The 72,089-nt window shown below is 39.4% G+C and overlaps 2 protein-coding genes across 3 annotated transcripts in view; one reads left to right on the top strand and one right to left on the bottom strand.

The window, feature by feature from the left end:
* The window catches only part of rtn2b (reticulon 2b), a 14,640-nt gene extending 6,934 nt beyond the window's left edge, over positions 1–7,706 (top strand). Inside the window, exons 4-7 of the mRNA XM_038296930.1 lie at positions 5,983–6,052; positions 6,187–6,233; positions 6,325–6,383; positions 7,206–7,706. Coding sequence (XP_038152858.1) covers positions 5,983–6,052; positions 6,187–6,233; positions 6,325–6,383; positions 7,206–7,308 — 279 coding nt within the window. The 3' untranslated portion in view covers positions 7,309–7,706. The remainder of the gene's footprint in view (positions 1–5,982; positions 6,053–6,186; positions 6,234–6,324; positions 6,384–7,205) is intronic.
* Positions 7,707–12,597: 4,891 nt separating this feature from the next.
* nectin3b (nectin cell adhesion molecule 3b) lies at positions 12,598–69,400 on the bottom strand. Of its 2 annotated transcripts, XM_038296922.1 has the most exons (8): positions 69,208–69,386; positions 52,114–52,461; positions 50,733–51,032; positions 49,403–49,520; positions 45,302–45,453; positions 23,043–23,187; positions 17,925–18,027; positions 12,598–16,245 (listed from the first exon to the last, which is right to left on the bottom strand). In XM_038296922.1, the coding sequence occupies exons 1-8, from the start codon at positions 69,344–69,346 to the stop codon at positions 16,093–16,095; spliced, it is 1,458 nt and encodes a 485-aa protein (XP_038152850.1). In that variant the 5' UTR covers positions 69,347–69,386; the 3' UTR covers positions 12,598–16,092. The 2 variants fall into 2 exon arrangements, with proteins under 2 accessions (XP_038152850.1, XP_038152844.1); XM_038296916.1 differs by lacking the exons at positions 12,598–16,245; positions 17,925–18,027; positions 23,043–23,187 and adding an exon at positions 34,202–36,242 and having other exon boundaries at positions 69,208–69,400.
* Positions 69,401–72,089: the final 2,689 nt, after the last annotated feature.

Below are 72,089 nucleotides of genomic sequence, written 5' to 3'. Positions count from 1 at the left end.
CCAGGACTCGGACAAGATCTTATGGGACCTTAAGCAGAATATGATTAAGCAACTCCGTCTTTCTGTCAAGAACATCCACTAGTAGGGTATCCAGGGGGGGATTTACCATTAGGCAATACTAGGCAGTTGCCCAGGGCCCCAGGTTCTGGGGGCCCCATAAAACTCTGTTTCCATGTATGGTTAATACAACTAATCCTTATTTGTGCACATTAATTATGTTTTTGATAAAAATCCTTTGGCTAAAATGCCATCAGAACGCTGATAAATAGAGAGAAAAAAGGGACAAGAAGAGAGGGACAAAACCTAGAACAGATAATGGATGTCTATTCTATTAACATTTCTCTATCTGTAGAATGGGTCTGTTTTATGGGTTTTCTTCTCAGGGGGCCCCCTGCCTGTCTTTGCCTAGGGCCCCAAATTTCCTAAATCCGCCCCTGAGGGTATCAATACTGATTTGATAGAATCTGGGAGAGCGGACTATGTTCAACCATCCATTTTCTTTAACCTTATCCCTCAGTGGGATCAGGAGGTGCTGGTGCATATCTCTAGCCACGTTCTGGGTGAGAGGTGGGATCACCCTGGACAGGTCACCAGTCTGTCGCAGTATGTTCAACCAGCTTAAAAGTAATCGGTATCAGATTTATTATTTGCACTTTTACTAAGTGAACTTTCTAACTCCCTTAAATCTGAAATTCCAATGCCAAAATTGTTTAAATCTTTTATCTTTGGACCCCCTGCAGAGTGACGTCACACCTGCAAGATCCTATCCTTACCTTCCTGCTAGATTGCAAAAAGCAGCTTGCTCATGAGTTGTCAACTTAACACGCTAAATCTTAAATGTACGTGTACATATAAAAGAAAAAGGGGCGCAGTGCTTGCTACTGAATGGCAACACTATCAAAGTCAGGAAAAAGTTTTAAGTAAAGCCGGGATTAACCTCTTACACCCTAAGGGGGTATAAATAAATTTCTGCCTGACAAAAACACACAAAAGTAAATAACTTATAGCCTCAAAGCTATTAGATTTAAGAAGAAACCTTTGGTACATCTGTAAAGGTAAGATGTCATAGAATGGTTTTCTGGTGTCAGCACCATTGTAGCTTTGACCCTGCCTGAAATATTAGGGACAAAATACAAAATATTTTGCATTTTTTGAACCTCGCCAACATTTTCTTTGAAATAAACATTGCAAAACACTACCAAAATATTATTTATAGCACAAAAAAGTAGTACAGTCTTTCAAATCTAAATGTTGTGTAAAAATATACAAAATGTGGACTCAATCAGATGAATCATATTTATTTTAGAATGGTATTAGTGAGAAATTTCTTAGGCGGAGAGGCCATTTTGGCACACTTATCCATAAATGTCACCAAACTGTGCCAAATATGTTTTTTACATCAATACTGGGGGTTTGGTAAAATGACGAGGTCATGTAGCAGCTGGACCCGCCGGTGGGTCCGTAGGGTTCAAGGGGTTAAAACAGTAGCTACAAGAAGCTTCAAATAAAAGGTGTTCTTTATGTTCAACCTAAACACCAACTCCGATAGACCATCAGCAGAGCAGGTGTTTAAATTAATCAATCACTGCTGCGAAAGCTTATAGCAGTGAAAGCTAATATACCACAGCCATCACTTAATAAACGCAAAATAAACAACCCTCTAAAAACGGAAAACTGTAATGGACTGAAAGTCCTGTTTTTTATGTGGGAAATTATTTGCGTGTGTTTTAGTATAATTCTGATATATTGGCGCTGTTGTCTGTTTCTATGGCAACGATACTGAATGTAGTGTAGCTTAGAGACCTGCATGGGTCGAGTTTTACCAACCCGCACCCGCCCGAACCCGTTAGGATGACTACCGAACCCGACCCGCCACCCGCGGATATCTTCAATTCAAATGTTATGGGGAGAGGTTGGAGGGGGGTGATGGGGAGAAAGCGAGAGGCAACAGATTCTTTTTTCTGAGTTTTTTTGTCGGGGTTTGTGGACGGTGAGCAGCGGGGAGAACTTTTTTTATTTTCTTTCTGAGGAGCGGCATGAATGGGGTTTTAATCAGATATACACAGCACCGAAAGCAAAATACGTGTACAAAATATTGGTGGGGACATGTCCACACCAGTCCTTAAGGAAGTTACGCCTATGATTGTTCAGATTAACTTGTCTTCTTTATGGCTTTTATTCGGTGCTTTACTGCATTTGTTTTGGGAAAATATGAGGAAAAAATAAATACAGAAAAAAAAAATATATTTTTTAAAATCGCAAAATAATTATAGGGTGGCTAATGCCAAAGAAAGGGTGGCTGAAGCCACCCTTAAATAGGTCTAACGACGCTTATGGGGGTAACCCCCAAGGTGGTGATGACATGGGCTGCATTTACATATTTATTGTCATCTTACACATGTTTGATAACATTAGGACCTCAAACTAAAGGTTTCTATTGAGATTTTAAACAACAGAAAGTGGAGGAGGCACACGCAGGCACAATACTGGCTGCACCTTCAAACAGGAAATGCTCTAATTGATCCAACTAAGGTACAGACCAACGTCTGACAGAGGATCCGACTCCATGATTTCCACTTACATACATTTTCAGTATAATATGACGTTTTGCAGAAAAGAATCAGAGGAATTTCAGGCTTTAGATGAGCATCGATCAGCTGTAAATATGTCTCCACAGAACCTTTCTCAGGGGAGCAAAAGAAAAATGCACATCACATTCTGGAGATTTTTATCTGCAAAGAAAATTGAAAAATTAAAATTTACTTACAACTTTAGATTATACACCGTTTTGTATTGGTTTAAGACATAAAGCACATGGTTGTCATGACAAAAATTGAAAAGAAAAGAGCAAGAAAGAAGGTGTGATAGTAATAAAAAAAAAGCTAATTCCAGAGCAAAACTGTTGGATTCATAAATGTTTGGCGCCATCTAGTGGTAGTAAAAACATTTCCTCTCCTATATTTTTATTATTGAGAAATGTGTACCATATCAGCTTTTCTTCTCAGTAACAACGTGCATGCAGCTAGATGTGTAATGAGCTTAGCTAGTCTTCAAAGTGAGAAAGACAGAAAAATATACCATAGAAGGCTGAAAAAAAAGGATAAGAAAATGGCTTCTGTACATCTGCAAACATTTCAAACATTTGCAGCTATCTAAAAATATTTGACCTAGAACAAGGCTGGACTGAAGAGGCCCACATTTGATCAGTTTTAACCCAGTATGAGCTAAATTTGATAAATATTAGAGGATTTGATATTAACCAATAATAATGAAGGACAGACGCGGCTTTTTCTGCTGTCCATTTCTTTTTTGTGACTTTTTTTTGACTCATATTTCAAAATAACTTTGACAAACTAATCAAAAACCTCTCTGAGGATCACCCGGTCATAAATCATGGCTGTGTTTTCCTTTTATTAACCATAGTTGCCATCATATTTTGTTTTAAAATCATTTAACCCTTTTTAAAAGCATTTTGTGCATCTTGGGTGTGATGTGGGGCCCTGACAGTGAAAAGTGCCTGTAATCATATTTTGGATCCGTCCCTGAATGGGTCATGTGACTCAGAGCACCACTTTACATCAGTCTGAGCTCCCCTTAAACACCAGTGTTAACCAAACGGAGAATTGCTGTTAGCTCTGACCCTTAGCTGATCAGGCATATTTCTGGTTCTCTGATGGAGGATTTCATTTAGAGGTGAATGTTTCCTCTTCTTTAGCAGTAACTTCATGACTGCTAGATCTACTGGTCCAAACTGGCCTGATACCAGAACACAGAGGGAGACTGGGTCATTTAGAGACAGTTCAGTGCTGCCAACTTTTCCATATTAGCTGTGCCAAAACCTGAAGTCACTACATGGCTTCATCAGCCTGGTTACAAAGTTGGTAATCCTTTGGTAGAAGAAAAGAAAATACAGCAAGTAATAAAAACACTCTGAATATGTTTAAGATTTTAATTTTTTAAAATGTTTTACCTGATCCAAAACTACATACATGTAATCAAACTTAAAGTAACAGGGACACACACAGTGGATGAGTCTTTGTATGAATGAAATGCAGGGAGGATCTATTTTAGTGCAGCAGTTATTGGAGTTATACAAAAACATAAAATTGAATTATATATTTTCATCCTGCTTTTAAATCCAGACCAGTTAAGCTTTCCGCACATCTAACTTATTTTCAGTGGAGAAACACAGGAGAGACTGCAGCCAGTTTGGTGCTGAGTCTGATTGGATTTGGAGGGGGGCGGGGCTTGCAGCAGCACTCACTGCTCGCTGAGGACAGTGAACTCTAAGCTCCAAGTCTCCAACAGCGCAGAGATTTGTTGATAGTTACATATTGCTAAAAAGTTGCTAGGTTGGTAACTATAACCCTATTTACACTAGCCTTTTGATACGGTCCAATCAAAGCAACCAAGATAACTGATGATTGTAAATGGAACGCAACAACTGGACCGCACCAGACACAACAGAACCTTGCTGAATCTACTGCCAGTTCAACAGTAGGGCTTGGTGCGATTCATCTGTGGCTCGCTCCTCTGATAACAAAGAGCGAATGAGCAGACCACATCATCTCCTATTTACAGTCAGCTGACTAATTTCGTGGGTTCCAGCGTGTCTGACTTTGTAATTCACAGATCTCTTCACTTGCTCAAAACACTTCTTTTCAGCCTATTAACAATAAATGGTATCAAAAGAGTGTGGTGCACCCTGGGATAAGGAGGGATGCAGAGAATGAGGCTCCCTTTGAAATTTGGGCAGAGGACGCTTTCAAGAAAAGAGGTTCCTGAATGTTATGGGCGCAGCCTTTTTTTTGCGTAATTCCTTCCTAGAGACCCGTAGCACTGTGGATCTCTGATAGGAGGCAAAGAATCAATATAGCGTGATGTGTAAATGATTTTAAGAACCAAGCTTGGTCCGAACTCAGCATGGGCTAGTGGAAATGGAGAATATGTCATTGTCTCCCCAGACCTTAAAATGACAGGTCTAGAATCCCTAATCAAAAGTGTGTTGCTTTAAATCCATCAGGGCTAATGACCGCCATCATGGTGATCTCTAAAGCCGGGCATACACCGTACGATTTTTCATTCTAGTGAGTTTTATATTCCTCTTCTGCTCGTTTAGCTTCTGGATAGACAAGTCCGGTTCGCGCCATCTCACAGCGGAGCTGAGTCTCACGTGGTTTTTAGACATACAGTGTGAGCAGTTAGATTGCATCTCAACGTCGGGTTGCACATTGTGAGAATATGCATTGTGAGCTGTGATCTTGCACATTACGACAACACCCTGCGATTTTGTCGTAAAGTGTGAGCAGTAGCTGTGTACAACGATTGAAAAAATAGCTCAGTGTATGCCCGGCTTTAGCCAATCACTGATCTTCCCTGTCAGAGTTTGTTGTTCCCATGCAGACTCCAGAACAAGCAGTTCCTCTATAAACCAGAGGGTGGCAGCAAAGACACTTAGAGTTGGAATGTCCTAAATTGACAATTTGTTCAGCCCTAAACTGAAGATATGACCCTAAATAGTAGGTAATTATTCCAGGACTATACTGATGTTAAACATCACAAATACATAACAAATGCTCTTTTGAGAACTACGTTTGTTTTATGGGGAAGAATGAAAAGTGTGTCTGCGAGTCATCTAGAGTCACATGTAATTAAAGATAAATAACCAATGCAATTTATGTGTTTATGTTTGTATATGTATAAATACTATAGTTCATTCAAAGTATATTGAGTGATTTATTTCTATGATTTAATTAAAAGAAAACAACGTAACTATTTGAAAAACTGCAGCTAAGCAGAACCATCCTATCAGCTAATCTGCCCTCATGTCAAAGTATCTCCAAAACACACTTTGATCTGATTAACCTCTCCTCGATGCACCTCTCGTTTGAAATTAAAGAGCGTTCTGATGGCGTTGGAGCGCCATCTGCTGTTTATCTGTGATCACATTGGGATTAATCAAACTTATCCTCTGTGTCTCAGTTTGTGCTGCTACTCTATCTGCTGACATATGTGGGCGTTGCCACCAATGGGCTGACTCTGATCATCGCTGGTAAGTGACTTCACCCAGTACCTAAACAAACCAACACTAGGCCCTGCTGCTGGCCGTCTGCCTGGGTCTTATAGCTGAACATCCTTCATTTTATGAAAAGTTGGATTTTAATTACTTTTTGTTTTTGCTTGCAGCTGTAATTGCAGTTTTCTCTCTTCCTTTGTTATACAAAAAACAACAGGTAAATGTTTATTTTTTTTAACGAATAGTTGATCTTTGACCCAGTGATAGAGATTCGCTTCAGGGATCCTGACCTCTGGTTCTGATGGCAGGTCCGGATAAGGAAGGTGGCCAGAGCACTGAGAGCATTTATGAAGAAAATCAGAAATCTGCAAGTTATCTGCTCCAAAAAACAAAACATCATTTCACGGAGTGAATTTTATTACATTATTATTTCAAGCAAAGCATTTTAAAATAGAAATTTGAATAAACAAAAACAAAAATAAAATCCAGAAATGAACCTTTGACAACATACTAATAAAAAAAATGGTTTTGGCATTGACTTTGCTGTTTTTCAATCTATTTTTCATATTTTATTTTTTTATCAAATATTTAAAATTGTGCTATGCTTTCTTCTCTTCAAATTACTCTTTTTTTTTCAAATTGAGTTTTACGATTTTTTCCATATTTTATAGATCACATTCTGTTCTCTTCTGTCGGCCTGCTGGATGTTAGCAACAGCGAGTTTATATTGGACTGAAAGTGAAGAAAATGTGATTAGTTAAACATAATTTGAGAAGAACGCACATCATGAAGCTTAGAGAGAGAAATATAAAACCTGTTTACAAACAAATCCCTAAAAAATACATTTGAAAAATTCAAATTTAAAAAAATAAAGTATTTGAAAAAACAATATATATATATTTTTTGTATATAAAATCTGTAAAAAGAGTTCTTAGCTTTTTATTTCCAAACTTAAATTGGAAAAAGATGAAATAAGAGAAAACAACAACGTTTCTCTGAAAAGCTTTTCTTGATTCAAATGTTTTTCAAAGATTCATTTCTGGTTCGCATTTATTTTTCACATTTAAACATTTACAAATGTGTTGTTTGCTTGCAACTTAATGGAACAAACTTCACTCCATATACTTGCTGTAATAATATCAATACCAGCTAATAAATTATTGGTATGTTTTTCCTCGTCTTCTCTCAGGTTTGACGGCCTGTACCAGATGGTGAGACCTTCCTCTGCCCTGGCCTCCAAACCGGTGCCTTCAGCTCCTCCAGCGCTAAAACAGAAGTCCAAGTCGAAGTAACCTCTGGTTGCTCACTAAAGGAATTTGGGATTCAGAAAATGTTGGAAGGGTTCATCGTGTGTGGGGCCGCCGGTGGGGCAGCTCATTTCCATCTCTCCACCGTGATTGTTTATGGGAGGAAGATTTAATTGATGCCGACAGCAGAAACAAAGCTGCCATTCACACAGAGAAAAAGAGGGGCTGAGGATGAGGAGGGAAATGTTATTTACTGAGATGCTCTCTGTGGGCAACTCTAATGTCCACATGAATGAGAACATGCACTTTTCCACACATCCTTATCTTTTTATTCGGGTGTATTTTTTACATAAACGCCATTTTCATACAAACAGTTCTTGAAACAACACATCTAATTCTTTGTTTACATCCTTCAATGCTTGCCAAGTAGAATAAAAAAAAAATTAACTGCTAGTAGTTTTTAAAAGCTCTCAGCTTAAGTGTTAGGAACCTCAGAAAGACTTGAAATAATATTGTTCTGCTCTGCAGGTGAATTGGTTCTAAATCAGTTTAAAAATGTTTTTTATATTTGCTTTAAACACTAACGTAAAACAACATTTCTCAGTTTTATGCACTATATTTTGAATTATTTTGATAAAAAACGTCCCTTTTTTTGACGACCAGGGGTCAGTGCTAAATATTATGCTGATTTACAGATTTAAGCAGCTAAGTTTTAATACCATCAGATTGTATATCAGTCAGATTGCCAGAAGGTATCCCTTTTAAAGCAAATCTATGTAGCTTTTGACCCACGTTAGCTTAAACCACACTCATTAAATGACTTTTCAGCTCCGTCTTCATCTCCAGATGCAAATTATTGCTCCCTCTGAGGGTCAGATCCGTCCCTGAATGGGAAAGCGCTGCTTTCCGTCAGTCTGAGCCTCCCTTAAACACAAGAGCTAAATAAGCTAACAGCAACTGTTAGCTTACTTAGCTCTGACCTTTAGCAGACATATTTTTTGTTATCTGATGGAGGATTTCATCTAGAGGTCAATGTCTTCTCGCCTTTACCAGGAATTCCAGGACTCTTATACCCCTTTCCCACTGGCCGAAAAACCCGTTTAAACCAGGGAACAATGGGCTTTCAGTGGCAGTGGGAACAGTTCATTGACGCGTGTCTATCCAGGTCAAACAACTCGGCAAGCGACCCACGTTAAAACCTCCTCGGCTCTGATCGGCATGCTGTGGGAACACCACACCCACTAAATTACGTGATTCCATTGAACGCAACGCATCGAAGTCAACATACCGCGCCAGTCGCGTCTGATCTAACACACAGAAACAACTCTGTTTACATTCGATAAACATGGTGCAGCTCTGGTGAGAGGGATTCAGACATAATACATTAGACACTGACTACGCCCTGTTTCCTTCCATGTTGCTCTCCATTGTTTATTGTCCTGATTTCTATCGCGCTGGTAACATCATCAGCGCTAACCCAGCATGATGATATCAACAGACATGCAGCTGCCATCGAGGGTTAGATCAGCTTTTTTAGTCAATAGGAAGGGGGCAAAATGCTAATTGTTAGCGGGACGACCATGTTTGAAAAAAGTGTATCCTAGTTTTTTATTGAGAAAGAGGCTTAAGATCTACTGGTCCAAAGTTTTTTTTATCAGAATCTTGTGCAGTTCTGTCGGTGAACCTGGAAGTTTCTGGTCTAGCGCCTCTGGTGGCAAAAAGTTAAAGTCAGACCTTAAAAATCTGGTGAAAATTGCTTCAAACTATGCTTTAGTTTAAATAATCTTTAGTATGGAGTGAAGAGGAGGGATCTGTAAAGTGCAAAGTAAATCTGAAGTAAATAATTTGGAGAAAAAAATCTGAGCAAAAAAGCAAAAAAACTCCCAAAACCTTAGATTAATATTTTTTTCCGAACAATTCTGAATTCAAATTTTTTCAAATCTCACTTTACAAAACGCAGAGAAACCAAAAGCAGGAAACTCTTTACCTCTTTCACATGCAGACATAAAATCAACATCTTTTAATATAAACTATTTTGCTTTATTCAGAACATTTCTGTGCAAAAGGCAATACACTAAAAAACTAATGAAAAAGGTACACATTTAAGTGTATTTGCCTCTAATCTGAGCAGGTAAATGTATGTTTTTTTTTCCTCTTTAGAAGAAAGTTTTGGTCTTAATCTTTTCTCCAACTGTTCAAACCTTTAGATCTAATTTACTGTGAGAATAAGTAAAGCAGCTGCTCACAGAGAGTATCTCGGTAAAAACACAAGAGAAAAGTTGGTATTAGATGAAACCTCAATGACCAGTTCCTGCTCGACTGGGAGATTTACCATTGACCAGTTTAAGTGGATTTGTTTTTCTTTTCCAAAAATAACCCACAGAAACCTTCCAGAAAAAGGGCTTAAATTGTGTCTATTGTTCAGACATCTTTAACTGTCACCACTTCAAACTTCCGTGTATTTTATTGGGATTTTCTGGACAGACCAACACCAATTAGTTCATCATTGTGAAGCCAAACATGAACCTTGGACCCAGCGGGTGTGATCTCATGATATAGGAATGCGTTACTTAAGCAGGGACAGGGAAGCTCAGGCAGAGCGGAATCATTTTTGGAGGCTGCAGAAGTCTTGAGTTGGGGGATGATTTTCACCTTCCAGGAGGACAAACTGCTAAAATCTGCCACCAGGACGATTAAATTCTGGGGATGGCCTAGTCAAAGTCCAGGCCAGAATCCTGTGAAAAAGACTGCTGCTCTTTGTCCAAGCTGTTTGAGCTTGGCCCACATTTCTGCCCCTGTGTGGATTTATGGAGCCAAACTGAAACTCCAGCGACGGCTCTTAGATACTTCAAAATAATGCACCACCTCCTGTTGGTCCTTAAAATACAGTATAACCTACTAAAGTCTGTAACCTAAACTGTTCTCGGTAATAAGGGCTAAAACTACTTTTACAGTCTTTAAGGGGGAATTTTCTTTCCTGAGACAGCTAGCTGCCAACCCTGAGCCGGTGCATGGTGATGGTACCTCCGCCTTAAGCGCGTCAAATCAATGTGAAAACCAAACAAACTACAGTGTCTTAACAAGCTTAGAAATCAGTAGCATGTGTGCATTCTGCCTTCAGATGTTTTCTCATCTTGTGATGTCTGGATCCAGATCTGCAGCCCGTTTGGCCATCAGCATTTCTACATTTATTTTTTTCTCGTGTGCTTTAAACTTAAGTTCTTAAAACTACATTTTTCTGCCATGAAATTAACAGGAAATCCTGGAAGTATGTTAATGGTAAATTGATGCTAATGTATAAATAAATGATTTTCTAAGGACTGAGCAGCTTAAAGCTCCTGCAGAAATCCTCACTGTTGTGTCAATACTTCCATTGGTTATCACTGTGTTCGTTGTTTCCTGTTGGGATGTTGCTCCCTAATAAAAGTCATTTGCTATAAACGTTTCGTACACTGAGAGATCCACCATTTGTATGATAAAAGATAAGAGTTAAAAAACCATTGAGCCGTAAAAACTTGAAACTAAAAGAAGTCAGTGTAAAAAATGTAGTCGTAAGAACTTCTAGGTTTATGTTTTGGGTTATTTTAGTTTGGCAAAAGTCATGTTAACTTTCATCCTTTTGCTGTGAACTGCAGGAAAACCATCTTTTAAAGTTAGAGGTTATTGAATATTGACAATAAAAATGGCTGCTAAAGAGATGCTGCCAACAAAAACTTTGCAATGATGATAAAACATCATTGGTCCATATCCCCAGCTTAGGGCTGGGAATATGGACCAATCATAATATCTCAATATTTTTAAACTAAATGGCGATATAAGATATTTTTTTTATTTTCATAAAGTAATTACTAAAAAAAGAAACGTTTGAATCTTAATATGAAGTCAGAATTCTGCCAAAAGTGCACACGGGTAAAAATGAGCAGTTTTATTGTAAACACCAAATGCATGTAGATTCAATATGACGCCGCCAACATGTAACAAGCATCAGTGTGTTCTCCTACACGGGGCCAACGGGGCAAGGGCCCCTGTAGTAAAGACATAACTCTAAATGAATTAATTATAAATAAACATGAGGTGGCAGAGAAACCATACATGATAGGTTCCTTGGCACAACATTGATTTAAAAAAAAAATCTTTATTTTAAAAATGATGGATAAATTAAGTTGTTGCACTTTAGTCATATTGAGGTATGATCTGAGTTTTCATCTATTAGATCTGAGGTTTCGGGAGTTGCAAATAGATTTTTGCACTCTAAATTGGAGGTCTTCAACAGGGTGGTCTGTGACCCCAAAGGGGGTCCACAGAGGTACTGCATAGGGGTCTAGAAGGTTTTGGTTGATTAGACTTGTTTTTATATTCCCCCCCGTGCAATTTTTTCCACTCATTGAAATATCTTTAAATACACAATATCATGAATTCAACAGACTGAAGTAAACAGATAAATGGAGGCAGAAGATGTCTTTCAGTCATCAATGCTCACATTCAGCGACACACATGAGCTCTTTCAAGCTGGGCACCTGAGGACTCCAAATCAAAAATACTTTAATCACCCCAGGGTGAAATTACTTTCGTTACATTACTCCATCTGTAATAGAGTGACTATAGGACCAGTTTGATATAACACTATTTCATACAATATACATAAAATTAGTGGGTTCCCTGCTCCATCTCGCCGTCAGTTTGGGGTCCTTGGCCTGGAAAACGTTGAAGACCCCTGATCTAAATATTTCAAACAATGAACTGTTGCCCTGTTTTTTTTTATTTAATTCTTTGGTTCGGTTTTGGTTTTTTTAAGAGATTGTCTGGTTTTCAGGAATATAAAGGGAAGACATTTTCCCCTAAACCTTAAAGTAAATATCCCTTTCATACATAGTTATAGGTTTTATGGCACATTTAACCACCAGGGGGCAATCTTGGTGTAGGTGACATATTATGATACACCTCAAACACTTTGAACATGATTCCAGGCAAACCTTTAGCTGTTATCACACGGCTGTTATAAAATGTTTAATCAAAAAAAAAAAAACGTCCCTTTTCTTCTATGTTGCAAACCTTGAGATCTTTATTCTATACCAAAGAAAGTAAAGAATACAAAAAGCAAAAAACTGCGTCAGTTCACACTCTCTCATTTCTTCAAGGACAGCTTCTCTTTACTGCCTTAAATCGTGATTCAGAGCCTCCATTTGTCAGTGTTTACCTAAAAAGCTCACTGAACACGCTCATGCAGAGCCATCTGACGTTACACAGCAGCTCAAAATCAATCCCCCCCTTTTTCTTTAAACTCTTTTTAACTTGCTGTGTTTGTGATTTACATGCGTCACACAGAGACCCTGCTGGGAAAAAATGTGCACTTTAATACATGTAAATGGGTCACACAGAAACACAGCTCAGATTCAGCTCGTCACAGTGGAGTAAATCATTGTTACAGTGGTCTGTGGCTCACAGGACAATATAAAAACACCAAGCATTAAAACTCTTTAACTAAGATTCACTTCAATAAATCCTTTCACTACTGTCGCCACACCTATAGTGCTAGACAAGTAAATCACTACGATTACAGTTACTTGGAAAAGTACCGCACTGTGTCACATTAGAACCAAGTTAGACGTATTTTAAAGGGATTCTGCGTGAAGGACAAACGCATAGCAGCTAAAAAATGAAGTGGAAGGAAATCGATGAATTGCTGTTCATTAATAAAACTGAAACAGCAAACATCTGAAAAGAGGGAATTAGATCTAAAAAAAACAAAAAAAACAACAGAACATGGCACAACCACCATTACAGGTATTAAAAAGAGGATTTTCTCCGAAATTAAGTGTCCAGATTCATCTAAAATGATTTGATTGATGGATGGCATTCTTGCACTTATGATTCCCCCCAAAATAATCCTGAAATGAATTACTTGTGGAAGCTATGGTGATTAGCAGGATGGAAAGCATCAGCTAAAAGGATCAAACTTTTCTGATGGTAAAAACAGACTTTATGTGGCGATTTTCTCATTATGGAGTGTTTTTATTACAAATATACTGGATTACTTGTATCTGTGGACCCTTATGGACAAATGGAATATAAACAATCTAAGACTGGATTTATAATACAGCCTCAGGAACGTTTCAGAGGTAGGAAGTCAAAGTTTTATTTTAAAAATTCAGATTTAACATGCTGCTATATCTTTATTAACTGTGCTTTGGTGCTCATGGTGTCCATAGAGATAACTTTGTGGTTAATTGTGGAGAATCTAAGCTTTCTATAGCTGTATAACATGTTTATAGTGGAAAAAGTTTAACTGTTGTTACAGTATTTCTATTCATTCATTTTCTATCAACGCTTATCCCAAGCGGGGTCACGAGGGGTGTTGGTGCCCATCTCCAGCTGTCTATGGGCGAGAGGCGTGGTGCACCCAGGACAGGTCGCCAGTCCATCGCAGGGCAACACAGAGGCAAACATGCAGTTACTGGCCATGCAGCTGCCAACTTTTTTAGCCAGTGAGAAGGGAGATGGAGCCAGATGCTGATTGTGAGCAGGCCGTCCGGTGTTTGATAAACACGCGTTAACCTGCTAATTTCAGCTGGAAAGAGGCTTTAGCTAACAATTGTTCTTAGATCTGACCCTAATAATATATCTGGTTCTCTGATGGAGGATATGCTGTAAAGCTGATAGCTAAAAGGTTAATGCCTCCCTGTCAGTAAGGGGTAAAAACGCACTCGCCTCTTCTCCTTTGGAACTGTTTACCTGACAGTTGCCAGGTCCGCTAATGCTTGCTACATCAAACTAAACATAAAGGCTTGATCGTAATACCTCAAATCGATAAGGACACTTAAACCATGGTAGAACTGTGTCAGCTGTTACCATAATAAGTCCTATCTGAATTTAAGGAAGTAAGGAAGGAGCAGGAGAAAAGCAGGATGCTTTCTAGAACCAATTCATTTAGCATAGGGACCTCCTGATGTCTCCAGCTGCCACTGAGAGCTATATGGACTCACAATCTTTTGCGTGACAGGAGATTTAGGCACAGCCCACTCCATGGAGTCTATCAAAAACCTTTATTTATTCCCTGTCCTGTGTAAGACATGTTCACGTACACAGCTTCATGTGTTTGGGTTTTATAACAGAAAGTTTCAGCAGTTAGCTACATTCCAGAAGGCTGTAGTCCACAATTGACCTCAATCATTCATGTGTGTGTATGATGTGTAAGGACATCTGTAGGGCTGAAGGCTCCTTTCCTACCCTGGATAGAGTTCTTATTGTTGACCTCACGGAAGGTAAAGGAACAGGAGCTAAGAGCTACAATATGAGGTATTCTGATTGATCCTATACTTGGTAGTTCAGAAGGAAAGCAACAACTTTCCCTTTGCTTCCTTAATTCAGAACCAAGGCTCCAAAGCCTGATTGATGTTTTCCTTAGGCCATTTCTCAGCTCTATCATGGAGCTACTATGATCCATCAACACCTAAGCTCCATCAACCCACTTTTCCTATTGGTAGAGGATCCTTTTATGTAAATGTTGGAATCATAACATGATTAATATGCTTTTTTTTCTTCAGCAACATTAACTTTTATTCTGTGCAGCTTTACATGTTCTGTGGAGGTACTACTTTAGAAAACTGTATTGTTTTGGATGAAAAAGTTGCAGGTCTGACCTTTAATTGATGAAGGTGGCCTAGTCTTCACCAGGAACACCATAATTCTCCCCTATCAGATTCCACTGACACAGACTCCTTCATTTAGTGACAATGCAGCGCTGTCAGTTGCTAAATTTACAGGTCTGGCATCACTGGAGGCTAAAAGTCACACAGTGTAGCTTTAACACCCAATACCACAGGGTGACACATGGTGGGGGCAGCATCATGCTGTAGGGATATAAAATGAATTGTTCTCAGCAGGAAGCTGGTAGAAAGGTAGAGCTAAATATGGAACGATCCAAAGGGAAAACCCGTTAAAGACTTGAGATTTAAACCAAGGATCGAACACTGTAAACACAGATTAGAGCTACAAATGAGCAGGTCCTCAGGAACCCCAACCCTGAAAGTTTTACATGTGTTTCTGTTCCAGAAGGCTTTTTTTTTTGTAAAGCCTGGCCTAGGCAAAGTTCATGTGTAAATCCAATCCAGACTGTTCTTGTATCTTTGATCCAACCGGACTGAGGTTAATCTATATACCAAGAGGAATGGGTAAAACTCTTCTCTAGATGTGGAAAGCAGAGTAAAAGGCTGAATACTTTTTTTTCACATATCATGTATTTAAATTTCGTCTCTGATCCACTTCGTGTTTGTCTGTTAGATGAAATCCCATAAAAATCCACCAAGTTCTGAGCTTGTAAAGTTAGAACATTTCAAAGGGGATGAAAACTTTTTGACTGCTTGAAAACTTATCCTAAACCTACGGTTATATATCAGCATACTCTAATGGAAAAACACCCCTATTGTTTATAAGTCAGAGAAAGAATTAAAAACACAGATTTTCATTAAAACGATCCGTTCTACTAAATAAAAGGCGAATAGTTTCCAAAATAAGAAGAGTGAGACGTTTAGTGCCCGGTACTGGATGTTCCCTCCTTTCCCAGTTTGTTCGTCTAGAGCTGCTCATTCTCAGCGTCTCAGGGAGACGGCTCACATCAAGAACAGGCTGTTCCCTCTAAATGCTCAACTCTTTCCCGTTATTCTGCAGTAAAATATTATGAAAGCTGCCTGCATGGTGAGAAATGTCCCTCCATTGCTGCCACCAGTCCCCCCCTCTCCTGTGTCCCGGTCATCAGGTGAAGCTCATATGCTGGGTGCTGCTCGGGCAGAGCCACTGCCGCTGATTGGTGGAATGTGTTCAGGAGATCTGTCACACATAGTGCTCACGATGGTTGATGTAAACCCGGTCTGTCCCGCTCTGATGACATACCCACTCCAGGTGGGGGCGCTGCCGTTCTGATGGTGGTCTGGGTCTCGCTGCGGCGGGGTGGCGCTGGTCTAACCTTTGCTCTCCTCTTCGGGCCTGGAAGCAAAAATTAAACAGGTTTAAAAAGAAATATTAAACTCAAATCATATCCAGACAGAGACGGACATTTAAACTGAGAGGCCTGGCAGGGAGGGTGTTTAACTGAGAAGCAGCCATGGTAACTGGAGGAGCTGCAGAAATTCACTGCTCATGTGGAAGAATCTATTCACCAAAACTCATGAAATCTGGCCTCTATGGTGGAAAGAAAGCAATGAGGGGGTAGAGGTCCCCAGCCTTGTCTTTAGGGCCCACTCCCCTGCAGGTTATGTTGCTTATCTGCATCCAGCATTTGGGAGAATGAGCCCATCTGTAGCATCGATGTGCACCAAGAGATAAATACTGACCCCAGTAATCTTAATATATCTCAGATTAAGCTAATAATGCAGTCAAAAGTTACGCAGCGCTGCTTTGATTCATCATTGTTAATTCATTTTTTATTATTTCGAATTTTATTGTCATTGTGTATACACAGAATATACAAAACAAAATTTCATTTTGTACAGCTTTCAGACAGCAAATGAGCAGCAGCTTAGCAGTGAAATGAACATTTCCATTCCATAATGTGCAGCAGTGATCGGATGTACAGTGTGGGAGAAAAAACATGGTGCAAAAAACACATTGATAAGTAAATGTTCAGACAATTAAATATAAAATGGTGCAAATATGCAGTGTTTTGGTTTGGTGTTATCAGTGTGATTCAGTCTGTCACATGATTTAGAGTTTTTCAACAGTTCAGGTGCCTGATGGTGGTAGGGAAGAAACTGTAACAGAATCTGCTGTACCTGCAGTCCATGGTGGGGGTGTGAAAGCTCATTGTTTAAAGCAAGGGCTTGTCCAGAATGGGACATTTATTCATTTAAATGTACATTTTACAATTTAACGGTATATTTAATATATTAATCATGTTTTAGTTCATTCATAGGGGGGAGCGGTGGCGTAGTGGTTAGAGCATAGAGCTTGTAATCCAGAGGTTAAGAGTTCAAGCCCCCACTCCCACAGACCGCAACTCTGGCTCCCTGAGCAAGACCCTTAACCCCCCACTGCTCCCCGGGTGCCCAACGATGCCAGCCCACTGCTCCCCAAGAGGATGGGTTAAACGCAGAGAGTGAATTTCATTGCTCTGTGCTTGCGACAAAAAAAGAAAAATTCAATAAACAAATGTTAATGCTACTTTTTTTCATGGGTATATATTTTAGCCCTCCATACACCTAAGAGATCACATCATGATTGTGAAAACATCTCATGACCCTAAACTTGGTGTGTTGGGACTCCTGGAGGGTCCCCGACCCCCGCTGTGGGAACCTCTGCTTTAGCAGGCGCTCTGGTCAGATGAGGAACACTAAAACCCTGAGCACAGTGAAGCATGGTAGCAGCTGCATCATGATGTGGGGATACTTTTAGGGGGAATTGATTAGATTGGAAGATAATGGATACTTAAAGGATAGTCCTGTGAGGTTAATGATTTGCATGCAGAAATAGGTTCATAAGAACAGAAATGAAACTTTAATCAAGCTTCATCTGAATCATTAGGTCTCAGCACTTAATAACCTCACATTATCACACAACCCACTTGTTTTTTTCCCCTGCCTGACTATGTGCTGTGACTCATCATGAGCTAACAAAGTGGGTTTCTTCTCTGCAGACACATTGAGCTGCAGCGAGGCGGCAGGGTTTACCTGACACAGCCAGGCCACTTGTGATGCGTGGACTCCCAGAGGAACAGCCGGTGCTCTCTCCGAATACGGAGGGGGGGGCTTGTGAGTCGGAGGAAGGTCAATCCTTGGCGGGGAAAAAAGAAAAAGACACGAGAGGAGGAGATCTTAGCTTTTTTTATATGAAGGAAACAATCAGAGCAGGAAATGTTTATAAAGGATAGAAAATTAGTGTCTGGATCAAATTTTCAGGATGGCTGCCTAAAAGAAAAGCTTTTTAATCAAAGTGATGATATTAAGGTTACAAATTAACTCGAGAGCTGCCTGAAAATATGAGGTGAGCATTTCCAGGCGAGGCTGGGTGTGTTTTAGGAAATATGAGGATCAGAAAATCTGCAGCTTGAACAAATCTGTTGAGTAAAAAAGGCAATTCTGTCCGATATTAGTTCCCTGAGCATGATGTCAGCTCAGCTGTTCGTTCAAACTCCTACTTAACATGAAGCTTTCGGTCATTCTCTGAAATCTCCATCTTCTGCTAAAACTGAGAGCTAGAAACTGACCTTGGTAATTCATAAAAAGATGTCATGACAGGCATCGATTCTCCTCCTGCCATGTGTTGCCCGACGCAGCACAGATTACAGTCCCTGCACTCCCTGACCTGCTGTCCTACACTCAGCCCCCCCCACCCCACTGGGACTTCCGGCGGTCACACTTAAGATGCTCAGTTTGTCGTGGCATTGGCCAGCCCAGCACATGGAGCCTTCAGTAGGATCCAGACCCACCCCCCACACCCATGCAATGTCCTGAGGGTGGCCGGGCGGGGGTCAATGTGCACTGAGGGGTGAGCAAAAACTGATCAGTGCCAGAACCAGTTCAAAGTTAACCTACACTGTATCAACAGAAAGGAGAACCAGGGGCGGAGCTAGAGGGGGGGCAGGTGGCGGAGGTGTCAAGTAACAAAGTACTAATACTTCCTTACTTAGGTAGAAATGTTGGCAATCTATATTTTATTAGAGTAACCATTTTTCAGACAACTTTTTACTTCTTACATTTTAAAAATATACTAGTTTTATTTAAGTCTCATTCATTAAGGCCTGCTGTATTAAAAGAATTAATAAAATGAATTTAATGCAGACAAATAATTTCTTTGTGGTTGGACTCGGTGCTGCCCCAACTTGTTGTTCACTACATACCAATAAATAGTTTTTTCACGATGATGCAAAGTCAAATTTGACACTCTTACCATAAGTTATAAAAGTAAGAAAATTAAGCGATCATAGAAAAATGTTCCTTTAATAGGGTAGAGCAGTAAAGCTTCGGTCCTTATCATTTTTTTCCTTAATTTTACTTTTATACTTTAAGTAGTTTTAAAAATGGTACTTTTAAATTTTTTCTGGAGTAAAAGGCTTATGTTGATTCTCTAACTTTTGAACAGCATGATTTATACTTCTAATGGAGTAATAAATATAAATTCTTTTGACACATCAGGCAGGTCGTTTGTTGTCCGTATGTGGACGTAATTCACGACCTCCTGAACTGTTCCCCTTGGAACCAGGACATTTTAACCGTTAAAACTGTAAGGAAAAATACATCAATATACTGTGATTAAAGACAACAAATACAGAACCAATCAACACACACCATAACGCCATTTTAAGCTCCCCATTTAGCTGAGCCTGTGCTGGTCAGTGTTGGCCGCCTCCTGTTGTCGGGTTGTTCTGCCACCAGCTAACGCTTTGACAAAAATTTGACATCAAACAAAAAGAGTCTATCCCTTTAAAGCAACACTGTAACTTTAAATGTTTTTGTAACCCATTTTGTTTTGAATTAATTCATCATTTTTACCATACCAAACAATTCTTGCAAAAATAAACAACAGATATGAATAGAACTTTATCAATCTAGCAATGGAAAAACTAACTCTGCATTTAAGTTATCCCCTTTAGGGAGCAGTGGGCTACCACTGTGCGGTGCCCCGGGAGCAATCGGGGGTTAATGGTCTTGTTTAGAGACCAAGAGTGGCAGTCTGTTGGAATGGGTTTCCAATTCACAACCTCAGGATTCCAAGCCCTATGCCCTAACCATGAGGCCACTAATCCCTACACTTTAGATACAGATGTTTGTTGCTCTCTCTTTAAACTTCATTCAGAGCAGGCATTACACAGGCCAAATATGACAGAGGATATATCATTTTTGTAAGTACTGATGAGGTTTTACTTGTCACAACATGTTCAGATAGTTGTGGATCCCTTTCAACAGTGATGTCCAAAGTTGGCCCTCGAGGGCCACTGTCCTGCAGGTTTTAGGGGTTTCTCTGCTTTGGAACAGCTGATTCTGATGACTGTAGTTCAGCAAAAGCCTGTTAATCAGCTATCAATGAAAATCAGCTGTGCTGAAGCAGGAAAACCTCTAAAACCTGCAGGACAGCGGCCCTCGAGGGCCAAATTTGGGCATGCCTGCTTTAAACCACTTTTCCATAGTTAAAATATTTCCATTTTGGGTTCTTGTATCAGACCACTTTGGATTAGCAGACTGAGAACTCATGGAGTTCCTGGTAAAGATGAGGAAACATTAGTTAAGGGTTATATCTGTTTTGGTTTGAAAACAGCAAGTGTTAGATTAGTTACCAGTGGTGTTTAAGGGGAGCAAAGATTGTTGTAAATAAAGAGCCGTTTTGATGCTGCATGTAGCATCTATACAAACCAAGAGCTGAATATTTACCTGAAAAATAACTAGTAATAATATAGAAACATTATAAATAACATATCTCACATTAAGCTAAAAGTTTGGCCAAAAGTAACAGTGTTCCTTTTACTTAACCATAGTTCTGTACATTTGCATATACATACCGGTACATTAAATCAGTTTAGTTTTTATTCACCTCTAATTACGCATGGGAATTTAGCTTTGCAGTCATAACACCCAAAATCTAGTTCTGAAAAGAGCAGCAATTCTGTATTTGTCATTATTTACTTAGATATATTAGTGTGAATAATTAACTACTGTATTTTTGTTGTCAGTTTAGAGCTCATAAACAATTAAAACGTCATTAATTGGGTTATTCCTCTTGAAATTATCTTTGCTGCCACCAGGTTAAGAGGAAATCTGCTTGTTCCAGATATGGTGAATTTATGCATGATGGGAAAAAATAATTAACTGGTAGAGGTGGTCACAACGGAGGTGAATGATTGGCTAAGGGTGACCATGGCAACCCCTTACCCCCCCTCTATTTTCGCCCCTGTCCAGTCCTCAGACAGAGTCTGAAGCGCGATCCACAAACGTCTCTGAAACTCTTATTTGCTGCTGACAGGATGTAGACATGAACAGAGGAGAGAGTGGGTGGATTGGCTGCTGTAGTTTACATCCAATCATTGTCAGTACTGTTTCTATGCCCTCTGAAAAAGTTTTGGCAGGATATTACAAGCACTCAAGATTGGCAGGACTGTCATTTTATTTTGGGCTTTTTAGTGACGCATTAGAACCTTTTTTTTTTAATCTTCAAGAAGAGGATGAAGTAATCTAAACCATCTGGGCCTTTGTGAGAAATTACCAATTTTAAAAACAATACATAATGATCATCAACATTATTTAGATTATTTTTAAAGAATGGTCAATAAATTACTTAATTAGGACCTGTCAGCATGCCGTCCACCTGGAGAGGCATAAAGGCATAAAGAACGAAGCCCTAAAATGAGAGTAATCCACCGATGGGAACAGGTGAACCTTTCCACTAAAATTAATCCAAGAAAATGGAAATAAAAAAAACAACAATTAACTGGTAACAAAGGAGATTAAGGTTGACATCTGCTTAAATCAACTCTTAAGAGAATCCACAGCTCTAGACCTCCAAACTTCATGAGGGCTTCAGATTAGTTCACACAGCAGGATTGAACAGGTTTCCATTGCTAACCAAGGTCAGACCAGTGATCTGCAGTGCTCCTGCCACTGGCTGAGAGCAGTTTAGAGCAAGAAACAACTTTGTGTCTGCCGATTCAGTGGATGGAGCTGGGTTTCATAGACATAGGGACCCTTTTTTCATCATTCTCTCTCTTTTCTCCCACTATGCAGTATTTGTTAGTTAAATTTCTAATGTTAAGCTCTCTCCTCTTTTTCTCATGATTGTAGCTTCATCTGTTCCTATTTGGCTGTGACTCCATCCTGGACAGTAATAGCAGCTGTGCTGCTGCCATCAACAACTTAGATTATAAATTATACAGTTGGGCATGTTTTCAGTGTTTAGTCCCGTTTCTCTCCTAGACATAGCTATGGGCTTAGCTTTTATTGTGACTGAGTGGATGTTCTCTTTCATCCTTTGGAAAAGAAAACTTGCTCAGAGCTTGTCTGCGTAACTTTTTTTTTCTCCCCAGACAGAGCCACATGAGGATCTAGCTTACTGTTACCTTTTCTAATATAGAAAGTATTTATAGATCAATGCTACTATGTTGAACCCCAGTCTGCCTCAGCAGATGGCTGCTCACACTGAGCCTGGTTCTGGTTCTGCTGGAGGTTTCTTCTTGTTCAAAGAGAGTTTTTCCCTTTCCACTGTTGCTGCATGCATCCTCGGTGTGAGGAATTGCTCAACGACACAAGGAAAGGAAACATCTACTGCAAAGACCTGAGATTAGAATGAAGGTTCAGTCTCCATCCTAAACACACAGCATGGGAAAAATGATTCATATCAGTCAGAGCCAAAACGAAATGGACAAAATGATGCGTTACAGAACACAAATATAAGGTTTTTGCTTTTCGTTGTCCAAGCTCTTCTATATTTGTTCATTGTAATAGTTTCTATCATCCATCAAAAAAAGTGGAACAGATTCACAATGTTTCATGTCAGTCACTAGCCTGGGACAGGACTTCAATTATTTAACCCCAACGTTCCTCTTTGGCCTAAAATTAAACATGGTTGATGGACTGTAGACACATTTGGAGGTAAAGCGGGACAAAGGCTTTCTGCCAAGAGAAAAGTGAAAACCTTTTCCATCCTCATCCACAGTCTAATGCTGTTAACCGCTGTGGAGATCTCTGCAAGAGCAAGAAGTGAACCCCGTTCACCAGTGGGCCTCTGTCACCCGAGGGGCACCATGTCATCATTTAACTAGCCAAGCATATTCTCCAGCATGAATTATTTGGTAGACTTACACTTTGTCGGTATAGGTGGCGGGAGGGGCTTTCCGAGCAGTGAGAACCACAATGATGAAGACGGCGATGAGGAAGAGAGCGAGGACTGCACCCATCACAGCTCCGGCCACGGTGATGGAGTTGGACCGCTCGGCTTGGGACTGGTCTGAGACAGAGCACAGACAGACTTCCAGTACAACAGATACACAATGGCTACTTCTACGGTAGCTCCTGTCCATCTTTATCCCACCGCCACTCAGCCACCAGGAGATAAACTGTCAGAGTGGCAGAGTGGGGTCACAACTATGGGTTGGGATCAGTACCAGAGACAAAAAACAAAACAGAAAAACCTTTTTTCTGTAAAATATTACAGTTATAAAGGTGGAAATAGTTAAACTCTGAAACTTTAAGCAGAAGGTTGTGCTTTAGATAGTGGGAGTTAGTTTGAGCTTTTCAGAAACAAACATTTTCATGTGGGGGTTTGGTGGGAAACCAAAAGTGTGGGAAAGCACCCCATGTCCACTGATTGGTATGGGGGAGGATGTACCGCATCTCAGAGACTGAAAGACATAAATCTATTTAAGTAATGACCTTTTTGCTTCTGAAAAGACATTCAACATGTCTTCATTAACCACATTTTGACCTGTTTATTGGTAAAACACCTTTCAGTAACGGGTGAGTGAATGTGGGAGAGACAATCTAAAAAGTAAACTGCAGAAACATAATGGCGGGTAGAGATGAGCTGGGCTACACACCAATATAAGAGATGCTTCAGTTAACATTTAAAAAAGACAATAAGATCAATTAAATCAAAGGTAAAAACACAAAAATTTCTCTGGCTGTGCCAAAAAAAAAGAAAAAAGTAATAAAAATTTGAAAATTTGAAGCAATACTAATTTTCGCCACTAGGGGCACTAGACCTGTAACTTCCAGGTTTCTCTCCTGAGAACAACTAGCTGCAACAAACAGATTTAGAAATCATACAGTTCCTTAGTAGATCTCTTAAACTATTATTTAGATTTTTTAAAAGCTGGACGGAGAAGGAACACGTCTGACATGAAGAGGTGGATCAATCCACAACCGTAAAAAAAAACAAAACAAAAAAAAACAAAAAACAAAGGCAGCTCTAAACTAATAGGTTTTAATGTTGAATTAAAGCAACATAGTTTCAGCCCTTTTACTGTTTTTTGGGAGTTTATTCCAGATTAATGGAGCATAAAAACTAAAAGCTGCTTCTCTGTGTTCAGTACTGGTTAATAAATTTGATCCAGAACACTGGAGGTGGCTGGTTGTTGATCAGCAACTGTCAGATCAAGGACCTCTTCTGTTAGAAACATATTTCAGGACTACAGATAAAGTAATTTCACCAATAAATGACCAATGAGTTGTAGAAAAAAACAAACAAAAAAAAACATTAGCACTCATTTGCTGCATGAAAAGCTTAAAAAGAAAAAGAAAATCCACTCAGACTTCCAAACCTCCATCACTTTCAAAATCCTTCCCTCTATATCTAACCTGGCATCTACGCTGCTATATCACCCCCCCCAGCCTGTGGAGCACGTTTCTGTTGTGAGATGAATTAGCTTCCTTAGACCATATGTCTGCATATTGTCCACTGAGGGGATTAGGATTAATCATGATTAAGATGTATTAAAACAGAAGCAGAACAGCAAGCATTGCCCAAATAAGATGCGATTGGCCAAAAGCTGATGAATGTAGGTCAGAGAAGGAAGTGGAGGACAAAAGAGGACGGGAGGAGGCAAAAGGTGGAATGGTCAATTCCACTTAGGTTGGTCGCCGAGGTGGGGGGGCCAAATCAATAATGTGCTGGGATGAGAATTTTAAACAACAGCTCAATTACCATGCAGATTGCAGTTAAAGTCACTTTATTCTTTGCTCCCTTTTTCCACACCATCTTGCAATAGTTAATAAGGTTGTTAACTTTGATGGCTGCTGAACTAAAAAAAAGGCCTCTCGAATTAATTAAATTGCCTTAAAAAATGCAGTTCATCAAGGTGTCCAAAGGCATTAACGCCGACTTTTCCAGAGAGACAGAGGACACAGCAGCTCGGTTAAAGTCACCATTCATTAACTCAGCATCAAAAACTTCCCATTACAAATGCAGAAATGCATTCAAAGAGTTCATTTCAGTTGATCTTAATGATTATGGCTAACAGCTAACAAACCCCATTATTCAGGTTCTAAGACAATGATTTAAAGCAGACATATGGGGTGGGGCATTTCCTGGACAGCAATGGGAAACCTGATGGAGCGACAGTGGATTGGAGGTCCAATTAAAGAAGAGAAAGCTGGATTTAGGAAACTAATGGAAAATTGAGTGGAAGGTAAAAATGTGGGAAACAACAAGCTTTGGCTGACCGTTAGAGGGCACCGCCTCACCCACCCGATGACATTGATTAACACATAAAAAAACCAATCAAATTATAAACTCAAAATATTTCCAAAATGATAAATATATTTTCAGATGTCCAATATAAATATTTAATTTTTAAATATGAGTAAAACTGTTTCGTTTGTTGTCGGATTGGTGAATTTTCCAAAAAACGTTTCCAATAGATTCTGGCTAAAAGTTGTCCATGCGCAGTAGCTCCTCATCAATGTAAAGATAGGACCATCCTAGGGAGCAGCTCTCCTGCTCCCAGAGCTGAAAGCAGCTTTTTGTACACCACCTCCCACAACAGCGCTCACGTCACAGTCGTGCAGCTGATTGACTGGTTAATAGAATTATTTAGCTACAAGGCTTGGCTAACTGCATGCAGCAAAGCTAATGATTTATTCTGCTTTCCCTGCCTCCTTTTTCAAATGTCAGCATCTGACCTAGCATGGATTAAGAAAGCTATGACTGATTTAAAGCACTTTGCAGAATATTTTATAACTTTTTTTGTGTGTGTTTGGCGGTTATGTAAAAAAACTGATTTGATACCTTAGTATACATTTGACTGGTTTTTGGTAAACATTTGTTTTTAAGTTATAGCGCCCCCTCCACCCTCCCATGGAAACACCCGTATCTAGAGACTGGGTGGAAAAAAATATCCGCATATACACTATATTGCCAAAAGTATTTGCTCACCCATCCAAATTATTGGAATCAGGTGTTCCAATCACTTCCATGGCCACAGGTGTATAAATTCAAGCACCTAGGCATGCAGACTGTTTTTACAAACATTTGTGAAAGAATGGGTCGCTCTCAGGAGCTCAGTAAATTCCAGCGTGGAACTGTGATAGGATGCCACCTGTGCAACAAATCCAGTCGTGAAATTTCCTCGCTCCTAAATATTCCACAGTCAACTGTCAGCTGTATTATAAGAAAATGGAAGTGTTTGGGAACGACAGCAACTCAGCCACGAAGAGGTAGGCAACGTAAACTGACGGAGCGGGGTCAGCGGATGCTGACGCGCATAGTGCGAAGAGGTCGCCAACTTTCTGCAGAGTCAATCACTACAGACCTCCAAACTTCATGTAGCTCAAGAACAGTGCGCAGAGAGCTTCATGGAATGGGTTTCCATGGTCGAGCAGCTGCATCCAAGCCATACATCACCAAGTGCAATGCAAAGCGTCGGATGCGGTGGTGTAAAGCACGCCGCCACTGGACTCTAGAGCAGTGGAGACGCGTTCTCTGGAGTGACGAATCGCGCTTCTCCATCTGGCAATCTGATGGACGGGTCTGGGTTTGGCGGTTGCCAGGAGAACGGTACTTGTCTGACTGCATTGTGCCAAGTGTAAAGTTTGGTGGAGGGGGGATTATGGTGTGAGGTTGTTTTTCAGGAGCTGGGCTTGGCCCCTTAGTTCCAGTGAAAGGAACTCTGAATGCCTCAGCATACCAAGACATTTTGGACAATTCCATGCTCCCAACTTTGTGGGAACAGTTTGGAGCTGGCCCCTTCCTCTTCCAACATGACTGTGCACCAGTGCACAAAGCAAGGTCCATAAAGACATGGATGACAGAGTCTGGTGTGGATGAACTTGACTGGCCTGCACAGAGTCCTGACCTCAACCCGATAGAACACCTTTGGGATGAATTAGAGCGGAGACTGAGAGCCAGGCCTTCTCGTCCAACATCAGTGTGCGACCTCACAAATGCGCTTCTGGAAGAATGGTCAAAAATTCCCATAAACACACTCCTAAACCTTGTGGACAGCCTTCCCAGAAGAGTTGAAGCTGTTCTAGCTGCAAAGGGTGGACCGACGTCATATTGAACCCTATGGATTAGGAACGGGATGTCACTTAAGCTCATATGTGAGTCAAGGCAGGTGAGCAAATACTTTTGGCAATATAGTGTATATAGACCATCCAAAATCTTCAATATTAGCATGCTGATAGATTCCAACAAAGTTGCAAACAAACCACTGGACTTTGTTTTCAAGTTTGAAGACATTTCACTTCCCATGCAGGACTTTTCTCAATTCAAAATGTTTGGAGTAGCTTTTGAGTTCCAGGCTTTATAGAGTTGCCCAACAAAAGCCTTGTATGGCTTAGAAAACATGCAAATTGAACCTGGCTGACCAGGCAAGATGTTTCGGTCCCCTGCATGGCGATGGGGGTTGAGATGATCACGGGAATAAATACATTCCATCTCTTAATTGTAGGTTTTTGAAGCTGAAACCTTAGTCCACCCCCTCTGTTGTTGGTATTTTGCTCTAAACATTAATGGCTTCATTCACCACCCTTTCAAACCACCCATCTTCTTTGTCCTAATTATGAGCATTTTGGTCCTCCAACAAATGTCCTTTGTTTTTTAGGTTTAGGTGGACAGTCGAGTCTTGTCCGGAGGAGGTCGCTCTTCTGTTTTGGACCATGTGTCTATTGAGAGGTTGTTTGGTTAATCCAATATAAATATCAGAGCATTCCTCACTGCTTTGAACTGCATACAACACCGCAGTCATATTATGTCTGGGGGTTTGTCTTGAAGATCCATGCATGCTGATAGAATGTCAGTATCAAACTGGAAATGAAAAAGTTCCATCAGGACACCCCTACTCACATCTAGAGACCGATAAAAGTGTTTGTTTTAAGACTGTTTCAGACACTATTTTGACATCAACCCAACCAATTGCTGATAGGTACTGCCGTAAAAAAAGTAGATGCTTCTCTACAGATTTCACTTTTAGACAATAATACTCATATCTAAGAAAACGATTAATCCAACCAACTCACTCTGATCTTACAAAGTGTTTTATATTTTATTGGCCACAATCAGCTGATATAGATGGCAGGACTACCTGCCTGCAAAACAAAGTAGGACCTGGAACAGCCAGCATGGGAGAAACTATTGGTAAAAGTGTCACGTTACTGATAATTTAAATACCGCATTTATTAGTGCACATTTTCCTAGAGGGGAAGGGGGGGCTGAGATGGAGGCAGACATATCCAAAGTATTAATGTTTATTACTCCAGTAGAAATTTAAATCCTACTGTTTAAAAACACTTTTGTAGAAGTTAGAGAATCGACATAAGCCTTTTACTCCAGTAAAAGTGTAAAAGTACCATTTTTAAAACTACTTCAAGTATAAAAGTAAAAGTCATGCAGGAAAAAATGTTAAGGACAGAAGTTTTACAGAACTACCCTATTAAAGGAACATTTTCCAACAATTCTGAATGATAACTTCCTTAGACTTAATTTTCTTAGTTTTATAACTAATGGTGTCAAATTTAACTTTGGCCTAACAAAGTACATTGCACTTGGAATCCTGAGGTTCTGAGTTCGAGCCCCACTTTAACTGACTGCCACTATGGGTCCCTGAGCAAGACCCATATCCCCACACTGCTCCCCGGGTGCTGCACAATGGCAGCCCACTGCAACCCAAGGGGATGGGTTAAATGCAGAGTTCATTTCGTTGCTCTGTACCTGTGACGGTGTAATGACAATAAAAGCCCACCACCACCACCTTTCATTATCTTGAAAAACTATTTATTTTGGTAGGTGGCAAGTTGGGGCAGCACTGAGTCCAACCACAAAGAAATTAATTGTCTGGATCAGGCATTCCCAAAGTCGGTCCTCAAGGCCCCCTGTCCTGCATGTTTTATAGGTTTCCTTGCTCCAGCACAGCTGATTTTAATTGAAAGCTGATTAACAGGCTTTTGGTCTACTGCAGTCATTATAACCAGCTGTGCTGAAGCAGAGAAACCTCTAAAACCTGCAGGACAGGGGGTCTTGAGGACAGAGTTTGGGAATGCCTGGTCTGGATGAAACTAATTATTTTGATGGTTTTTATTTAATTTTTTTGAGTTTAGGAGTTTAATGAAACAAAACTGACTTAATTTTTAAAATGTAAGGAGTAGAATGTTGCCTAAAAAATAATTACTCCAGTAAAGTATAGATAGCCAACATTTCTAGGTAACAAAGTATTTGTACTTTGTTTTATGACACCTCTGGATGGAGGCATATGTGACGCTGATTGGCTCAGGAAGGGTAATGTGTGCGGGGCTCGACACACCATGAGGAGAAATGATGGAGGGGAGCTCTGCCGTTAGTGACAGCATTGGTAAACTGGAGGCACTCTCTGAAGTCAAAGGCTAAATGTTCCTGTGATTTGCTCCTTATGTAGAAAAAAGGCTAATGACGTCATTTAGGAGAATCTCTAAATTAATGTAGCTGATCACATCATCTCATCTTCGTCACTGACTTACAGCTGGCTTAGTTTTTAAAAAATGCATATCAGCGTTTACTTCCCCAGTTATGCTAAATTCACTTAGTTTACTGTTAGTGAGGGTAACATCCTATTTTTACTTCTATATATACATTGTATTACGTTTATTTGATTATTTATTTTACTTTTGTTAAATTGCTGTGTAAATTACTTTGTTTTTCTATAAGCATTAAAAAATAATCACATCTATATTACAATCAGATGTCTTTACTCACTTCTCATACTCATCAAAATGGTGAAGATCAGTAGACAATGTTTCCAGATGTTGTCTTGTTTATTATAAGTACAAAAATCAATCAGCCTCCATTTTCTTAATTTTGGAAGATCAATCATACTTTAACATTAAACTGATCCAATCCAACAATCCTTTCCATCTCTATAAAAGCTCTGAAAATCATCCACCTACAATCCTCTAAGTTTTGCAATCAGCATTGAGAGCAATTTTGGAGAAGTTTTTATTGCTTCCTGGGTATATAGTGAATTTTTTCCCCATTATTTTGGCAATCAAGGAACACATTTTGTAAACGACCAAAATAAATAAATAAATAAAAATGATCCAGAAATGACAATTTAAAAAATGTTTTAATCATAAAAACCTTTTTTCTCAGATTTTTTTTTTTTTTTAAACAGTGTCCTGTCTGGCAATGCAGCAATAAGAATAATTGTCTTGATGCCAAAAAGAGCCCAACAGATTTTACTTTCACAAGTGTAGCAGTATGGCAATTGCCATATTGCTCCACTTGTTTCATGCATATAAATTGCTTTATTATAATTATGCAGGGTGTTTTACAGTTTATATAGACACTGCAATGGAGCAGAATAACAGAAGAAAAAGGAAAAAAAAGAGAGAAAACATGAAAGAAAGAGTAGAAAGATTTTATTTTAATAAAAAAAAAATAATTCCAAAACTGTTATATTTTATCTTTCAAAATGTCTGTTTTTTAGGTCAAGTTTGATGAATTGCCTTCTTTTCAACTTGCATTTCACAGAATCACATTTTCGCCACTTAAAAGCCCAACACAAACGCTTGCTCTTGATGCGCACAGAGACCAATAAAATGTCTCTGTGCGTTTAGTAGACCAATAGAAATGCAACTTCCATCCTCGCTGCTGGGTAAAGCCCACCCCCAGAAGGGAAGAGAATACATTCTGTAAAAAATCTATTGGAAAATCAGAAATCAAATAAAGAAAGTCTGAACAAAATAGTTGTTTAAAAACATTTTTTTTGGATATAAAAATGTGTAAAATAAATTGGGGAAAAATACAAACTGAAAATAAAATCTGAGAAAATAGAAAAATGAAACTTTTTATATAAAAAATGTGACTCATTTCTGGATTACTTCCACTCCACTCATGGCAATTTTGTATTCCCAAAACATAAAAGTAATCAAAATGTTACACTTTATAGTACAAAAAGTAACTGCATAGTTACTTTTTTTGGGGAGAAGTAACAAATAACAAGTTTTTTTTTTTTTATATTTGATATTGCCTTATAAGCTACTGGATGATAAAAGTTCTGAATAATTAGTATCAAAAACATTTTAATCTATTCTTTTGGATGAGTTTAAAAAACAAATTAAAAAGTTTAACTTTTTGTTTAAGCCTCTGTTCCAAACTGCATCCCTGTGAAGAGTGGCTTGGATTACTGGTGGATCAACTGTCCCCACGCTGGGATTTGGCTCCCTTCTGTCCTCTGCATGCCTCCCCCGCCCCGGTGCTTCCTACACAGTGAGGCCAGCTGAAGTGCACGGTGTTGCCTGGGGGAGGTCGGAGAGACAGACTTCTGAATTAACCAAAGCGGAGCAGTAACCACCCACAGGGTCGTGTTTTTCCCCCCGGGGAGCAGGCCTGACCTGGGGACGGGTTTAATGATAGGTTAGCGTTTGGAGGGTGGGTGATATCGAAGCCTCTCCCTCACACGCTCTTGTCAGCGCTGCATCCCCCTGTGCCGCTGAGACGTTCGCTGTAGTCCCTTTGTGTGCCGTGAAAAGTATCCTTGGAAACTGTTGTGTAGCTGGCGAAAAGCAAATCTGCTGATCTTCAACACAAGTGTTTCAAACAAACTGCCGGCTGACATCATTACAGCTTTGCCGTTTTATTTTCAGACAGAGACACAGTCTGCTCCACTTTAAGGGGAGAGTGGCAGCCGCAGAGGCCGAGATGGAGATCAGCAGCGGACATATGGGGTCAGCTGAAATTGGTCTGACCTGAGCAGAGCCAAGGTCAGATTATCATGGACAGATCCCGCTCAGCTGCAGGGAACATTTTCCCCTTCAAGGAGCCCCGTTTTCTACATTTCACCCCGTTTAACCTCTCAGCTCTACGGCAGGCCCCTGCCCCCGCCTACCATGGCCAGGTACGGACAACAGCCTCCATCAGCAGCTCCAGATGAGCTTGTTGCCATGGGGACAGTCAATGGGCTGGAGAGCTGGGACTTTGGGCCAGTCGGAAACACTCAGCGTTTAATTTTACCAGCTGGCAGACGTCGTCTGAGAAGAACGAAGGCCTCCCTGTCCTTAAATGAAGCAAACTGGGAGTGATGAAGAGGAAGGTGGACACTGAGCAAAGCAGAGACCAACAGCCCAGAGAAGAAGCAGAAACAAAGAGGAGATGAAGTAGTTGAAGTGAGGAAGAGAGAGAGAAGCTTTTGCATTACATCATGTGAAGCGTCCCAAATACGCACGCTGGATGTCTTTTTCCTTTTTTTTGGAGGGGGGGAGTCATGCAGCAGCATGCGTTGGGAAGCTTGAGATGATGTCATTTATAGATGAACAAAGAGGCTGAGTGTGAGCAGCCCGAGTAACGGAGAGCTGAAACAGCCCCAGAGAGAAGAAACTCACAGGTGCTAAGGTGCTTTATTGAACAATAGGATCTCCAATAGGTTGACAAAATAACGCTTTACCGCCAGCACACACATTTTCTTCTTCCATTAATTTACATTTTCTGCTATATACACAAAAAAAACCCAAAAGTTTTTATTTTTCATCATTAAAGTGACACTGGTAACATTACAAGAAACACATCAAATATCATTCAAAGTGTTTTTTAATGCCTCTAGGTTTGCAAACATACACCAGCTTCCTGTCTGGGTGAATATGGCACTAAGAATTCCTCCTGGCACAAAGTGAAATCAAATCAAAAACACCTTAGAGAAATAAAAAAGAACGAACAACATTGGACCCATAATAAACCATAAAGTTCTAAGAATCTAAGGCACTAGTCATATTTTTTTAACCCAGACATTTGGAGGCGAGGTTACTGATGATCTTGATACAAAACTTCAGTACAAAAGAACTACATCATTCCAGGCGTAGGGCTGGAAACAGAGGAGCAGAGCTGAAAACAACATTGATTAAGGAAATTTCCTTCTTAGTGCATAGGAGCAAGCACAAGTAGGGTTCAGTGTGTTGTGCTTCCTGTTTATTTTTTCCACATGTATGCAGTAGAAATCAGAGGAATCACTTTTTAACCTGGGACCATGAATTATTTCAGAAGACGACGGTGAAACGTACAGATTGGTTTCTTAAAGACGAGTAAAGAAGGTCGGATTGAATATTTGAATTTAATTTGCATCCGATTTAATTGAACAACATAGCAGAATTTTTTTTCTATAAGAGATCAAGTTTCTTTGTACTGTGAACCATAAGTAAAAAATGTGCACCTTATTTCTATCCAACTTACTACTACTTTAGTGATAAAAGTTATTGGTCATTTTCTCTGCTGCACCTCAGCAAACGCCATGGCAACATCAGCAGTGTGATTAATGCAAAAAAAAAAGAAAAAAAGAAACAATACAACCAGATAAGTCATCTGTAATACAATGTTCCATTTTTAACTTTTATATTAAAGCATCTCATCTATTTTAGGCTACCCTGTACACAACAGTGATATATTCTTTTTATCTATATACGCTGATGATACTGTTGTTAATACTTAAGATAGACAATATTCTCCTACTTCTAAATACAGGTTCTATAAAGTTGGTATCTGGCAAGCTTTGTCAAAGGTGTGCCAATACTACTGAAACTGGCATTTATTCACAAATAGTGATCCTGAAAGGAGATTTTTGGATCTCCTCATTTGGACAAGTGAATGGGAGCCAGAATACCTTGTTTGTCTTTTTTTCTGCATTCAAAAACAAAACAAAAAAACTTGCATTACATTATTTTGTAAATGCTTGAGACATGAACTAGTGGCGCTTTGCAGCCGAATTACACTGACAAGTTTAAAAAGAAAAGGAATAAGTCACAGTACTTGGTACATCCTGTTCTGTTTAAGAATATAAACTGGCAGGACTTGTAAAAAAAAAAAAAAAAAAGCTTATTTTCAAGCGTTATACATCTTTTTTGTAGTTTTATGAGTGCAACTTAATGTTTTTCATCTCTGTGCAGTAAAACATGCTGAAAATCACAGGTGAGAATAGGTTCAACACAACAGACATGATGCATCTATATATGAATGAAGGTGAGAGTATGGTTACTAGGAATTAGCACGTCGGCTTGTAACGGCATGATGCAAATCGCTCCTACATGAGAAAAGTAAACTATTGTTGGTTTAGTGAAGAAAAGTGTTTTTAAAAGAAAAAAAAAAAAAAAGAATTATGTAAGAAAGCACATTTTGATGAGGAGAGCAGAATGTTGTGGCTGCCTCGCAGTCGCCTGCTTCAAACAATACCCTGCTGGTAGCACTCTTTTGGTGCCAGCGACAAAACTCAACGGTGCCATCATTATATAAAAAGGCGGCAGGATACTGAACATACTTGGCTAACTGATGAAGATAACTATCCTGGAACTCTTCCCGGAAAAAGCTAAAAATATTACCCAAGTATTTTCCCTGCATTTCCAGCTCTATTTTGTGGGATTCAAGGAATGACCTGCTCACTGGAAGAGCCTTTGGTGGTCTAGTCCTCACGACCTGCATCCCTAACTGATGGTTCTTAAAGGAGCAGAGATTGTGATGAATAATTAGCCAGTGCAACACCATCATCAAAACCACAACAATAGTCCATCATGACTTTGCTATACAAGCTTTGGGAAATTATGTGATTAAATCCCAGATTGTTGTTTCTTTTTTTAACACAAGAAAAATCTCAGGTCTTTTTTTTTTTGCCAAATGGGGGCAAAAACAGAACCATCAAACACAAATGAAAGACATGCCAGATCTGCTCGGTTCACATCATAAAGACATGTTTAAATGCTAGTTACATTATGCAAAATCCCAAATCTCCTCTGTAAATACTTAAACTGTTCGCTCCACATCAATAATAACCTTATTTGAGTAAACATTTCAAAGCTGAAGTCTTACAGTAACCAAATGTTTTCAGATAAATAAAATTAAATAAATAATTGATCAACGTGAAACGCTTCAGAAATTATTGTTGAGTTCTTGACAATATTTGATTGATTTCGAGTTGAAATCTCAACCAATGGTAGAAAATAGAAACAAATAAGACCTGAAAGAAAACAAAAAACTTATTTACAAAGAGCTACAAATCTTTGAGGGTATGGTGTCTCTTTAAGGGATTTTACAAGCAGGTTTGTCGTTTTAAACCAAGATAAGCTGGAATAAAATGATCGCTAGCAGGTTAGAAACCAGAGAATGAGAAAGAACCTGACCGTGGTTACGGTCGTTCATCTGAAGCCAGCAGAGCTTTAACAGAAAGGATGTTAGTAATGCTAAATTAAACGACAGTCCATGTAGTAAGGCAGCAGCAGCACACACTTCGGTTCCAGTGGTTTCTATAGAAATGAAGCACTGAGATTCCCCAGCCGGAGCAGGAGCATCCGGCATCAAAGAGTCAAAAAACAAACCAGCTACAGAGAAATTCAACCGAGGGGTGGGAACTTAAACAAAAAAAGGTGTTTTTCTTCTCATTGCATTTCTGCTCCAGCAGAACGTCGCTTATCAAACATACCACTCTCTACGCGAGATGACTGAGCCGTCTGTGTGAGACACATAATCCCCCTCGGCCCCGCAATCGTAGCAGTCATCCGACAGGTAGGGAGAGCCATTTCCCTGCAGTTTAGGTGGGTGAGGGTATCTGGGGCCTCTAGCCCGCTGTGGACTAGAAACCTTGGCGTTTTCCTGACGGGGAGTCTGTTGATGGTTGAGCCGGCCGCTCTCCCTCATGGCCCTTGTGTAGCCGTTAACGGGATACTTTTCTCCATTGAACTCATTATAGCGATGTTTGTCTCCCCACTCCTCCCGGTCGTGATCCCGGCTGCATGAGCCGCCGCCGCCAGCCTTAGTGGGTCGGAGTTCATGTTTCTCAGAGGCCTTCTGCAGATCAGCGGGACCGTGGTTCTGCTTGGCGGAGTAGCTGCCGTGAAAAGACTGCGGTTTCTGTAGGTAACAGACGGCGACCAGAGACAACACCAGAAGCAGGGACAGGGCCCCGCCCACGGCCCCGCCCACTATGGAACCAAGATTGCTCTCGGGCAGGGCTTCAAGTGTAGGAGAGCTCCGGAGGACGTGGCCCTTATCGACCACAAAGGTGGAGGAGGAAGAGCCGGTTAGAACAGGAGCAGTAATGGTGGAAGGCATGGTGGGAGGATCTAATGGAAGGGAGGAGGGTGAGAGAGGGGGGGTTGGAGGGTGAAAGGGGAGAGATGAACAGAGAGAAGCAGAAAATGTCAAACTACATCAGCATTTCACTAAGAAGGGACAGAAAACAAAATAAACTAATGCCCCTGTCACACCTTGATGATTTAGCCAGCGTATGCCTGACGTATGGAAAATGTGTCGAAAACACAGCCATATGTTGGATAAGTTATGGGTACATTTTGTATAAGTTATGAGCACACTGAAATACGCTGAAGCGTATGCTCATACCTGGGCCATAAGTTACAGGTAGGTTATCTGATCGTTGACATATGTTAGGTGTAAGTTACTCATAAATCATGGCGTCTAGCTTATCCAAAACCTATGAGTAACTTATCAAGAACTTAACTCGAAAGCATATCAACATATTTGACGTGTTCTAGACGACTGTTGAACATGTTTCTAATTTACAGCTACTGTATAATGGTGTATTGACAGCGTTTTAGTATAAAAAAGGGTTTCTTAGGAGGAAAGTTTCAGTTCTCTAGACTTTCATCACATCATTGGGGCGACAGTGGCGTTGGATGTAGGAGTTTGCCCTGAAATCGAAGGATTGACGGTTCAAGCCCCGACTCTGACTTTCAGTGTCGTTGTGTTCTTGGGCAAGACATTTCACCTGCATTGTCTACTGATGGTGGTCAGAGGGCCCGGTGGTGCCAGTGTACGGCAGCCCTGCTTCTGTCAGTGAGCCCCAGGGCAGCTGTGGCTACAATGTAGCTTTCCACTGTGAGTGTGTACGTGAATGGGTGATTGAATGTAGTGTAAAGTGCTTTGGTCAAGTCTCCTAACTTGAATAAAGGAGCTATAGAAGTACATGCCATTTACCATTTACCATCATAGGTTGAGCAAGAAGGTGAATGTGATGGATCCTACCTGCGTTCACGCCTATGACCAACAAACTTCCTAGCAGGCATGATGCTGAATCTGCTGCGACTGCAAACCCTCTTTTGTTTTTTGTTTAACCTTTTTTTCAGCAGGTGGTAAACAGCAGGTAGGTTAATAGCACAATCAAAGACATCTTTTTTTTTGCAGACTGGGTGCCTCTCGGCGCATCGCTGCCCCCCTCAGGACAGTAATAATAATAATAATACATTTGATTTATACTGCACTTTTTATCAAAAAGACCTCAAAGTATCACAAAAAAGAAAAGCATTAAAAAGAAATGCATATAAAAAAAACTAAAAAAATAAATAAAATAAAAACACTAGCGTGTGACACTTCATGGGCATTACGCTGCTAAGGCATATGCTAGCTCATTCAGCAAGGTGTGACAGGGCCCTAATACCTAAATGTTGCAGAGGCTTCAGCTTTAAAAGGCTGGAAGAAAGTTTGGAATAAAATTGAGAATTTGGGATAAACTACATCAAAACATCCAAAATCTGGTTGAAACTACGGTTCCTGAACTATGGTTCAAAAAGAAAAAAGATGATACTTTAATTGATAAGTAGGGATGGGAATCGAAAACCGGTTCCTGTTAAGAACCGGTTCCGTATTTTCCGATTCCATGGCATCGTTTGGCAGCTCACTGAACGATTCTTTTTTCGATTCCCGCAGCACCAGAGCCTAGAGCGCCGGCTCTGGGGAGCACGACTTACGTCACGTTTTTTACGTAAGTTACGCAAGTTACGCAAGTTGGAAGAACTATTCGAGGAGGAAGACAACGAGCTGCGGTCACTTTGTGAATCAAAGCCCCGTCTTTCCTTAGCCCAGAGGGTAGATCAGGAAATCCAGCTCTGTAAAAGCTTGCCCTCCATCCCCTGCAGGGATAGCGCCACACTGTGGTGGTGGAACAAGCAAGATACGCTGCCCTTGCTATCTGACTGGCTGAAAACTACCTCTGTGTGCAGGCTTCCTCCACCCCATCTGAGAGGGTGTTCTCCACGGCTGGAGACACCATAAGCCCTGAAAGATCCTGTATCCTTCCAGAAAAAGCAGATATGCTCATCTTTCTGCAAAAGAAGTGTTAATTTTCCCTACTACTGTTTTATAATTAGTATTTTTTGTTATTTAAAATAGGTTATTATCCCATCATTTGTTATTAGACATTGTTGGTTATTAAGTTTGTTCTTGTATATTTATTTTTCATTTAAACACAGATGTTACTCCAGTTTCACATTTCCTGTGGACATCTTGATCTTGTTGAGTTTGTAAGATTGAGTCTTTTGATTCTGTTGATTCTGATAATCAAACTGTTTGTTCTCCTTTTTCCCCCAAATTGGAATCGAAAAAAGAATCGATAAAGAATCGAATCGTTTCATAGAATCGAAAAGGGAATCGGAATCGTGAAAATCTTTTCAATTCCCAACCCTATTGATAAGTATAGGAAAAAGCTGAGGATGAAGGAAATGTTCTACAAAAACTAGACAGATGTTCAATAATCACTGAACTGTAACTAGTTTGGTCAGTTTACTCCTTCCACATATTTCACTTATATAGTTTTGGTCACTTAATCCCAGAAAAGTTCATTAATTTGCCATAGGATGTTAATTTTGGTAAAGAAGATCATTGACAGAGAGCAGACATCTACAGATAAGTGTTCAAAATCAATAGAAATAAAAAAATGTAAAACAAGTATAATTTTATAATGAAAATACTTATATTCAAATTAAAACCAAAAACTAAAATAAAATGGTAGTAGTGATGGGGACAGCGGTTCTATAGAATCGACTGAATCGGTACGCTAAATGATTTGTTACTGCAGTTTTGGTTTTACAGTTAAATGAGCAGCAGAACCATGAATGGATCCAGAGTCCGGTCCGGATTATTTTCACTGTTTGATGGATCCAAGGATCCAGAATGAACTTTCTATGGTTCCGATAGTGAATCTAAACACTGGATAAACCCCTTCAGTTCTCCTAAATAGGCCCGTTTAGCTGCGCTGCATGGAGGAGCAGCAGAACTTCTCTGCTGGGATCATAAGGAGAGGATGGTAGAAAAGTGGAGGAAATTACGCTCAATGTTTGAAACAGGATAGAAGACATGCCATTAGTTAGCATGGTAAATGACGACGGTGTTATGAGTTAGTGACCTTCATGGAGCCACGTTCTAAACTCTGGTTTTAGCATCACTTTTAAACAGGTGGCTCTGGTCCTCTCAGTCTCTCCCAGCACTAATTGTTGGTTTACGCTAAAAACAGAGAGCTACCTCAGCAGTTGGCATCCACTTCATCAAAACAAATAGTAAATAAGTAAATAATCAAAAATCAAAGTTACTATTGTGGCGTCAGCCATCTGTGGCTGCTCCTGGTCACACTCTTAACAGGGTTTAGGGGGAAACTGAAATGTTGCTGAACCGCCAGCAGAGGCAAATGTTATTTATATTGTGACTGGAGAGCTTTACAGTAAAAAGCCTGCATCCTCTGGAGCAATAGTCTGAGCCATAAAACATCCCATTGCTTCGATTTCAATCTTTTCACAGTCCTACACACTCAAACTGGTGCTGTTAATCAGAAACGACTACTGCCAGCTAGGGCTGGGCGATATGGAAAAAAAACTATATCACGATATGGATTATTTTATATCACGATAACGATATATATCACGATATACCACAACTGATGTTGCATTTTATGTTTTCATAGTCCGTCAGATGGACAGGGTTGAAAAAAAATCTTTCATCGCCTATTTTTTACCCATCATCTTGTTTCCTAATATGAGAATCCCAACCCCAAACCAAGAACACCAGTTATGCAATTTGCGGCCATGACAGTGAACAGTATAGAATCTTGGCCATTGCGCTGCAGTAATTAATCATTTAATATTCGTTTGTTATTGACATTTTATAAAATTCCAAGGCCAGGTTTTTCTCTTGTCTTTCACTTACCTTGTTTTCCACTAGGAGGGTCCAGTCCTTGATGAAATGGATGGTGAGACTCATATAAGGCTGTGTTGCTCTACTCATCCACATGTCCGTAGTCAACGCATAATGCGTCGCACCACTGCGTACCTCTCTCTCCACTTCAGCCCGACAACTAGCATATAAGCCAGGCAGCTCCACTTTACTGAAATGTTTTCGACTAGGCATCACATATCTGGGATCGATGGTACGGACGAGGTCCCGAAAGCTTGCTTTCTCGACTATGTAAACGGGGGCCATGCCTTTACAGATATAGCGTGAAATAGCACCTGTGATCTGCTTGTGTCGCTGAGACGTCTTCTCATATTGTGATCCTTGGGCGAATGCTTCCTTAAGCTTCGGCTGTGAGAATTTCTTTCCAGTGCTTCCTGTATTTTCATCCCTTGTTTGTTTTGATCGGAGTGGTTGTAGTTTCCCGTGTTCTTGTTCATGATTTTTCTTTAGGTGGTAAAAGAGGCCGGAAGTATTTGCATCAGCCGCTGGAACGGCTTTGCTGCACAGTTTACATATCGGCTGCGTTTGTTCTTTATCAGATGGCTGAAATCCGAAATATAACCAAACAACCGAGCTGCCTCCCCTTTTGGGCAAAAGTGGTGTTTGTTGTTTCTGTGACCTGGCAACTGTTTCGGACTCTGTAACCGCTGCTGTGGTAACATCTTCTTGGGTGTCCATCATTCATTTTTTTTCAAGCCAGAAAGAAATTTCGCGGGCTCTCTCCGTCAGTAATGTCGCAAACGTATGGTGCAAAGCCGCGTGACGTAAAGCGGTGTAGTGTCGCAAAACCACGTTCTCTTCACATTATCTTTTTATTCTCTTTTTTTTTCGTTATATACACTTAGAGTTTGCATAGCAAAAACGCAAAATGTTATATTAACAAATTATATTAAAATGTATATTAGCAGTAATAATAATAATAAAAAAGTTTATCACGATAGAAAAAATAGAGGAGAAAGGTCACGATAGACATGTTTCTCTCGTCCTCACGATATATATCGCCATATCGCCCAGCTCTACTGCCAGCAAGTTGCAGTTTAAGTCTGATGACAGCATTTTTACTTCATTGTTTACATCCTTTCTTGGTCGATGCTTTTGCGTTGCCTGACGACCTTCCATTTACATGGGAGACAGATTTTCATCCATTGTCTAAAGCTGGGCACCGCTCAGTGACCGTCAGTGTTAGACAGTTGTTGGACAAGAGGTTAGGGAACATCCTGGACGTGTTGCCAGTGTATCGCACAGACACGGGACACAACCACGCAGCCTCACTCGGACCCAACCACCACCCAGACGCACCCAGGCCTACAACCACCCAGCCGCATTCAGACCGAAAACCTAGGGCTGAAAGATTTTGCCAAATAGTGATTTTTTTTTTTTTTTACAAAAATTGCAATTTATATTTTACTACGATTTTCAGTTGTTTAAAGCTTGCTTGTCCAGAGAACATTGTTAAACCCTGAAACCCTTGTGTGACAAAGGGTTTGCTTTTACTTCCATGCATGGCTCTGCTGCCACCTGCAACTCTCTACCTTTCTGTGTCGCAACAGATTAACTTAAAGCATTTTACCACCACCTGAAGGGCTGCAGGGAAAAATGTAGTGTCTTAATCTTGTTAAATATAGCACGATTAAAAATTTGTGCCTCTGCGATTTGAAAATAACATTTTGTTAAATTGGGACTATATATAAAATGCAACCAATTACCCAGCTATACTAAAAACATGCAAATTTGAGGGGAAAAAAAAGAGTAGAAGGAAGGGTTCTAACCCCTGTAAATGATGCTAACCTGTTCCATGGTGCAGCTATCAGATTGCTTTCTTTTTTAGCATCTCATATTAGCCATTGGCATGTTTAGCAGTGATAGAACATCCATTTGCAAAGTCTAGAGAACCATTTACCCATTATCTCTAAAGATTGGTTAACATTTCTAAACTCAGCTTTCCCATCATAAAGGTTCAGCAGAATCAGACGGAACAGCATTGATGTGAAGCATTTCGCCTTCCCAACACACCCCGAAGGACTGACTGACTACAGTACTGGGTGTCATTTTATTTTAAAGTGATGCTGTACACAATAATTATGTGCACAGATAATATTTCTAGCCATCTGGGTAATTTAAACCTTTAACGACTATATTTGATGCAACATTTTCAGCGGTTGAGATGCTGAAGCTTAAGGAGACATTGAGGATATTGCAATGAAGGAAATTTATAGCCTTACTTTCCTAAACTAAGCTTCCTCTAATGAGACTTTGCAACCCTAAAATTGGGCAAGTTGTGAGTTTTCTTCACTCAGTAAATGAATTCACACTAAAGAGTGTCAGTATTAACTATCAAATTGCACAAATTGTGATTACGAAAATAAAGTCGCTAAATAGAATTTAGAACAAAAACAGTCACGTTTTTCAATAAAGTTTTTACATTTCAATGAGATGGTTTTTCAGTCATATCGAAATTGTTAAATTTTGCAAAACTAAAGAAACAATTGTTTCACAGCACACCAGTCACGTGATCTGCAGCTGGACTTTATTGTTCTGTAAAAAAAAAAAAAAAAAAAAAAAAAAAAAAAAAAAAGATGGCGTCCAATAGAGCTGTGGCTTTATTACAGATCTCATGTAATAAAATCTTGTTCAGTTTTAATTGTATTTGTTATTTAATGGAAATACCGCAATTGGAAAAGTTAGGTTTTTTTTATTTAGCAGAACAACAACATAATTTTGCTCAAATTTGCAATGGAAATGCAGCTTGTGTTAAGATTGTTTTGTTCACTGCTTAGAAACAATCAGATTTTTACGTTTTCAACTCTGGTCTAAACAATACGGAAAGCAGTCTGTTCCAGTAAGCAGTCAGTTTCTGGGCATGTCTCTGAAAAAAATATATATATTTTGTTCATCTTCTAAATTAAAGAAAATAACATGAATGTTGGGGTGAGTATCATCATGGGTCTTGCAATAAGATATTGGTCATGAAACTTGGGCCCCAATAAGATAGGATATTGCAATATCACTGTATATTGCGATGTTTTTCCCAGCTATCAAAATGAAAATTACTAATAAAAAGCAGCAAGTTCTGCATATGTTCATCAGAAGATATTTATGTTTTAGTTATTTTGGTTTCCATGTTGTTTGGGGTTTTTGAGTCAATCTACGTCTTCAACAGTGACTGCCTAAGGGCTCCACAGCACCATCTACCAGAAAATCCCTAATTGTTTTCGGTTAAAAAATTTCATTTCTTTTTTTTTTTTTTTTTTTATCGAAAATTAGGACATGAAAGATTGATATTGTATCAGGCAGCCAAAAATCATGATATATTGCTGAAAGTTATTTTCTGTTGCCCTTCTATACATTTTTTATATAATTTGAGGGTAGAACATTATACTTTAAGCTTTACTATATCACCAATTTACTGATTTAGTGCGTAATTTGAAAAAAGTTCTGATGTTGAGGGGACCGTGGCAACCAGCGGAGCACCCAGGCTAACTGCAGCCAGGGCTAACGTTACCCAGGTTGCAGCAGCCCTCTCTCTGCTTAGCCTTGTGTGAAGTACCGCTGCTCTGATGGAGGTTTGATTGTTTTATTTGGCAAAATGTTCACTTGATTTGTGTTTATCAGACTGTGTTCATTATTATTTCCCAACAAAATGAAAAAAGTCAATTTATTATCTAGAGACTATTAACAACAGGAGATGAAATGCAGCTCCAGACTAGATTTGAATGTGGTGACATCACGAGTTCTGCTCCAATTGACAGTGATTTATTCTGCGTGCTCTCATTCTCCCCAAGTCCATACTTTCCTGGGTTCTTGTCATGAACATACTCGGCGAGGACACGAGTCCGTAGTTGCGTTCAAGTGAATTTAGAAACAGCCATTATACTCCTCATGCAGTTAAAGATATTTCAGCTTAGATATAACAGGAGATCTACAGTTCTTTTTTGTCACCTTCCTCTTCATCTTACCGCCACCAACTGATAAGGAGTGGAACAGCTAATCAGGGATTGTAGACCTATCTCAAATTTGTGTTTCATAATTGCAGTTTAAGTTTTCTCCAAGATGATTTATTCACAATTATTGACTTCCAAACACAAAATAAGACACCTACACATGTTTTTATTGGTGGTCATCATAAGGCAGGTTAAAGGTAATTTCAGACAAAGGATCAAGAACTGTACCATAGTGTCAACTATTAGAAAAAAAGGAACTTTAATGCCATCACCTGGTTATCTAATCATACGTAATCATTTTCAAGTCTATTTTGTGTGTATATTTCCCTCCATACTGGAGAAAACCTTCCTTACGGAAAGTGGGTTAGTGGTTATACCCACAGACAGGCAAGCCAGAGGCTATAATCACCAGCAGCTACAGTAATGGAAAAAAAGAAGAGAAGAAAAATCACTTTGATACTGTAACTGCAGCGCAGGGCCGAATGCGAAGCAAAGATTCCCAGCTGAGATCTGAAACATGAACCCAAAGGTTTGTTGTCTCCATGAGAATAAACTGTACAACTTCATGCAGAGGCAGCGAAGTGACGTGAGCAAACCCGCAACAACACACAGGGTGTAGAAAACACCAACACACACACAGGTCCTCTCAAAGGAAAATGAAATATGGATGATAAATAATAAATAGGAGTTGAAAAGGACCAGTTAATGTTTTATGAATCTGGGACATCATCTCACAGTGAGGCTGCAGGCTTTCGCCTCCTACCGCATGACACATGCAGAAAATAAAAGCAACACAAGGAGGAAAAAAAACAACAACACCATCATCACAGCATCACAGATTCATTCAAGAAGAGAGTTTCCACAGGCTGAGGGGCCAGAGGACCAGGGTCACCGCACACCTCACAGACAGGACGTACTTAGGCATCATGTCAGAGCAGAGAGGCGGTGAACTCTGGTACTTAGGAGGAATTAAATGACGATTGTTTGACCCCGGGACTCCCTGCTTCAACATCTGGAGGCCTCATGTTAATCATGGCTAATAGGCATGCAGTTAAGACCAGCTCTGTGCAGCACGGATGATTGCTTCACACACCCGCCTCATACACAACGGCTTGGAGAGGCAGGGTGTCACATTTCAGCTGGAAGGACATTGGCCCAGTCATGCCCTCTATGATGGACACGCGTGCGCAGCGCTCTGCTCCAGTCTATAAATCTACACTCACCTTGTATGAGGATGCGCACATCTCGACTGCGGAGGTTAATGTCGTTGGCAACCTCGCACCTGTAAACGCCGGAGTCGTTCCGGTGAAGAGGACGAAGGAAAAGCAAAGTGTTGTTTCTCATTTCCACGCCCTCTGGCATTTCATTGTCCAATCTGCAATACACAAAATAAAATAAAAAAGACATTAGAGAGGAATCAATCACCAGCAGTAACAACTAATCAGATGTTAAATATGAGATCTCAGTCAATCTCAGGTTGAACATTTTTTTTCCGCTGCAGGCCATATGGGCGGTTACCCAGGGCGGCATTCATACAGGACACATACAAGAACCAGATTTTAAAAAGAAACGTCTCCATCATAAGCAGCCAAGACAATATATATATATTTTTTTACTACTGCAATGCTGTCCTTGCCCAGACCGCCGGGCCTTCATATTTTGGTAAGTTTGAACTGGTACCAGAAACTGTCCAATTTTAGACAACTGAAATGCTTAATAGGCTTAATGATTTTTAAGTCCAGCCAACATGGTTTATGTCCAATACAAATATTGGTTTATACACATTCCTCTGGTACAAATATACCATAAAATGTGTTTTTATCCGATTCAGTTGTTGGGGTGTAAAACACACATGATTCATGTAGTAGCAAAGATACACAGAGAGACCGGCTGAAAAAGCCAATGAATTGCCAAAAAAGAATGGAAAAAATTAAAAAAGGACAAAATGAATAAATACAGGCTTATCAATTTCTTTTACAACTAAAATAGACAACATCTGACCGAAATTCTGAAAGTTATTTTTGATTTTAGGAATTAAGCTTTTCAGAGAAGTAAAAATACTAATATGTATAATTTGAGTACAAATACAAAAGCATGTCAATTGCTTTTTTAATTTATTTAATGTAACTTCAAATGATAATGAATCAATTAGAAATCATATAATTTCAAACCATAATGCAAGAACGATTTATGAAATATTTATAAAATATATATTAAATTATTCAATATTTAGCTGAATTTGAATCAAAGATATAAAAATAATCTATCACTGCTTTTTTTATAGAAAAAAAATGTATAGCAGCTCATAGAAGGTGCAGCACAGACATGTTTACGATTTTTGCTAGATTTAAAAAGCTACTGATAAAAAAAAAAAAAAAAAGATTTTTGAGAGAACAATTTGACATTTTCTATAATGCAAAGAAGCCCTGCAGCTTATGGACATTCGAGTCGACTTTCCACAAATTAGATCAAGTTGAAACATAAGAGGATTTTAAAAAGGGATTTTGGTTCAAAAATGCACGTCTGGACTTAATTCATATTGGACTTGTCTGACCAAACTGGTATTTATAAAAAAAAAAAGTCAACTTAGTTAAATTAAAAATCTTTTATTCCTCAGATGCCTAGCGTTGCCAATTAGCATCATACCAAAAATTCTAGCTGCAATGTTGAAATTATTAAACGCTTTTGAATCTAACAAATTATTTTTTGTATAACTGGGGATAGACAGGACATTCAGGTTGTTTCCATTAACAAATTACCAAATCTTTAGCTGAGTTGGGTGTGTTTGCAGAAAAGCCTTAAATTATGCTCTTAATGAGAAAGAGTCATGTATTATGACTTTAAGAATTGCTATGCCAGTAGCTCACTCTGGTCACATATAGAGGCGTTCTGATTAAGGATTTCACCATGTTGGGAAATTAATTACCGAATTTTCGGGACTATAAGCTGCTACTTTTTTTCCCACGCTTTGAACCACCCGGCTTCTGAGAAGGTGCAGCTTTTCTGTTGATTTTTCTTAACTGTAAGAGAGGGAAGTCAAAGTTGGAAATGAAAGAATAAGGAGCCAATTTTCATTTAGCACAAGAACATGCTAGCAGCAGGCACAACCGAGAACAAATGTCCCAAATTCACACATTTTGCGATTTATTTGCTGCATTAAAGCTATGTAGAGACTGAGCGCAACTCCTGCAGAGCTGAAATAAAGAGCTGAGCCCCATCTTTCAGTAGAAGCTCTTACTGCTGCAATCCAACAAGCTAACGGGAGCTAGCATTCTTCTTCGTCCCTACTGCAGGGGCTATATGTAGAGCTCCCCCTACAGGTTTGGGGGGAGACAGTTCAATAGATCAGCGGCTCATAGCCCGGTGCGGCTTATACAGGTGCTGGTCATAATATTAGAATATCATGAAAAAGTAGATTGATTTCAGTAATTCCATTTAAAAAGTGAAACTTGTATATTATTTTCATACATTACATACAAACTCATATATTTCAGATGTTTATTTTGTTTAATTTTGATGATTACAAATGACAACAAATGAAAATCTCAAATTCATCATACCAGAAAATTAGAATATTACTTAAGACCAATAAAAACAAAGGATTTATAGAAATGTTGGCCAACTGAAAAGTATGAACATGAAAAGTATGAGCATGTACAGCACTCAGTATTTAGTTGGGCCTCCTTTGGCCTGTATTACTGCAGCAATGCGGCGTGGCATGGAGTCGATCAGTCTGTGGCACTGCTCAGGTGTTATGATAGCCCAGGTTGCTCTAATAGTGGCTTTTAGCTCTTCTGAATTGTTGGGTCTGGTGTATTGCATCTTCTTCTTCACAATACCCCATAGATTTTCTATGGGGTTAAGGTCAGGAGAGTTTGCTGGCCAATTAAGAACAGGGATACCATGGTCCTTCAACCAGGTACTGGTAGCTTTGGCACTGTGTGCAGGTGCCAAGTCCTGTTGGAAAATGAAATCTGCATCTCCAAAAAGTTGGTCAGCTGCAGGAAGCATGAAGTGCTCTAAAACTTCCTGGTATGTGGCTGCGTTGACCCTGGACCTCAGAAAACACAATGGACCAACACCAGCAGATGACATGGCACCCCAAACCATCACTGACTGTGGAAACTTTACACTGGACTTCAAGCAACGTGGATGAAGTGCCTCTCTTCTTTTCCTCCAGACTCTGGGACCTTGATTTCCAAAGGAAATGCAAAATTTACTTTCATCAGAGAACATGACTTTGGACCACTCACCAGCAGTCCAGTCCTGTTTCTCTTTAGCCCAGGCAAGACGCTTCTGACGCTGTCTGTGGTTCAAGAGTGGCTTGACACAAGGAATGCGACAGCAGAAACCCATGTCTTTCATACGTCTGTGTGTGGTGGTTCTTGAAGCACTCACTCCAGCTGCAGTCCACTCTTTGTGAATCTCCCCCACATTTTTGAAGGGGTTTTGTTTCACAATCCTCTCCAGGGTGCGGTTATCTCTCTTGCTTGTACACTTTTTTCGACCACATCTTTTCCTTCCCTTCGCCTCTCTATTAATGTGCTTGGACACTGAGCTCTGTGAACAGCCAGCCTCTTTAGCGATGACCTTTTGTGTCTTGCCCTCCTTGTGCAAGGTGTCGATGGTCGTCTTTTGGACAACTGTCAAGTCAGCAGTCTTCCCCATGATTGTGTAGCCTATAGAACTAGACTGAAAGACCATTTAAAGGCTTTTGCAGGTGGTTTGAGTTAATTAGCTGATTAGAGTGTGGCACCAGGGGCCATCAATTTTGAACCTTTTCACAATATTCTAATTTTCTGATATGATGAATTTGAGATTTTCATTTGTTGTCATTTGTAATCATCAAAATTAAACAAAATAAACATCTGAAATATATGAGTTTGTATGTAATGTATGAATATAATATACAAGTTTCACTTTTTAAATGGAATTACTGAAATCAATCTACTTTTTCATGATATTCTAATTTTATGACCAGCACCTGTATATCAACATTTCCAGTTTTGTCACAAAAACTTAGTGGGTGTGACTTATAAAAAAACAACAACAAATAATTATAAAACCTAAAATTTGAAACAATGAAATGTGAAAAGAAAAGAAAAAAAATTAAAAGAATTTTCATTTCTGGATTAAATTTTTTTGCTAAAAAAAATAATCACTCCATTTTTGTTATTTCACACAAGTCATTGACTGGGCCGCTTTGCTGTTTGAAGACTGACAGATTTAGAGCTTTAGACATGGACATAAGGATCTTCTGCCCAGTTGTTTAGTTTATAGCAAATATTAACTAAAGACTGAAACTTAAAGGCACAGAAACACACCTGATCCACCTGAAGTGATGAGCCGGTGGGTTGGCGTTAGCTTTGCAGGTCATCTGGACGTTCTCTCGGCCAACGTACCAGTCTCCATCATAACCAACAACGGATATATCTGGAGCAACTGATTTAAAAATAAAGGTTAAAAACAACTTTAAACAAAATGTTTGCAATGTTGGAGAAAAATCATTAAGGATTGGATTCAAACTCTGATATGGAAACCACTTCTGATTAACTGTGGTTTGAATCCTTTTTAATACAGGAGGAGGGTAGCCTCGCTGTCATGTTCAGGATATTAACAGTGTGAATGAAAGAAAAATAACTGATTATTAAAAAGACAAACTTTAAAGGAATAGTACACCCAAAACATGATTAGCCTTCATTTTCTACTCACCCCCATGCTGAACAACACTCTGGAGTACTTTTTTGATATCTCAAATGCATCTGGAGATCTGGGAGGCTTCTTGCTGTCTGCTGACATTCAAATAATGGAGGTCTATGGTGCCCGAGACAGAAAGGTCCATAAAAGTCCACAAAAAACCTGTCAATATTCCTCCATACTGCTCGTCCAATGTATTCCAAGTTTCCTGAGTGGGTAGCATCCAGAATTTACTCGAAACGAAGTCATTTAGAATGTTTTTAGAGCATAAACAGTAGTGTATAGGACTTCCTGAAAGCGCGCACATGCGCAATCACGACGCTACGGAAGCCGGCAGACCAAACCAGCGCATTCAGCTCGGCAAAGAACTCATGCTCTTCCTCAACACTGAAGTCCTCAGACATTTTTCTTTCGTTGTTTCTTTCTTTGCACAGGTAAACGGCACATTTCTTCTTCTACGCTTGCATTATTGGAAGAGCAGACGCTGAATGCGCACTTTCATCTGGTTTGGTCTGCCGGCTTCCGTAGCGTCGTGATTGCGCATGTGCGCGCTTTCAGGAAATCCTATACACTACTGTTTATGCTCTAAAAACATTCTAAATGACTTCGTTTTGAGTAAATTCTGGATGCTACCCACTCAGGACACTTGGAATACATTGGACGACCAGTATGGAGGAATATTGACACGTTTTTTGTGGACTTTTATGGACCTTTCTGTCTCGGGCACCATAGACCTCCATTATTTGAATGTCAGCAGACAGCAAGAAGCCTCCCAGATCTCCAGATGCATTTGAGATATCAAAAAAGTACTCCAGAGTGTTGTTCAGCATGGGGGTGAGTAGAAAATGAAGGCTAATCATGTTTTGGGTGTACTATTCCTTTAACCAAATTAAGTGTCTGAAAACAGGTAGAAATTACATTAACTCTCAATGCGTCCCGTTAGTGACTGAAACCTACACTGCACGTTGAGCTGGTAGGGGATCCTGAAGTCGCTCTGCAGGGCAGGGTGACGGACCACACAGGTCAGCGCGTGGCCCTGGATGTGGCGTGTGGGCTGCCAGATGTAGCGCACCTGTGTGCTGGTTGTGCCGTTGACATCGTCAAACAGCTGTACCTCCGACTGACCGAACAGGTTGGACTCCCAGGACACCTCGGCGGGGGGCCGGGCTCGCTCAGCGATGCAGGTGGCCACCACAGTGTCGTTGCCACCATCGATCAGGGCAGCTGAGCCAGCAGAAACGTAGACCTTTGGCTCCACTGGTTAACAAATGGAGAAGACAATTAAATTCTAAAAAGACAACCCCTGAGGGGTGGTGTTATAATGCTTTCATCACGTTTATCATTACTGAATAAGCTTGATTTTCTGCTTTCTGCTACAGCCATGGCGTGTTTGGTAGAAACGGGCTGGTTGGATGGATGCAAACGCAGCCACTCTGTGTGGTGACAACTCCGAGCTCAAATGAAAAATGAGTAATCTCCTCAGTAAAAATGAAAACACAGCCCTTGAACTTGTTATTGCTCACAAAGTGAACCAATGATTCTAATAGGGGGGCGTAGGAGACCTTGACTAAACTGGTGATGCCGGATTTGTGTTTGTTTGCTCTTAAGGATTTTATTTAGCAGGAGAGACCTAAAAAGGATGAAAGAGGTTCTGCAGGTAAACAAAAAAAAGACTTAATCTAAAAACCTACTGTTGGGGTCACTCTGAAATGCAAAGCTATGACTGAGAGAAAAGACCAGTCAGTCCAAAACAGCTTCAATTCATCAAATCCTGGCCTGAGAGAGAATTTTTCAAACCTAAATAAAAGCTAAAACTTTTAGCGATTTTGTTTTTTGTAGGGATAAAATAATAACCTACAACATTATTATTGGTCATTGTGAGCATTTGTATACGGCTTGAAATTCAAGAAAATATGATCTGTAAAATGAAGTTTGAAAGGAATGCATGAAGGAGAAAATCAAATCTTTTTTTGAAATATTAAATCAGAACAAGCAGCTACAACTACTTCACAAAGACAACCTTGGTGACTTAATCAAGATTTATTTATGGTCAATTGCACACTTTTCTTTTCCGGCCTATTAAACGGCAGGAATCTAAAAAAAACTTCAAGAGTGATGGAGAATACAGCTTTAGGAGCTGTGCCAAAAGTCCACTAAAAAAACTTTCTAAGGCTGCAGCAGTTCGAAAAGAGGTCCAACAGAAACTGAAATCAGAAGTTGAGCTTCTTCAGAAATCTTTCCTGAACTGCTGATATTCAATTTTAATAAAGCACTTAAACAAACACCATTAATTAAAATCAAACAAAATATTGGATTGAGAAGGGATTCCGACACCTACCAAGCACACTAACAGTGGTAGAGGCCTGAGTGTTTCCCAGAGGAAACGTAGCCACCTTACAGGTGTAGATCCCCACGTCAGAAAAGCCCACGTTTCCTAGTACTATGGTGGCATCATGAGAGGAGGGCGAGCGGAAATGCAAGCGGTTGATGTACTCTGGAGGGATGAAGGTGCCGAGGTCTGGGTTATACACGGCCACCGTGACCGGGCCTGTAGGTAGGCGGCGCTCCCAGGAGCTCTGAGTCAGAGTAAGGTTTGTGCCAAATTCCACCCGGCAGTCTAAAGTCACGTTCTTTCCCAGCACAGCTCTCACTCTCTTAGGCACCACCACCTGACTGCACACGGCACCTGCCAAAAGACACAGAACACAAGCGATATCGGCAAACTGGCTTCAATAAGATCTATGCTTAAGACTTTAAAAGGTGAGGGAATGCTAGTTTTCATAAAAAAATAAAAAATAAAAAATACAAAACACAAACATCTAGGGGCGTATTAATTAAAAAGAAAAAGAAAAACTCAGATTCTGGCAATAATTCCTAAAGATCCATTCATATAAACACATATTTTAAGAACTGCATATTCCACTTTTCCTTACATCTGCCCTTAAATACCATTACTTTATTAACTATTGAATGTTGACATAAGGAGCTGGGCGAAATGGCTCAAAGATCTACTCTTAAAAAATTGATTTTATCAAATAATAACAGAGCTTTAATATAATACTAACAACAATATATTGCATAACTATACAGTCTGAAGAGAATCTATTCTAAATACAAAGAATCATAATTGAATCCTAAGAATTTGAATTAATACTAAGGATTAAAGAAATGATTGACTTATGATTGTTGATTGTTTTATTAGATTCAAATTAACTGATAACAGGCACTTGCTTTAGGTTTAATGTTACTGCAGTCCTCTAGAGGGCACCACAGGTCATTAAGCAAAAGCTCGCTGCATACAAGAGAACTAATGCCAGCGCAGAACCATGTGCTGAGTTTGAATCCAGCGGCTGCGTCCTGAGAAGGCCAGATTAGTCAACTGCTTACGTCATTGCGCAGCGCTGAGGTCGTTTTGCGGCCGACAAACACAGCCTTCTTTTTGGACAGGACAGGTCAGCTGTATCCTTCGTAGCCTTGGGTATCCCATGATTCATTGCGAATCCAAGCAAGCCGGCTGCTCCGTGCTCAGAGGTAAAAGGGAAATGGCGCCAAACAGTGGCAAATTCAAATTTCATATAATTCAAGTATGTGAATAGTTTTGTTTGAAATGAATGAAAATAGTTTATTCAATGGTTACCGAGTCAGATATGTGGCGGGTAAGGTTTGGTTTATTGAAAGGTTTTATCTGTCCCTGTGTAAATGGGTTTGGCTGACATTTAAGCTCAGATTCCAATATATCTGCAGTGTTGGGACTATAAATCTGAGACGACGGTACCGCTGCTGAAGCTCTTCGAAAATGCTTTTAAATGTCTTACCCATAATTTCTCCGTCTTTGGCTGTTGACCTGCAACGATAAGTAAAACCAACTACTCTCCTGACCCAGTTTAAATAGCAGATAACTAAGTCTCCAGTATAGTTACTGAATAGTTTATTAGGCAGGAAAAAAAAAAAAAAAAAAATGCCCCCCCCCATCATCTTCGCGATAAAGATGTTTTATCTTTTGATATGTCGCACAGAAAAAGAAGTGATGCAGAGATAAAGATCTATAGCTTTAGACCAATATTCCAGAACAACTATTATGCATAAACCCTCACATGACAGCTCAATATGCTTAATCATCTAGAAAGTACATAATATATTTTTATTTTTCGTTTATGGATTAGGAGCTGCTAAAACTTGGAATGGTAGATCAGATCAAGATCTTAATTATGGATCATTGTGACAATGAACTTGTGCTACTCTAAAATGAAAGATCCTCTGAAAACACTTTATAGATCACTGGAAGGATCCATGTTGTTCCAGTTGAGAGGTAGGAAGAAGGAAGACAGGATAGAAGAAGGAAAAGGATAGGAGGGAGGAAGAAGAGGAGCTTTGACAATAGATTAGCAAAAAAAAGTACTAAAATCATCTAGATTCACAGCAATACAGAGAATAGATGAAATACAGAAAAGAGGTCAAAAGTACCACAAGGGAGAAGTGTTTTATTGATGTTAAAATCCATTTCATATCTGAACCATCTGACATATTATGGCATCAGTTCAAAGATGAGGACCTAGAACAAATAACGCAGCTTAGTGATGAAGACTACAGAGTTCTTCATCACAAAATAATAAAAACTCTCCATCCTTCTGACCTGAATGCAGGAATATACAGGTGCTGGTCATAAAATTAGAATATCATGAAAAAGTAGATTGATTTCAGTAATTCCATTTAAAAAGTGAAACTTGTATATTATATTCATACATTACATACAAACTCATATATTTCAGATGTTTATTTTGTTTAATTTTGATGATTACAAATGACAACAAATGAAAATCTCAAATTCATCATATCAGAAAATTAGAATATTGTGAAAAGGTTCAAAATTGATGGCCCCTGGTGCCACACTCTAATCAGCTAATTAACTCAAACCACCTGCAAAAGCCTTTAAATGGTCTTTCAGTCTAGTTCTATAGGCTACACAATCATGGGGAAGACTGCTGACTTGACAGTTGTCCAAAAGACGACCATCGACACCTTGCACAAGGAGGGCAAGACACAAAAGGTCATCGCTAAAGAGGCTGGCTGTTCACAGAGCTCAGTGTCCAAGCACATTAATAGAGAGGCGAAGGGAAGGAAAAGATGTGGTCGAAAAAAGTGTACAAGCAAGAGAGATAACCGCACCCTGGAGAGGATTGTGAAACAAAACCCCTTCAAAAATGTGGGGGAGATTCACAAAGAGTGGACTGCAGCTGGAGTGAGTGCTTCAAGAACCACCACACACAGACGTATGAAAGACATGGGTTTCTGCTGTCGCATTCCTTGTGTCAAGCCACTCTTGAACCACAGACAGCGTCAGAAGCGTCTAAAGAGAAACAGGACTGGACTGCTGGTGAGTGGTCCGAAGTCATGTTCTCTGATGAAAGTAAATTTTGCATTTCCTTTGGAAATCAAGGTCCCAGAGTCTGGAGGAAAAGAAGAGAGGCACTTCATCCACGTTGCTTGAAGTCCAGTGTAAAGTTTCCACAGTCAGTGATGGTTTGGGGTGCCATGTCATCTGCTGGTGTTGGTCCATTGTGTTTTCTGAGGTCCAGGGTCAACGCAGCCACATACCAGGAAGTTTTAGAGCACTTCATGCTTCCTGCAGCTGACCAACTTTTTGGAGATGCAGATTTCATTTTCCAACAGGACTTGGCACCTGCACACAGTGCCAAAGCTACCAGTACCTGGTTGAAGGACCATGGTATCCCTGTTCTTAATTGGCCAGCAAACTCTCCTGACCTTAACCCCATAGAAAATCTATGGGGTATTGTGAAGAAGAAGATGCAATACACCAGACCCAACAATTCAGAAGAGCTAAAAGCCACTATTAGAGCAACCTGGGCTATCATAACACCTGAGCAGTGCCACAGACTGATCGACTCCATGCCACGCCGCATTGCTGCAGTAATACAGGCCAAAGGAGGCCCAACTAAATACTGAGTGCTGTACATGCTCATACTTTTCATGTTCATACTTTTCAGTTGGCCAACATTTCTATAAATCCTTTGTTTTTATTGGTCTTCAGTAATATTCTAATTTTCTGATATGATGAATTTGAGATTTTCATTTGTTGTCATTTGTAATCATCAAAATTAAACAAAATAAACATCTGAAATATATGAGTTTGTATGTAATGTATGAAAATAATATACAAGTTTCACTTTTTAAATGGAATTACTGAAATCAATCTACTTTTTCATGATATTCTAATTTTATGACCAGCACCTGTATAACCCACCAACGGGCTGCATTGCCTGGAGAAAGGCTGCATGACTTGGTGCTTTACTAACCAAAGTCCAGAGGATAAAAAGGAGAACAGTCTGCTCATTCCCTTCATTTCTCTAGTAGGAGAAATGAAGGGAAGAGATATGCAAACACGATGACATCATCATTAGGAGAAGAAAAGAGGGCTGAGAGGAGAGGAAGGAGCGCGTCAGAGACGCATCCAGCAGAAACATCAGATTCAAATACAAAGACAACACAGGAATTACAATATTAACCTGAACCACAATGGGAACAGTAACAACCACACACTCTGAGCCTTTCATTAAATTCCTAATTGAAACAAGATGTCAAGAGAAAAACATGGCCGCAAATTGAAATCGGCTGCACTGGTCTGGAAACTGCCTCCAAATATTCTTTTGTTGTTTTGCCAGAAACTGTTCAGTCACTGACCGAAGGACAGGTCTTCAAAAATGGGCACCGTGGGCGGAAAGTTCCCTGAAACCAAACCATAAACCGTCCTTATCTCTTAATATACAGATTAGTTAAATGCTGGTAGATTTTGTTTATAGATGCATAAATCAGTGTGGGTTATGTTGTTTTTTTAAAGCATAGATGATCCGCTTCAGCAAAGCTCAGATAAACAGCAGAGATTAGTTGATTTGAAGGAGGAACCTGGAGTTTTTTGTCCCACCAAAGCAGAACTCATTTCTGTCTCACAGCGACTCAGGAGGAAAATATTCACCCATCTAGGAACAGGATGGGTCAGAGCTCCAGCCAAGACTTTCCGGCAGTGTGTCCATTAAAGAGCTCTGCTGTTATCCATGCAGCCCATTTCCGGCTTTCCACTGCACAGACGCAGAGGCTAAGAGGAACACGGAGAAGAACCCTCTAATGGGTCACATTATGGTGACGACCGGGTGTGATGAACCCAAGCATATGGGGGAAATTTTGTTCCATTATTTTTGAAGGCCAAAATCTGTATTTTGTAGATGGAAAAAATTGTTTTGTAAATGGAAATTTAAAGACAATGCAATCCATAAATAAAATTTTGAAAAAAATGTATAATAAAAGAAAAAGAAAAAAAAAAACTGTATTGGGAGTTTTTGCTGTTTTCTTGGATTCTATTCTTTCAAATGGTCTTTATTAATATATTTTATTCTACAGTTTCTACTTTTGAGATTGTGTTAATAATTTAATTATTTACAAATTGCATTTTACAGTTCACACTTCTAGCATAATACAAAAGTTTGTTTATAAATCAGAGGAATATTCTATAAAAGGCACTTATAAAGGCATGAGAAGAAAAGAAAAAAGTTTTAAGGCAAGGCTTAAACCTCTCCTTTTTAATAAAGCTTATAGTTCGAGCGGCTAAGGTTATCCTGAGCTATCTCTATGGTTATGCTGCTATAGGTTTAGACTGCTGGAGGACTTGGGGACATCTTCATTCTCTCTCTATTCTCCCATTCTGCAGTATTTATTTTTGTATTCCTTTTTTTTTGCATGATTCCATTTGTCATTTTGTTCGTTGTAACCGTTTACCCATTATGATGCCGAAGTTCACTTATCTTTTCTGGGATGTTAAAAATCAGCATCAAGATATAATGACTATATTTTGTAAAATTCATTTTCTTTGAAATCAATAAAGTTAAAAGAAAAAAAACCTATAGTTTAAAAAAAAATAAAAAAGTTATAGTTTGCATTCAGGAATGGCTTCATCCAAACTTTATTTTCCTCGCTCTGGTATACGCTCAGTGAACATGCTGACTAAAGAAAAGAAAAAACAAACATCTAAAATCTAAACATGCCAGTGTGGTGGACTGTAAACTGATCCATAATCCCTCTGGTCCTTTGCCAAGTAGGCTAAGCCAAAGACCTCCACGACAAACAGAAAACCGTTTGTTAGCTAATGAGAGCATAAAAATCCCAAACCTAAATCCAGCTCCATACAACAAAACACCACAGAGGAAGCAATCCACTTCCATCAATAAAAAGCCAATTATGCACCCAAAAAACGGTGGTACAAAAGGAGGAGAAATAGACCATGATAGCAGGGGGCAGCATATCTCCTGCTAGCTGTACAGCCACTGAATTAAATTTTTATTGGAGACATGATGACAAGCTTACATAACTGTGTCCTTGTTCTCTTCAGCTCAGCAAGAAGAGCGATGATGCTAAGAGCATCATCCAACTGATCCAATGTGCTTCCTACCCTGACATCCCTACCTTCTAACCCCTAGAGACCCAGAGAGGAGTTCTTATTATAACCTAAAGAGAGAAAAAAACAAAACTCCAGACAGGTTTCTGCTTTTGCACATTCACCTCAAAGTAGGAAACTCCTTACAGTTCTGCCATCAAGGACAGATTGCTCCTTGGGGACATGCCGCTTGTTCTCACTTTAGTCAATATTGCCTTCACGTGCGCCACTTATGTGGCAGTAAGTGTATTAGCATGTGTATCGCACTAAAGGGCAGCTTGTCTTGGTGAAAGTGGAGATTCAAGAGTAGGTGGTTCTAGTGTTGGGGTGGGAGAGACAGAACCTGCTGGGAATGATAAGGAGGACCATCAGATCTCATGTGACTGACTAATCACTTTTATAATGTCAAACACATTCAACAGCTGGGCTATTACTGAGGCACCAAGTACCGACTCGATTATGTGATTCAATTTTAAGTTGGGGGCAGATTTTTTTTTTTCTTTGCAAAGAAACTGGTCAGCATTTTTACCACCTAGGTGATGGCAAAAGTCAAAAATCCATGTTATGGATGGCTGTAATAAACAGAACCGGGAGGCTAATCAGAAACAAACCCCTGAGGAGAAAACTAGACATGGCCAGCAGAGATCAGTTTCAGTTAACGGATCTATGGTAGATCCGCAATGGATCTAGATGGAAAATTAAACTAAAGCTGTGTTCAGAGTGAACTGAGCAACACAAAGAGTTGACCAGTTGGATAGTAAAGAAAACTGCCTTAGAAATGAGGAGGAACAGCAGAGAAGAATATTTACTGAAGGGAAAATACAGCAGAAATACATTACGGGTAAATATTGGGTCCAAACAATTTGGACGAATAATTTTTTTTCCCCATAAGATGGTTATTTCAGCCAAATGTTAGAATCTGTTTTGTTAAATTCAGACATTAATTTATGTTCCAATTTTGGTTTTTTGGTTACATAAATTAACTCCAACTAGGCTTGTGTGGGAAAGGAAAGAAAAATAAATCAATTTGGGGATATATCGTGATTTTTAGGCTGCACAATATAATATCGGTCTTTCAGCTGATAATATTGATCTGAAAAACAAGATATTTTTACCAAAAACAACGAGGGAAAAGGGGCTACTCCTTCACAGCAACTCCAGCAGGCGGTGCAGTGGAGCCCTTTTGCTATGCGGCGCACCACCATCTGTAGCTGAGACAGTCACACTGGAAGATGTGGATTGACTCAAAAATACCAAAGATGGATACCAAGATAACTAAATAATTAATGTCTTCTGATGAACATTTACAGAACTTGCTTTTGTCTTTGCTTTTAATTTGATAGTAGGGGAAAATATTGCAATATATAGTGATATAGCAATATCGTGATAATATCGTATCGGGACCCAAGTACTTCGACACGTATTGTAGTGCAGGACCCATCAATGGCGCCACCAGTGGGTGGCTAGAGGTGGCCAAAGCCACCCTGTGCAATGCCCTGGCATCCCCACTCGTCAGTGTAAATTGCAGTAGCATTAATTTAGCATTTCATCCCACAATGCACAGCCAGCTACGTAATATATAAAATCAAATAATAAATTACGATACGAGTAGGTAAGTACTTAAGTCTTTGTGATTTTTACAGGGAGATTCAAACCCTGAAATTACAGCTTTTAGTTTCAGTGTCCCACCCCAAGATTTTTAGTTTCCCCATCTGGCCACCCCTATGAAACATTTCTGGAGGTGCCACTGGAACCCATGCCAATACTCACCCCTAAACCTAACCAATGTTTTTAGAGATGTTTAAGCCTCCTTTTTGCACCTTTGTTTACTTGATCATTTAGATTTTTTTCAATAAAATTCTGTCCAATGCAAAAAAGGTCAAGTTTGCACCAAACATTTTGGAAGAAACCTAAACCTTAGCTTCTGTTTATGCATTAAAACCACAGACCTAATATCTTCCGGTTACCTCCCTCCCCTGAGGACTAATGGTAATGCTAACATTGGTGGATCTGAATCCATGGATTTAATACAATTGCATTAAATTTCCGTTGGGACAGCCTCAATACGCCTTTCTGATATCGATTGTAAAAAATGGATGAATAGGATTTTTTTTCCTCACCAACCACCAGCATGTAGACGTTTCCCTCCAGGCTTTGATTGGTTTCATGACCTTGAAAGAGCTTGTTGTAGAAACTAGAATTTTATCAAAATGAATAGAAGTTCTTACTTCTACGCGTATGAATAGATCCTTTTCCTAGCTGCAACTCTCCTCCCTTCTATAGGGTGAAACACCCACCTTAAGTACATTATCGTCACCTATAGTGTTAGAAGGAAAAAGTCAGTGTATTACTCCTGCTAAAGGTTAAAGCTACAGCTTTTTCTTAAAAACAATAAGATTTTCTTGGAAATTAGATCAACAGAACTTCTGTGGTGGAGTAGTATATATTTAACCAGTTAAAAACATTGCATTTGCTTTGTTGTGAGGATTCCTGGAACTCCTCATTGAGAGGGTATAAGGAAACCGGATTTAGCTCCCTCGGTGTTATTCATGGACGTAATACAAGGGAGGGATACGGTGACTGTTTGAATCAGAACTTCGACTTGCACAGAAGGCAATCATTTATGTCTAGGGATGCACAGATTTTCGCCAAAAATGCCATAGAAATCCAAACTTCCCCATCAGCATTATGCATATGAGAAGAATGTGTGACGCAAAGGAAACAAACACCGAACATGCCCCCTCTGTGGCAAACATGTTTCCCAGTGATTCTGCTAAAAATGGGCATGAAAAGAAATATATAAGTGATAAAAATTCTGGTACTATTCTTATTGAATAAATTATAGAAATGCCTTGAGTTTAAAGAAAATATTAGATTCTTAATAGTTAGTAGACATTGTAGCCAAAAATGCTATGATTTCAATATTTACCTTGACTTGTTACGGTGTTTCAGTTTTTGGCCATGATTTCCTAATTTTTCGTTTTTAACTTCAGCCAAGAATTTTCATTTCGGGGCATCCCCATTTACGTCCACGCCGTGAACTGGCACTGATTGATAAAAATGTTGTTGCCAACATCCCCGCAGACCAATAAAAATGCATCTTTGCTCCTCACTCTACATCAGGGTTCTTCAACGTTTTCCAGACCAAGGACCCCAAAACTGATGGCGAGGTGGAGCGGGGACCCCCTAATTGCATATATAGTATAAAATTGTGTTATATCAACCTGGTTACTTTATTACATATGGAGTAATGTAACGAAAGTAATTTAACCCTGGGATTATTAAAGTATTTCTGATTCTGATTACTCGTTGATGGTCAGGTGTTGTGAATGAGATGGTGCCTCTGTGGACCCCCTAGGCCTTTGCTCTAGAGGAAATAAAATGAAAAAATGAAAAAATGAAAATAAGAAAAACTTGGAAAAATGAAACATGAGAAAACAGCAAAGTTACTCTCCAAATATTTCTTGGAGGTTCTTTTCTCAATTACATTTTTTTCTCCAAAACATGATTTTTGCTTGGAAAAAATAAATAAAAAATCTCTGAAACTGGTTCCTGGAATATATTTTGGCACCAACTAATGCCTAGCTCAAAGATGGATGTTTAAGCTTAGGTCGTAGACCAAAGTTCCACCAAAAACTAAGAACCTAGACTAGGCTTAGCATCTAGATGGAGGACTCAAGTCTTCCAGACACTGTTACACTAAAACAGCCTTAATAGTTTAATAAATGCAAATTTATTTGAGCAAACGATAAATGATTCCCCTTGTTAGTTTCCTTATTAATGACTGGCTGTCTAGGCTGTTCTGAAAGCCATCCATAAGCAAGAACAGGACTTTATTTCTTTATTTTTTTAACAGCACTAGTACAGTAGCTCGTTTTTAGGACAGTAGGCTGAAAGGAGAGGGGTATGAGAGTCGGAGAGAGACATGTGGCAAAGGACCACTGGTCTGATTCGAACCAGAGGCCTTAGTCCTCGATGTGGCCGAGGACTATGGGTCGTGTGCGCTAACCACTGCACCACCGAAGCACGTCCCAAGACTTTTGATATTCTACATTACTTGAGTGAAGCCATTTCTTCTTGTTTTCCTTTAAAAAAAATTAAAGTGGTTCATAGTTTTTTCTATGATGTATTGGATGTTCTACAAAAGATTAAGATAATTAAATTAAGCCTAACTATAATTATCTGCATTAATCACCTAGAGTAATCTGTGGTGTAGACAGATTAGATGGCGTACATTCAATCTTGATTCATTAGAGACTTGAGTTGGAGGACAGAACTGAACCATAACAGGGTTTCTTCATTTGAAAATACAACTTCTAAAGCATCTCAGCTAAAAATGCTCTTTATACAAGATGCAGCAGGGGAAGAGAGGGAGTTCACCAGATTCAGACTGCTAAAATGGTTTTTAGGGTTCTTTCATTCAAGAACATGGTACCAGCCAACCTCTGCAAGTGGACATGCTATTAACATGATACAAAAAAGCAGCATAAAGTTGTTTTCTGCAAAAACTTTCAGGATTATCTAGTGTCATAAGATGAAGCAAAACCTGGACAACAGGGCTTCTTCTAGCATTTTTTTTTTTTTTAATATGTGGGAGGATGGAGTTCAAACCTATCAGAATCAAAACTATAATGAACTACATCATGGATGTTAAAATGTTGCTGAAATGTTCATTATAATTATATGTAGTTTCTCACTTTTTTTGTAAAAGTCTCTGTAAAACTTAAAATCCTCAATCCTGGATGTTGTTCTGGCCCCTCCCTCTGTACCCAGCATGCATCAGAGCAGACTTGTCCGTTCTCCAGACTGACAGCTGTACCAGCATGCACTGCGGCAGGAGCAGTGCATGCGCTTGCAGAGCGTTAAGTTACAAGTTCTCTTTTCTGTTGCTGTTGTTCTATAAAAGTACGTTTTAAGATAATTTGAGTAGAGAGTATTATACTTTTAAGCATCACTATACGGTCCATTTACTTATTTAGTGCAGAATTAAAAAAAAAAAGTTCTAATGTTAGCCCGTCTGCAGCAGCCAGGGCTAACGTCTTTTACCTGCCGATACCGTACAGGGAGAACACTGCGATCTGCCAATATTCAGCTGCAGTATCTTATCAGAAATTAAACTTGCATCAGGACATCCCTACTGATGACCTTCGGTTAACAACTTTAAAACAAAAGCAACAAACAGATATTAGACAGCATGTATGTTGGATTCAAAGAAGACTAAGCGTGTGTCCAGTGTTGGAAACACCATTCATTGTTTTGCCTCCAGGTTTCCTTCACTACAGAGAGCAGCACGCTATACACCACTACTTAGCTTCATACACTAACCAGCTTCACAGCAAGACAGACAGGAACATCCTGGTATTTCAATACATTTGAAAAACTTATTATGATTAGAAATGTATTTAAAACAGATTCTGGATGTGCTCACTGATCTGCTTCTCTAAAAACCTCAGAAAGGTGTTTGAAAAAAAAAGGTGTCTTTTGAATTTCATCTTCAGTTTTGAACATATACTGAAATTAAAAATGGCCACCTTCCCACTGCAACAACTACTACACTGAAGAGTGTTAGTGTAAGCTGGACAGGTTTTTTAAAAATGGTAACCACATATGTACTCAGTGCATGAGTACAAAACCAAACATATTTGGTTCAAATTGAACATTTCTACAATTTCAGTTCAAAGGTAAAGTATTAAAGAGAGGAAACAGAGATAGTACAAAAATTCTGCTTTAAACAGAAGTATTACAAAACATAATTCAACAAAAAGGGCGGGTACCACTTTAAGACATGGTTGGGATCAACAGGAACAGCTATTTAGCATTAAAGAAAGCAGAAGGTCAAAGCCTTCATTGAAATTTGCAGCAGACTAACTAGACCAACCGAAAGAAACACCTGACTCTGGCCCTGAACTCCAACCCTCAGTCATGCAGCAAACAACATCTGGGCGACTCTTAATGTCTGCGGTTTTTCTTCCAGGAGAAAATATCACCAAGTGTTCCTGTCACTGTACCGCTCCCTCCACAGCACTGAAGTGGAGGATCCTGAAGAGCACAAACCTGTAGAGGAAGATAAAACTGTAAGCGGTTACGGCTTCCCACCCAGGGCAGCACGCTCAGGGAAAGGCAACCATAAAAAAACATGTTTCTTTAAGATTTATCAAGCCTCCAGTAATCTTATGAACCATTCTTTAGGAAAACTTTGGCAAATTTTTCCTGTTTATATGTTGCCGTTTTTTTTTTTCTTTAAGGTTGCAGCAACAATGTTTTAAAGAAAACTCTAAATTTTCAAAACTAAAACGTCTACAGAGCATCTAAAGTGGTGTAGAATGAAAGTATTAATTTATGGTAAATGGCGTGTACTTATATAGCTCTTTTACAAGTCAGGAGACTTGACCAAAGCGCTTTATTCTACATTCAGTCATTCACCCATTCACTCACACACTGATGGTGGTGAGCTACATTGTAGCCACATCTGCCCTGGGGCTCACTGACTGAAGCCAGGCTGCCGTACACTGGCGCCATCGGGCCCTCTGACCACCAACAGTAGGCAATGAGGGGGAAGTGTCTTGCCCAAGGACATAACGACACTGAAAGCAAGAGCTCAAACCGACAACCCTCCAATTGCAGGGCAAACTCCTGCCAATGCCGCTGTAAACCATCCATTTTTAACTGATAAACATTGTATATAAATACTTGTTTTATAAATTTTGACTGGTCCAAATACATTAGGGGTGCTACTAATAATTTTTTTTGCAAATTGATTATTCTGTTGATCAACTATCAGAAAGCAAAAACGTCTTTAAAGAAATTTTTTTTACGAAATTAAACCAAATGAAACTCAAACTTTACCATTTGAGGAGTTCTGGATAAAATATATTGACAGATAATCGTTTTGTTTTTTTATCTTTAATGCAAAATTTTTATAAATTGTATTACCATCTTGGTATAACAACTGCTCTAAGTGGGTCGCTCTGTCAGATAAAGGCCCGTTTAAGAGTCTCTATTCTCCAGTTAAAGCTACAGTGTGTAATTTTCAGCGACATCTAACGTCCAGACTGCAGACTGCAGCAACATGAACATCTCCCCCCCACCGCTTCTCCCCCCCAACAATACGGCGAGCGTTACGGGACAAAATGTCTTCCACGACGTCGGAATCACCTACCTTCTCAGTTAATGAGGTTTGTTTACATAGATAATTTTACAGATAGTATTTCATTAGTCTGTGTAGGGTATAGATTTGATAATAATAAATATATCCGTTATTTTTATTCTACATCGTTGTGACGTTTTGGTGAGCTGCTTTGCATGGTGATATAAACAGACGAAGTAATTGTAGTCATTAGTTTAACAGCGAGATTGTGTTCGCTGGAAGAATACCGGTATATATTCCCCGTTTACAGAGTCCAAGTCTTGTTTGTGGCACGGGGGTTACAACGCGAGGAAGAGGGAAAAGAAGAGGGCAGAGAGGGCGGGGTGGGCGTGCAGCCAGGGCCAGGCGAGAGAGAGGTGCCAGCGGGGGTTGACTATAGCGGAGGAGGAAAGAATTGAAGATCTCCAAAGGAGCCGGAGAGAAGTAACCGAGGTATATATCCGTAGCTCGCTAATATGCAGCTTCATATATCTGTCTCTCTCACACTCACACACGCCACTATCAGCTGTGGTAATTTTATGAAGCTGTGGCCTTACCTGTCCAAGAGAAAACTGGCAACTTGAGCGTCACTTTGAAAACCTTTTTCCTCCGTCAGTGCCTTCCATCGTGTAAATGCCGTGCCAATGTTGATCCGTGTTTTTTGCCGTTTCTTGTCACGCTTGCGTTTATTCTCGTCGTGTTTCCGCTTCTTAGATGATGGGGGTTCGGTGTCCGCCGCTTTTCGTTGTGATACAGAGTAGGCATGATCCTCCATTCGTCTGATGTTTGGCAACACAGTGCCAAACAGTTTGCAAAGTCACTCACGCCTGCCGCCTTGATCACCTTTCTTGTTACTGAAGCGCAGTATACCTGCTTCTTCTTCTTCTTTGGTTTCAGGCAGACTAAACGCTTCTCAGGCATAATACTGCCATCTATTGTTCAGTACCGTCTCAGTTAATCTCTCAACTTGCCGTAGTTACTTTCGAGCGTAATGGGCGATCTCACAATCGCTAGTTTGTTGCTTCTGCGCTGCCGTAGCGCAAAGATGTCAGCCTCCATGGCTGCGAGACCCGCTCCTATGTAATTATAAATAACGAATTCTAAGGCAACGTAAATATTATGGTTAAAAGGCTGAGCTCATAGGTGATGATAAATAACATAGTTATGTATAATATATTCAATTTCTGACTTTATATCCCTGTAATTATTACACACTGTAGCTTTAACGATTAATCGAATACTAAATTAGTTGACGATTATTTCAATAATCGATTAATTCAATTAATTGTTTAAGCCCTAAAATATATATATTTTTTCTCCTGTTACGTTGCTAACAACATAAGGATTCTGCACCAACAGGAACAGCAGGTTGGTTGGTTCTTTCTGGCTACGTTAATATTAGCCAATTCTGTAGCATTAGCTTATATTTAACACATCTTTTGCCTTCCCAAAGTGTCTTTGAGGCCTAAATCAGGGTGTTTTTACTTTTGATGGCACTTTTTAAAATGAAAAATGTACCTGCCTGCATATGGAGGGGCCATTGTACATAAAAATCTAAAACTGGTTTAAACATCGTCAGTTTTAAAAGTTTTAAAGCTTTTCCTTCCATCTCAAAAACCTCAGTTTCAAATCATTTATTGCTTGGGGAAAAAAAAGGAATTTTAAACAAAATTTAAGGCCCCAATTTAGCTTAGAAAATTCACTACATACTAATATGGTTTGAAAAGTTACTTCAAACCACTTATAGGAGTTTGCAGCCAACATCTTAAAATTATGGAGTAAATGTTGTTTCATTATATTTTGGAAGCGAAAAAACATTTTGATTAAGAAAAAAAGAATACATTCCTGAAAATTAAGTTTTGAAAAACTTCTGGATTAAAAGAAAAAAGGTTAATTTTGCTGTTTTTGTTCATTGTTTTTTTTTCTTCCAAATTTTGTTTTGTCAGAGATTCTTTTTACATTTTTTTTTTTTACAGTTTACATTTTTTTTTCTTTCTAGGGGCGGGCTTTCCTCTGGAGTAGGGTGAAAACAATCAGATTAATCAATAATTGAAATAATCGTCAACTAAGTTAGTAATCGATTAATCGTTAACTGGAGTATAGAGACTAAAGCATGCCTTTAGCTGAAAGAGTGACCCACTCAGAGCAAGAATTATACCAAGATCGTAAAAAATATATAAACATTTAGCATTTAAGATATTAAAAAAAATTTGTCAGTCCAGAACTCTTTAGGTGGAACATTTTTAGTTTCACTTGTTTCATTTACCGAAAAAGTCTACTTTAAAGAACCTTTCTATATCCGATTATTAATCTAAAAAAAAATTAAACAACAGATTAAAATGATTTCAGAAATAATTTTTAGTTGCAGCTCTAGAAGCACATTAGCAGTGTTGGGATTGGGCTTCATGTAAAGAGAATGTGATCTAAACACTATGAGAAAAGAATAAAAATTTGTAAAACTCAATCTGAAAAGAAATATGAAAAAAAAAAACATTTTGAAAACGTTTGATTAATCAAAACGAAAAATAAAACATGAAAAAAAGAATATGACAAAGCAGCTAAGTTCCTCTAAAAATCTTTTTTTTTTAAAGCATGTTTTTCAATGTTTTATTTCTGGATTACACTTTCTTCAATTTAATTTCTGCTCAGTGGAGCAGTGGGTTGCACTGCTGCCTTGCAGCAAGAAGGTTGCGGGTTTGATTCCCGGTCCAGGGGTCTTTCTGCATGGGCTTTGCATGTTCTCCCCGAGTATGTGTGGGTTCTCTCAGGGTACTCTGGCTTCCTCCCACAGTCCAAAAACATGACTGTTAGGTTAATTAGCTTCTCTAAATTCCCCTTAGGTGTGAGTGTGTGTTTGTTTTTGCGTTTCCCTGCGATGGACTGGCAACCTGTCCAGGCTGTACCCCACCTTGCCTGTAGACAGCTGGAGATAAGCACCAGCTATCCTCGTGACCCCAGCAGGAATAATGGTGACGGAAAATGGATGAACGGATTTTCTTTCATTTAATTTGCACAAAATGTTCTTTTCAACAATAATGGTACTACACGTCCTCCATAATCCAGATTGAAAAACAATATTAATCATGTTTTAATTCCCCCAGTCACATTAACACAATGACAGCCCACAGCTGCTGAAGTAGCTGCCTCCTTTCAGCCAGCTGACCGTAGTGTGCAGCAAATCAGCTTTAATATGCTCTATAAAACAACTGAAATGGTTTACAGTTCTTTACTATTTTTGATATTTAAAAATAAACCCATAAAGCCTGTCAGTGCATAATATTTTTCCTTTCTTATTTAAATCCAGAGTGCGTTTATCAGAACCGAGCTTGGACCCGAATCCTCAGCGCTGCGTCCGGCCTGCAGCAGCTCAATCAGTGGGTACTAAGTTCTGGGTGGAGTTAGTCAAATGCCCCCTCAGATTAAACCATAATGAGCTCAGGAGGCACCCCAGGCTCATGCTGGCTGACCCTCATGCCGGGAGGGGGGATGGGGGGTTCTCAAACTTCCCCAGCTCCTCGGTCAAAGCAGGTGGTTTCCCAGCAGAGTGTAGAACTGGACCTGCAGAGGTCTCCAGCTGGCTAATTGATGCTTTAAATCAGGCACAGCCACCGTGTTTAGTAACCCCTCCCGCGGTGGCACCATCAGCCGTGGAGGTTCCGCTCTTCCGAAGCGAACTTGGTACCAAGTTTCAGCCTCTGAACGCCGGCGGCTCAGAAACTTGGAGCGGAGGCTCGCCGCGGCGTCCAGCTGTCGGTACCGGCTGGTTCGCTCTGATGCTTCCCCCCAAAACTTCTGTTCGCGCGCCGGTTGGAACATAAAATACATTTTTTTTTTTAAATAAATGAAAATACAGCGGGACTCACCTGAAATGACGAAGAGAACGAAAAGCAGCGAGCCGCGGCTCCGCGCAGAAAAGAGCATCGTGAAGAGAAGCGCGCGAAGCATCCCTGGCAGAGGAGCGCTGGAGACTGGAAGCTCCTCAGCAACATCTCCGAACCGCATGTGGACTGTACCATCTGGGCCGGCAGGAGGGGGGAGGCCGCGGGCACACCTGACACTGACACTGGCTCCACATCCACGGCAGCCTCCCCCTCCAGGAAGGGTCCATTGATATTCCCATTACGTCATCTTTGTTGATAATTCCACGGATATTGATTCATCAGATGCCTTTTTTTTCCGTTTCCTTCGCCTTTTTCCTAAATGAAAATACGAACATAAAGTAAAGAAATTATCTTTTTGTAATTAGTTTATTTTAGAAGCTGGCAGAATGTTTATGGACTGAATTTTGCTCCATTATTGTTGCAAACACATTTAGTAAACAGAGATGTTAAAAAAAAAAAAATGCCCCTTTTCACATTTCATGAATTAAACTTTAAAAAAGCAATGAACTTTTTAAGAAATTTTATATTTTTCCTTTTTTTATTTTATTTTGTATATCATATCTTTTTCCGATTGAGTTTCACAAATTGCATTAATTTAAAAAAAATTGCTTTCCTCTGGAGTGAGGATCAAAGACATATTTCTATTCATTCAACATTTGTATTGAGACCAAAGAGAAGGGAATTCAATCTGTTAAACACAATCTGAAAAAGAGAAATTAAAATAATAAAATCTAAGAAAGCATTGATGTTAATACTAGTTTCATTTCTTGATTGTAGTTTTTTTCAAGGTATCCATTCACAAAATATATTCTTTGCCTGCAGCTTTAACAGAACAAAATTCACTCTAAAAGTAAAGCTAAAGTGATTTTCTGGATTAAATGAAAGAAATACAATTTTCAAACTTATAAATTAGGATAAAACACCTAAAAACAAACAAACAAAAGAATAATTTAAAACAAGAAATAATGATTATACCAACTAATCAAATTGGAAAACTAACAAATAAAAAAAAAAACTACAAGCTGGAGGATGTTAAAACTTGTAACTTTAAAACTTTAAGAATTCATACAAATGAAGAAAACATTAAAATATTACAACAATATAGACTACAAATTAGACTATGAAAATATCCATCTCAGATCCACTCGACATAAATTTAGCTATCTTCTATCTTCCAAAAACCGTTTTATATTCTTTTAACATCTTTTTGAATATATTTATGTTTACTCTTTGTTGTATCTCCAGACCATCCATAAAGTCACCCCACAGCATTTGGAGGGATCTCACATCCAGCTGTGAATATCAACAGACTGACTTTTGCTTATTCCTCTTTCCAATGAGCCAAAAAAGCATTGATTTATTTAAAATGTTGTTTGGATGTTTCGTCTTGCACCGATCAGCTGTCCAGATGGATTCAAAAGACATGATGCTGCCACCGTGTTTGTGGTGTAGATCCTTGAGGTGTATGGAGGAGCAAAGCAAATCTTTGAATACAACAATGTTATTGTCGCATTGAATAAGTAGATTTAAGTCTTTCTCATGTATGTAATACATGATAAATATATTACAAGCACAATTAGATAACGAAACGTCCCATTAAAAAATTATAAATTTATCGAAAAATATTAATTAAATGTAATTAAAAAATAATATTTCATTAAAAAATGAATATAAATATTTCAAATGTAGGCTTGAAACTTTTTTTTGTCTAATATTAGCATTATTTTCTTCTTTGGTCATTTAATGATTTTTGTAAGCTCTGTACTTTCTGGGACAGCTGAAAAAAATCAACGTGCCAAGGACAATGATGGTGCACTTCTACTCCTCCATCATTGAGTCCATCCTCACCTCCTCCATCACCATCTGGTACTCTGGTGCAACCCCCAGGGACAAGGGCAGCATGTCATCGTGTCTACAGAGAAGGTGATTGGCTGCAATCTTCCATCTGTCCAGGATCTGTACACCTCCAGGACTCTGAGGCATGCAGGGAAGATTTTGGCTGATCCCTCGCACCCAAACTATTTCCGACAGTTCCCTCTGGCAGGAGGCTGCGGTCTATCAGGACCAAAACCTCACTTCACAAGAACAGTTTCTTCCCATCCACTACCAGCCCCATCAACAAGGCCCAGAGACCCCATTGACACAGACACTGCCCCTCTCCCTCCCCCGTTCAGCACCTACAAGCCACACCAACGTAGCATCTGCAGACCTCGTGTTACATTTAGGGTAAACATTTAGGGTTAACAATAATACTTGGTGGAAACTAGTTTTGCCTCATTCATAGCTGCACGTCTTTTGTAAATGTACTGCATCAAAGTACATTTGGGGTCTTTTGGGGGTTAATCTCTACAGCTCAGTGCATCTAGAGACTGAAATGTTGCCAGATCTTTTTTTGCAAAAATTCAAACCCATAAATTCCTACACGGTAAAAAAAAAAATGACCTACAGAATTTACCCAAAAAAGTGAAGGTAACATTTTAAACCCAGTTTAATTCAGTACATTTACAAACTTTTATTAAAGTATATCTTATTTATATATCTATACAATACCAAGAGAAAAAATTAAGTAAAGAGTAGTAAACATTTCAATACTGTAAACTTAAATTTTTTGAATCAGAAAGGCCTTAGGCTGGGTTCCAGTCTGAGCCACCACCCACCATCAAAATGAAAAATAAGAACACCTAAATAATGATGATGATTTTTAAACAAATATATTTATGGAACGCAATTTGAAAACAGTTAGTTAAATTAAATAAATCAGAATCCAGACCCATTATATAGACCAGGGGTCTGCAACCTTTCATATCCAAAGAGCCGTTTTGCCCAGAGTACGACCAAATAAAAGCTGTTTAGAGCGGCAAAAT

This window comes from Cyprinodon tularosa, unplaced genomic scaffold (genome assembly GCF_016077235.1).
Source record: "Cyprinodon tularosa strain WSP-4 unplaced genomic scaffold, ASM1607723v1 ctg110, whole genome shotgun sequence".
NCBI lineage: Eukaryota > Metazoa > Chordata > Actinopteri > Cyprinodontiformes > Cyprinodontidae > Cyprinodon > Cyprinodon tularosa.
Note: the sequence above shows the minus strand (reverse complement) of the source record. Positions and strands in the feature narration are given on the sequence as shown.

Excerpts from the sequence above, each read along its gene's own strand:
- nectin3b (XM_038296916.1), bottom strand. The coding sequence starts at position 69,346 with ATGCGGTTCGGAGATGTTGCTGAGGAGCTTCCAGTCTCCAGCGCTCCT. Across the intron at positions 51,033-52,113 it reads TACCACTGTTAGTGTGCTTG|TGGAGCCAAAGGTCTACGTT; the intron begins GTAGGTGTCGGA and ends TTTGTTAACCAG. Across the intron at positions 36,243-45,301 it reads TGTGCGCATCCTCATACAAG|ATCCTCCCACCATGCCTTCC; the intron begins GTGAGTGTAGAT and ends CCCTTCCATTAG.